A 72089-nucleotide genomic window follows, 5' to 3' on the forward strand; every position below is an offset into this window, starting at 1 on the left:
TTTGTTACCTTTCAAAACCACAAACCATAACCAATTCATTTATCTGCGAAACCACTCAAATTATGACTTAATAATTTAAGAAAATCCAACAAATTCAAGTTCCAACATATGTCAACAATTGTAAAGTTTAAAATAAAACCAAAATAGAGTATGAGGATTAAATCCTTACGATGACATTTGACATTTGTACGAGATGTGAATTGAATATCATGCTTTATATATATATAGGCTATGATTGTATCTGGGTTTATCTGATGGGCAAATTGAGGGAGAAAGTCACCCGTTTCCAGGGTTAGTTGGGCGAAACTCGAAACCTGAAATATAAAAAAATTAAAAAAAATAAAACAAAAACCATATTAGAAATACTACATAAATGTGTACAAATGGATCAATATATTTTGAAATATTGGATATTTGACTCTCACACCCTAGAAATATGAGTTTGTGTATGACAATCCATGTGGCGCATGTCCGTCTCTACTAATATTCTAGCATGTTTGTTACAGTTGGTTTAGTTTTTTTGTATAATTTAAAATAACTCATCTTATATGATAAATTGTGATCTGACAATTTGGTGATAATATTTTAATTTTTTTTGCTCATATCTAAAAAATATTGAGTGACAATAGACAGAAAATGCTGCCTTTACAATTCTAAATTAGTGAAAATTAGTACATTTATTATCCAAATTATCTTTTAAAAAAATTCAATCATACAAGTCATTCAAGATAATACCATTTGCTATCTTATTCAAGATAAAAAATTATATGATTTTTTAATAAAAAAATAATAAATATAATAAAAAAATACTTTTATTTAAAATATTTTTTATATATTTTTTTTTTACTTTATATCTTAATTAACATATGCTACCTAAAAAGTATAAAAGGTATAGTTTCCCTCCAAAATTTGATGACGAGGAGATTGCATAGGCCATGACCTCAGGCGTCGGCCAAGCCCATGCTCTTCTGTTCAGAGTTCAGAGTGTAATTAAACTCTTTCCAGGGCCAATCTGAATCTTCCACTGTACTAGCCGCAATGTATTGCCCCATCATCATAAATGTCATATCAAATAATTCACTCAATATACGTATAACAATTTCTAAACACCTAAACTCTTTGGGCACACCAATTTCCAAAATATTTAATTAACCACATAAGGAGACCACGGAGGACCTTTCAAACAAAGCAATTTTAACCTTATTTTTACAATTATAAGGATGAAAATTTTATTTAATAACTATTAAAAATAATACACGATTGTGACATTAATATTATTGGATAAAGAGTCTTCTGCTTCCTTTCCTTTTAGGCTTCGCAGACGTGCAGTGTAGCTGTCGCAGTACGGGCATTGGGAGCGTTGAATGTAAGGGCATAGCGGTGGTTGGCATGGAATGGCACAGCGCACAGGAGGTGTTGAAAGCCCTGTTTCTGCCCTTTGGGCCACACCTCATTCACTGCTAAAGCCTTCCAGTAATGTTAGTCCTTTTAGCTAGGTATGACAATAGATTAATGAATACATTTTATTTAGATATTTGTTAAAATAATTCTTAATTATCTATTTTAAATTGAAATAAATTTTAAAAAAATCCATATTTGAAGGATATGAGTAAAACTTATAACACATATTTCCAACACTTACTAAATGGTATATAAATGAATGAATATTTTATTCATAGAAACTTTTATATATTTATATTTTTCTCACGTATATGTCTAAATAATATTATCAAAATGTGTGATATTGTATTTCATACAAAATTTTCATTTATGTATCATAAATATACGTACATTGGTACACTTTTTCCATGGGATTTGGTGACTACGAGCCATTAAATGCATTCATGTAGATGGTCAACCATTTCCCAAAGAAAATCACGTCTCGACAAATAATGTGTCCTTTTTTTTCTTTTTTTTTTTAAATAAGATAAATGAGGTCAACACCTTAGTGGATGATGTCAGCTAGATGCGAGCAAGTATGAATTTACATAAAAATATACGAAAAAAAACCTAGAATACATCGATTATATCCCACGTGTTGTATTATTTAAGATTTTTTTATTTAATTAAAAAAATTACTTTATTTGTGTCATTTAACTAAATTAGGATATTATATCTTGGTTATTAGATGTATGGATTCATACTTTTGGTGTATAAAAATATTTTTCAAATATGTATAAATTTATTTTTTATAATATAGACGATTGAATTTCAACGACAAAGAAAATAATTAGAATAAAAGTTTAATTCGACTCTTGAATTTTATATGATTTATAAGTTTAATCTTTCAATTACTATTTGATTTGAATATATCTTTATATTTTATAAATTGGTTCACTTTAATCCTATGATTAATGACTAAAAACAAAAATTTAAGGGCGTACTTATAATTTTTTTTTAACTCAAATATATCTCTATACTTTATAAATGAGTTCAATTTCAACCAATGACTAATGGTGACCAGCAGTCCATTAGTCCTAAAAATTCGTGCATTTAAGTCAAAAGAAAGTTTAGTAACTAAATTAATAATAATTTATTAAAAATTTAGAGGACAAATTAAACTTTTATCCAAACAATTATAACATTCAATAGTGTAACTGTAAGGCGACGTTTGGAGGTTAATTATGAATGTTTTCCTTTCAAATGAAATGATCAGAACTGATGATGTGTATTTCTTTTATTTTGAAATGTTATTATTAGAGTTAATATAAAATTTTATTTTTGTGTATGAGGGTATTTTTGCATTTATGATGGGAAGGTAAGAAGCCAACAATGGTACAATGAAGATGGATCCATGCTCCCCCATGACCAAGTCCCTTAGCTATAACATTAATTTCATTTTTGTGGGTAAGTAACATTAATTTCATTAGGTTGCAGAGTGGTTATACTTCCATTTTTCCAACTAGCTTCACTAATTGACCAATTCATTTCTATAAAATTATAATATTATTGTTGTCACTCGAACACAATAATAGATATATTGTCTGAAAACATCATTGTCAAACTACTTCGAGTTTACAGGAAATAAAATGATTAGAGGGAGTGAGAAAGTTTCGCGCAGATATTTTAATGTTTTAAGTCAAATTCTAAAGACTCGAATATTGTATTGAAATTAATATAAAAAAATATATCTTTTATAAGAATAAGAGTCTGTTCATTTATAAAGGAACATAGAGTAATTTTAAATATCTTAAAATTAGAATTCTTGAAAATAATGTCTATATTGACATTTTAAAATCTATTAAAATTAAAATTCTTATAGATAATATCTATTTTTTTTATATAAATTTTTAGATTTAAAGTTATGCTGTTTGAGTGTTGTGTGCGTGGGACCCCATTCACGAGAAATTATTTCATTTACAAAATTATTTCACAAACATGGGCTAAACCTACAATTTGGAATTAGTATTCTTGACTAGAGAAATTTAATACATATATATTTTGACATGTAATAAAAAAATTATTTCTGAAATGAGGTAAATTATAGCCCTTACAATTTGTAGTCCCTAATAAATTAGTCAATGACTTTAATTATTTTTATTCCAATCATTAAAAATTGATTTTTTTTAAAAAAAATTAGCCTGTTTTAAATTTTTTTTGTCAAATTCTAATAACAAAAACTAATGTGCGTTTAAGTTAATTTTAATATTAAATAATTTTCGAATTTATATTGATATATATTATGGTAGTTTTTGAAATCAAAAGGGAGTATGAATTGTAATTAAAGTTAAAATTTAAGGGTTGTAATAACAAAAATTAAAGTAAAATTATCAATTTATTATGGGTTAGTTTGGCTATGTATTTTTTTTTTTAAAGCTTTTAAGCTGGGTAATGCTTAAGCTGGTTATAGCGTTTAAATTATGTAACGTTTAAATTAATAATGTGTTTGGATAAGTGTGCTTTTAAACTATCAATTAATAATTATGTGTTTGGCTTAAAAGAACTGATAAACTATTATAACTTGATAAAAAGACAAAAATAAACATATTATTTAATAATATAAATTTGTATCATTAAATGTTAATAAATTATACATAATTATTAAAAAATATATTAATACACTATATATACACTCTTCATTTTTTTCCTTATAATATATTATTATCATTAAATTAATATCACTATATATACAATATATTAATATCACTATACATACAATATGTATATATATACACAACGAGAGCAGGCAGTGATCAGGGCAGCCACCAAGGATGGAGTCGACGATAGAGGCTCGAGCGACCGTCGAGGTTAGAGGCGGCGGCCAATAGGGATGAGGATGGGTTTGAGGCGACGACTACTAGTGACAGTGAAGATGGAGACAGAAGTCGATGGCAACGAAGAAGCTAAAGGTCCTGTAGGGGCGATGGCGGGGGCAACAACGAGGTGGATGGTGATAGACGATGGGCAATAGTGGCGACTAAAAATTGGTTGCAGATGGTTGAAGAAAAAGGATATGGGTTAGAAATTAATATTTTAGTTTAAGATAAATAAGTAATTTTCATGGTCAACTCAATTTTTACTTTAGTAGTTTTTTTGCAAAAATTGAAGGTAGTAACTTCTCAAAAAACTGTTGAAACAACGTTTAAGATATAAAACTTTTAAGTTTTTTGAATTTACCAAATATATAATTACAAAATATTTGACAGCTTATAAGCTAAACAGCCAAACTAAGTGTATGTAATACAAAGTTCAAAAGGGGCATTCCCATTCTCAAAAAAATTATAAAAATACCCTTTAAACATCTTACACTTGGCCAAGACAAGGGGCACTATAAATTTCTAAATCTAAAGCTTAAGGTGTGTTTGATTAGAATTGTCTTCTATAAAAAATGTCATATCAATACAAAAATTTCATGCTTGCATGTTTGATTGCTTAACATTTTTTATGAAAAAATTTTATGGTACAACACATTGAATTATGTTTTGGCCTATTTTTTATAAAAAATTATAATTAAGAAGAGGTGGAAATTATTTTTCATAAAAGTAAAAAATATTAACTTTTTTCTTTTTATTTTTTTTCAATCAAACACACCTTTGAATTTAACTCGAGATCATATTAAGTTCAAATGAAAGGTTCATATTAAGTTTAAAAGAAAGATTTAATTCAAAGAAATCGAAACCTGAATCCAAACTCAAATCATAACTTATGAATATTAGTCCATAAGTCCAAAACCAATGATTCACATGTCAAAATTATAGTTGTCTACCAAAATTATATTTAATCATCCACGTGGCATGAGTATGACCTTATCTACAGTAGCGGACGTGATATATAAAATTAAAAATTTCAAGAGTCAAATATGCATTATCATTGCATCTCTCTATATTATTTTGATGATTGATTTAATCGACAGTCGATGTCATTCTTTTACTGATTTAAGTCTTAGCAGAACTGAGTCAAAGTTCAGCCAAAGAACATTAAAAAAAGCCGAGAAAAAAAATTAATGCAAAACGCGGGGAAAGCGCCGAAAGAGGGAGCAGGTAGAGTCAAGACCGACAGAGATGCAGGATTTGATGACGTCGGAATTACGAGGCCATGAATATTATTGAATTATTATTAGTGGTGCCGACGTCTGAGAGGCACGGTGGTCCTCGATCGGAGACTTGAATTCAGCCATTGCACGGCAATCCGACTCACAATTAAGAGCTTTCATGCAAGGCCCAAGTCGGTGCGTATTTCGCCCTATTTGCTTGACTTGCTACTTAGCTAGCTGTTATACTATTTGCTTGCTACCTATTATGTTGACTTATCAATCTCATTGGATAAAATATTCATATGCTAATTATTATTATTATTATTATTATTATTATTTTAAGAGTAATAATTAAGGTGTAATTTATGTATTTTAATTTTAGTTAATGTATATTTATTACATCTTAATTTTAATTTTTTAGATATTTTTGTAGGTTAGTAATAAATATATAGTGTTTTGAAAATATTTCATTAATTAATAAAATTAAGTGGTACTATAGGTGTGAATAGTGTATTATATTAAGACCATTTGTATACTACAATACACTTTTTATATTATATAAAATACCCTTCCCGTTATTTAAAGTGCTAATACTTATAGGTATCATACATAAAAGATTCAAAATATAATAAATATATATTATTTAAAAATAAAATACATTCATTACATCTTAATCTTTACGTGCCCTTTCAAATAATATAACAATAAGATGTTTCTTTCTTTTTTTTTAAATAAATAGGAGTTCATCTTGAAGATTTTTCCTCTTCTTGATGCATTAATATGAGATGGGTACTGAGGTATACAAACAAAAATTTTATATTAAAAATGTACCCTTACATATATGATAGCAATTAGACTGGGCTTGGTCGACGAACAACAGAGTCATTAATGTCCCTTGACCGAGTTGGCTCTGAGGCTGGGAATTGCACAACTAGTTTTATGGGGTTAAAGGGGAGATGGTAACTATTCTTATTATCAACATGGAGGTACTGCAAACTTGATTTAGGATCGTTACATGACAATAGTTTTGATTTTTTTGAATTAATTCAAATGATTTTTTAAATTAATTTAAAGTTAATGCTAGTTATTATCTTTACAACAATTAATGGTGATGATGTAAACAAAAAACATCTTATTTTCAAATAAAATATGGTGACTATACTTTAATTATTAAACAATGATTAACGTTACTTTCTTCATAAAACATAACCTCCTAAGGGTCTAAGTTAATTTGCAAAAACATTGCTTCCTTGAATCCCATATCATATTCGTATCCGCGTGTAATTAATGTAGCTCGAGCTTCTCAACTGTAAAAGCCAACACTTGAGCCTTATATATCTACCCTTGTCCCTTGAGCCTTTCACTTCCCACCCATCACCTTCTTTGTCATTTCATCACCACCACCACCACCATCATCATCATCTTCTTCTTCTTCTTCTTCATTATTGTTCTCAGGGCCGGCCATGATGGCAGCTGGTGGCGGAGAGCTGATAAGGAAGTGGTTAGCGGTGGCGGCTGCGGCTGCAGTGGTGGTGCTGATGAGCTGCGGTGGGGCTGAAGCGCAGCAGCAGCAGGTGCCTTGTTTCTTCATTTTTGGGGATTCCTTGGTGGATAACGGCAACAATAACGCCATCTCGTCCTTGGCAAAGGCCAACTATATGCCCTATGGCATTGACTTCCCTCAAGGTCCCACAGGAAGGTTCTCCAATGGAAAAACTACCGTTGATGTCATCGGTCTCTCTCTCTCTCTCTATATATATATATATATATAAAATGTTTTTGTTTTTAGGAAGGAGGATACTTTGTGTGTCGTGTCATCTCGGGTCATCCGGAGACAAACCCCTTAAATTTTAAAAGAAATACCATTAATTTTTGTACTTTTAAATTCGATGAGAACTGAACATTTAGGCCTCAAATAATAAAATGAGGCCGTCATTAGATTCAATTAAAGATTATTTTGACACATCAAATGCACCTGACAAATCAATGTTTGAAAAGTTAATGAATTGCAGTAACTGACAAAGTCATTATGCAGCTGAGTTACTGGGCTTCCAACGCTACATTCCGCCCTACGCAACAGCGAGAGGCCGAGACATACTCTGGGGAGTGAACTACGCATCTGCAGCCGCCGGAATCCGGGAAGAAACCGGCCGGCAACTGGTAAAAATCACTTCACTTAATTAACCTAATGTAGATATATATACTTACCCCTCTCTCTAATTCTAACTTAATTCGCTAATATAGTTTCATGGTGCCTATATATAGGGTGGCCGGATTCCCTTCAGCGGGCAGGTGAATAACTTCAGAAACACAGTCTCTCAAGTGGCGTCGCTACTCGGGAGCGAGGCTGCGGCTGCTGATCATCTCAAGAAGTGTATCTACAGCGTGGGACTCGGCAGCAATGACTACCTCAACAACTACTTCATGCCTGCTTACTATTCCAGCAGCCGGCAATACACTCCGGAACAGTTCGCCGACATTCTTATCCGGCAATATGCTCAGCAGATCAGGGTCAGTGCTCTCTTGTCTCTTCTTCTCCGTCAGTAACTCGTTCCTAAAATTTGTTTATGTCGGTTGTGGGAATAGGCTTTGTACAACTACGGGGCAAGGAAAATGGCCTTGATTGGAGTGGGCCAGATAGGCTGCAGCCCAAATGAACTGGCCCAATACAGCCGAGATGGCAAAACTTGTGTCAAAAGAATCAACGATGCAAATCAGCTGTTCAACAACAGACTCAAATCTCTCGTGGATGACTTGAACAAGAACTTACCTGGTGGTAAATTCATCTACATCAATGCTTATGGGATTTTCCAGGACTTACTAAACAAACCCGCTTCTTACGGTGAGGATTCTTAGTTCATTTCTTCTTACAATTTTTTCTCGTTTATTTCTGTTTATATATCTTTCTCCGATCAGTATTTCCCGGTCGGAAAGTGATTTCCGGCACCCATTCGGTGGCGTTTCCGAGCTCTGTTGTAAGTAATTAGCTGTGCTTCGGAAGCGGTCACCGACATCTAGGACAACATCACTTAGTTTATCCATAAATAATGTTGCTCAATCTTCTGCTGCGTTCCAGAATCGCCACGATTGGTACTTGTAGTCCGTTAGCGATGTTTTCCAAATCTAGCAGCGTTTCTAAAGACTGTCCTAACTCCAAATTGTGACGTTTGTTGCAGGCTTTAGAGTTACGAATGCTGGGTGCTGCGGCGTAGGGCGGAACAATGGCCAGATTACCTGTCTCCCGCTCCAGACTCCATGCCGGAACAGGAAGGACCACCTATTTTGGGACGCATTTCACCCCACCGAAGCTGCAAACACCATCCTCGGGAGAAGATCATACAGTGCCCAGTCCCCCTCGGACGCACATCCGTACGATATTCGCCGCCTCGCTCAGCTCTGAAGACAGCTAGAGATGGCCTTAATTTGCAGCCTGCCATAAGTCAAAGAGGCTGTCATTTTCATTCTAGCTAGCTTGTTGTTCGCACCTCTTGCAATAATTGTTGTTGCCATTAGTTGTCATCCTAAGGCATCCGTGAGAGTGTTCTGTTCTACAACTTGAATGTCTATTTCTAGCTTAGTTTCGGTGAAAGGTTGAATTGCCTTCTATTAATAAAGAGCTTTGTATGCCAGCTTTCAATTGTAAATATTGGATCGAACGTCATGCATTTGTGTAAATTAGATGATCATAAATATGTTGATCACCTTAGCATGAGCGGATGGTACGGAGCGGATTGTGCGGTATCATGGACGAAAGAAACTATATATTTTTTATTAAACAAATCAACAAACGTAACTTTGACAAGAAACACAGTTTTCAGTTCTGTTTTCTTAAATCACATGGCGCAAAAAGTATTTTTAAATACAATTGCTACAATATTTTGGAAGCATTTTTTTGCATAAACAATCATTTTTTGTTGAACAATCAGGTTAGATTAAAATATTGTATTATTTTTAATAGATTAAAATATTGCACTGGATGAGTTAAAACTACTCCTTTTACCCTACCCAACAAACTTAAATTTTTTATAAAGTGTTGGATGCAACTGTGTGTTCCCTAATAGCATTTACAAGCCTAATTGAAAATGCATGTAAAGGGTGCATGTTCCCGTTTTTGTGCTGTTTCTTTTGTCTTGCTTAATGATTTTTAAGCAGAATAAAAATTTTTTTTACGTGAATATTTAATAGTGTTTAGATTAAAAATTTTATACAGAATGACACGCAGAGAAGGCAAATATTTTAGAAAAATTTATACTACAAAAACATCACATTTACATTATTTTGATGCCCATTAATTATTCTTTTCGTATATATTCTTTTGAACATACATATGATGTCATCATAAAGATTATTTTATCTTGAAGCATTGTTCATCCTGAAAACTATTTTATCTTGAAGTCATTGTCTGTCTTGATGACTATTTTATCTTGAAGTCATCATGAAAACTATTTTATCTTGAAGTATTGTTCATTCTGATGAAAACTATTTTATCTTGAAGTATTGTTCATTCTGATGACTATTTTATCTTGAAGTCATCATGAAGATTATTTTATCTTGAAGCATTGTTCATCTTGAAGACTATTTTATCTTGAAGTCATCCGGAAAACTATTTTCTCTTGAAACATTATTCGTCTTGAAGACTATTTTATCTTGAAGCATTGATCATTCTGATGAGTATTTTATCTTGAAGCATTGTTCATCTCGAGGACTATTTTATCTTGAAGTCATCATGAAAACTATTTTATCTTAAAACATTATTCATCTTGAAGACTATTGAAGACTATTTTATCTTGAAGCATTATTCATCCTGAAGATTATATTTTATCTTGAAGCATTAGTTTGTTGTGCCGTCTACCACCCTTGGGATCAAACATGGGTGGGGTCGGTTCGACACGATCAAACCTCGAGTCATCTTGTTCTAAGCCAAGCTTCATATATCAAACTAACACTGTTAGTCCGCCCCCAAGCGCTCTGGTCTACCTTGGTGGGCGGACCGCGAGGCCTTGCCTTTCTTTTGTTGTGCCATCTATCGTCCTTGGGATTAGACAGGGGCAGGGGATAGTTTGGCATAGCCGGACCTCGAGTCATCTTAGTCCAAGCCATGCTCCGTGTATCAAACTGACGCGGTTAGTCTGCCCCCAAGCACCTGGGTCTACCCCGACTAACGGACCATGAAGCCTTACCTCTCTTTTGACGTGTCGTCTACTACCCTTGGGATCAGACAGGGGCGGGGGTCAGTTTGGTATGGCCTGACCTCTAGTCATCTCGACCCAAACAGTGCTCTGTGTATCAAACCGACGAGGTCAATTCGCCCACAAGCACCTTGGTCTACCCTGACGGGCAAAAACGCCTTGGTCTACCTTGACAGGCGAACCTCAAAGCCTTGCCTCCCCTTTTCACCATGCCTTGTATCAAACAAGCACAAGCGGACTTCGAGTAATCTTGGCCTTGCTCAAACAGGTATTAGCGAATCTTGAGTCATCTCAGCCTCGTCCAAAACCACTCCTTGTATCAAATAGGTATAAGCAAACCTCGAGTAAACACTTGGTCTCATTTAAAGCCATGCCTTCTAACAGACACCAATAGACCTTGAGTAAACACTCGGTATCATTTAAATTACACCTTGTATCAAACGAGCACAGACAAACCTCGAGTCATCTCGACCTCATCCCAATCATGTCTCGAACCAAACAGGTCTAATAACCTCAGCTCACTCAGCACTTTGCACCAATCAAGACATTTGAGCAAGTACTGCAAAGCAAAAGAAGAACATAAACTACAAGGTACTTGAAAATTTTTTCATTTCATCACTTCATTTCATTACAAGGTTTACATATTTGATAATCAACCTACAACACTACAAAGGTACAACCAAATAAAACAACCACCACCACTACGAAACTAGCCATCTTCTTATGATAATCAACCTACAACACAATGAGGACGCAGCCATTGAACATCCTTCCTCTATCCCATTAGTAGAACCTCTCGCAATATCTCATGACAAGTAGATACCTCAATGAGAAACCTTACCATGTATAAATGTTGGGACAACCCAACATGGTGATTGGAGGTCAACAAACATGAGGGGAAATAGCTCCCAAGGTAAAGGAAGGAGATCACCAATCCTGGTATGGTAGGTAGAGCCCCTCGCAACACCCCATGTTTTGTATCTTAGTGGGGAATGTTGCACCAACTCAAATCAACTGGAAGTTTTTTTGGTTACGCCCCAACTGAGGGAACTACCTGAAGAATACATAGTGATGTAGATCCACAAGAAGGAAGGAAGACAAAAACAGTAGAGTGAACTCTAAGAAATGCAACCACCCTAACACGGTGATCATAGATCCACATGAAGGTAAGAACAAAAGGAAGAAAGGCAAAAGCGGCAGAGGTGAACTAGAAAAGAGCCAAGGCCACCCATTCTAGTATCTTCCTCGCCCAAAACCACCTACTCTAGTATCACCCTCGCCCAAACACACTTAACTTCAGCCATGAGAACATCAACTAAACCCACTACATCACCACCAGAGGTGCTGCCATGGGCTGACAGGGCCTCGACTTGAATCAATATCCTCGTCCCTTAAACCTTAGGGCTTCTCAAAAAAATAAAAGGTGACCAAGAGTGATCATAAGGTATGTAGAAGCAATGTGGAATCCTCTCATTTTATAGACTTAAAGAGGAGCATCCAATGGTCTAGGGTCGTTCCCCGTTGCCCCTAATGAGATTCCGCCACGTGTCTTGACACGACTACCCTACATTTGGTAGGCAAATAGTCGCCATTGCAATATGACCACATACCCACTCAATTAATATCCCAATAGACGTATCCTAGGGAAACAATGCGTCTCATGTAGAAAAATGTCTCATCTCTATAAATGCCCTTCCTAGAAAAGCGGTGCGCCCCCGAGTTTGAAAATATTGCTTCATCTTACAATCTGGCCACGTGCTTGGATAATTAATGTCCTGGAAGATAACCCCAGCATACGGGCTTGCCTCGGATGAACTAAGCCAACCATCCAAAAATAACCAGCACAAGTTAAGCACGATGCCTTAATCCCGAGTCCACCCCCAGTATACCGCGATAACATCAAGAATATCAGAAAAACACGCCCTAGCCTGACTTAAGGTAGGCACAGGGCCAACCTAGTGCTTGGAAGAAGAACAAGCGAGAAACCGCTCAGAAAGCAAAGCATAAATTACCTGGCATGTCACAGGATTCGTACAAAACCAAACAAAAGGTACAAAGGATCAATTTTTTTTTCCCATCATATCCAAATCTGTATTACAAGCTTGAACCAATTACATAGAAAAGAGAAACCTAGACTATGGTCTAACAGTAGGACCAATGAAGGCTCAAAGCTGGCCAAGGCCACCTTCTTCTTCTTGTAACGGGCCTTCACTTCCTCTTTGATTAGCTTCAGCGCCATCTCGCCTAAGACAAAAATACAAACATCAGTAAGGCAACAAAAGAAAGAGACAAGCTAGGAATAACAGTTCGGATCCCTACGCATGTACGTTGTCAGACCCTCTTTGTCCCCATTGAATTGCACCAAGTCCTGTGAGGACAACACTGTAGGGCCAAAGGCAATCGCATCCACCATCGCTTGATCCCTTATGCCTAGCTCTTCGTACTCCGTTGACCCAAAGGGAAGACAACTCCTTGGTCTAGTACAAGGGATACCTGACTTCCCCTTTGTCATTAGAAAGCCAGCTCAGACTTAACGAAAGACACCTTGAAGAAGTCGGCTTTAAAGTTCTTGTATGAACTGTCAAAGGCCTGCAACAGCTTTCTCTTTGGATTCCCACTCAATGACACCCAACTGCCTTTGCCAACTCCATTTGGTTGAAAAAAGTAAAAAAACACCCTAACGTTGGCATAACGACCGAGGAAGCGACATAACACCTCAAACGCCTGCACAAACGCCCAACTATTTGGATGAAGTTGGGTTAGGGCCACATTCAACATCAACAAAATTGGACTCTGAAATTCAAAAAAAAGAAGGCGCAGACGGAGCCGAGAGAAGAACGTCTCGTACATAAAGATTGAGCAAGCGTTCACTTCTAAGTTTAGTTCCATATAGACTCGCTCTCCCTCCTTGCAGGATTAACACATGAACAATTCTTCCTTCTTCTCGATCGATAGACAAATCCGTGTTCTTATAGCATGACAACATCATCCGAGGAATCGCAGATCGACACAACTTTGGTTACATCTCCACTAACCTAGTTGTACATGTCATCGGCATTGGAACTCATTGCTGGGCTTTCCCTACCATGCGGAATACCTATACTATCCTCAAAGAAACCAAGGAAAATAGAGTAATTAGAACTTGGTGGCACCCGACATAGGTCCTAGATTCTCGCTCCAATAAAGCTAACTAGTGGGGTTCACCATCGACCCAAATGATGAGCCCCCCTCATCGGTAAAGCATCCTCTCAAAACCCTCACCAAAACCCCCAATAGATAAGGATAACAACACAAAAAAGGGTCTTAGAGATTACCTTATAGTCGGAAGAACTGGATAGGAGGAGGATTCGTCGTCGGCAGCACAACCCCTACCGAAGTCGCAAAATAGAGTGCGGAAGAGTCGAGTAGACGTAGAAAGGCAAAAAAGGAAGAAATCTCAAGAATAGAGTGTAAGGTGGGAAGAAATCCTTATATAAGTGTCAAACCCATCCGTCGTAAATCAAGTGTTAGGATCACGCCACCTGTCATGCGCTGAAGGTGGAAGGACACCTCCTCACCCACACTGCGCCACCTTGCCTTGTTGGCTTGGTGACACAGGAGTGTTTTTTGAAAATTCTCAAAAATTCCAGCAAATAATTGAAGATAAGTGAGCTATCAAAATTCTCTGTTTTGGGTCAACTTCTACAAATAAACTGTACCAATCTACAAGGCCAAAAAAATGCAAGCCATATATGGTTGGAAAGCTCTATGAGTCTAGTTTTCAAAGCTATTAGCGGCTCATCAATCGGAGTCTTCTAGAGGAAGTCATGACTGATTTACTAGGGAAGGGTCTTCTTGGGGTGTTGCAACAGAATTAAGAATTTCATTTAATGTTTTATGCCATTTTCTATGTTTTCCATATTTTCTAAGTAATTAGCCTTTATTCTCAATCATCAGACTTTGAAACTCAGCTTGTGATGCTTGGGGGATCGTTCTAGGATGCCCTTAAGATAGCTTTTGTAATGAAGGATGGAGGAGGATTGGATTTGGAATGAAAGTTACCTGAGAGCATTTTATTTTCTCTGTATCCCTTGGTATAGGGTGGTGAGTTTCTAGAATTATGTACCTTTTGTTAGTTCCTTTAGGTGGTGAGTTTCTGTATCCCTCAGGAATTAATTTGGGGGGTGAATTTTCTACTTTTTCTTGTTTTTTTTTTCCACTTCGGTATCACCTGGCACCTCGAATCTCGAAGGCAGACACGTCGCGTCAGAACATTAAAGCTCTACGTAGAGAAGCTAACACCATCCAGAAATGTCCGTTGCTTCAAATAAACCAAGCCTAGAACATCCCGACCACATGTGGCCAGCTTTGATTACCTTGGTTCCATATTCCAAGCCTGGCCCCTGCCACATGACCCATCTATTTGGCAAATGCACCCGAACCCCCTTCTACAATGGTCTAGGGGTCGCATTCCAAGTCCACCCCAAGCTCGACTACCCGTCTTGTACAACATAAGTCTAGCCATCTTGACATTTCAAGCTCGGATGCTCGCTTCGCGACCAATTGACTTGGGGGGCTGTGGATCGTACTGGCCCAATCATGGCCTGATACTGACCCTGTGCTAGCCTGCAACAGCATAATTGTAGTCACATGTTGGGTACTCCTGCGCTTGCTCAAGATCCCATCCTCATTAATGGTAGATTCCATGCTCATTAATGGTAGATTCTATCTACATTAATGAGAGTCTCGTCGGCACCATACCACCATCAGAGAATCTCATTGGTGTCGAATATCCAATCTTTTCACCCTACAAACGCACGATGCATACATACAGGAGGACATCTCCTCCTTCTATATAAACTAGCTCTCTCTAAGAGTCCAGGTATGTTCTTCTCTAGCCTACAGATACTCTCCCAACTTACTCTCTCATTGACTTGAGTGTCGGAGTGCTTGTAGGTGCTAGCCACCTCTCGACGAACCGATTGCCAGAGCCTATTCCCTTGCCGTTACAAGTCCTTGTCTGACCACCCCCTTTTTGGACCGAAAGGAACAATGACCATTCCATACATTTGAGTTTGTTTCAATTACATCATCCAAACGTCGCATTTTCCAAAGTTTTAACCACTCGCCCATGCACTAACAATACCTATATATATTAGCTGCATGTCATTCAAGTAATTCTTCACCTATTCCTATATATAAATCTTCATCTTCTGCACATTTGCATCTCTGATATTTCTTTCATTTCACTATAATGTTCTCTATTTCCATGGCATTTGAGCAACAGACAATGTTGTGGATGGCCATGACTTTGTTATCTGCATCCAATCTATAGTATTTTGCACATGCAACAGAGCCACAAGTTCCATGTTTCTTCACATTTGGAGACTCCTTAATTGACAATGGCAACAACGGCGACTTATTGACCCTGGCCAAAGCCAACTATCCCTTGCACAGGATTGAGTTTTCGAGTGGACCAATCAGAAGGTTTTGTAATGATCGGACCATGGCCGATATCATTGGTTTATCTTTCTTCACTAACTGTTTGTAAATGTACTACTAATTTCTTAAGGGAGTGTTTGTTAACCAAGATAAGAGGGAAAAAATGTCAGATATGAGAAGCATTTCGGATGTTTGGCATTTTCAACGTGTTTGTTAAGCTCATATGACCATTTTTAAAAAATACCTCACGTGACCTCTTATCTCCCACTTTCAAGATAAATTTATCTGACCTCCCTCTCAGATAAATTTATCTGACTCTTTCAAAATAAAACTCAATTACTTATATGACTTTTATAGGATAGTTAATGCCATTTAATACATTTTAAAGATTTAAATTTATTAAAAAAACTTATTTATTTAAGTCTTATAATTAATATTATTTAATACATTTTTAAATTATTATATGTTTTAACAATTTTTAAAATTTATATATATCTCTCTGTCTCTATATATTTTATTAACTAATACAATTCTTTTCACCAATTTTTAAATTATTTTATTTAATTTTATATTTTATTATCTATTATGAAAATATGTTTTAGCCATTTTTAATTATTTAGGTGGAATTATTGTAATTCTAACAAAATTATTTTTACTTTTCAACTCTTTTTAAATCTATTTTTGAACATGGATTTAGAAAATAAAATATTATTTTTAATTTAATTTTTATTTTTTTTGACAATTCATATTAACCATAAAATACTATTTTAATCATAAATTTGTTATTGATGTTAACAAACCAATTTTGAATGATGTTAACAAATAATTTTAACAAATATTATTTTGAATGACTTTTGAATTAATTATCATTGGATTCCAAAAAATTTAACAAACACTCTAATAGAAATTTTGAAATGCTTCACACTTATCTTGACCATTTTATATCTTAATCCAAAAAATATTTTAAGATTATCTTGATACCTCTTATCTTGTTCATTTTAATAAATAATCCCTAAGGGGGTGTTTGTTAATCAAGATAAGAGGGAGAAAAGATCAGATATGGGAAATATTCCAAATAGTTGGTCTTTCTAACATATTTGTTAAGCTTATTTGACAATTTCTGGAAAAGCCTTCACGAGATCTCTTATCTCTCCCTTTCAATATAAATTTGTCCGACCCCTCATCGGATAAATTTATTTAGTTCTTTCAAGATAAAGCTCAATTACTTATATGCCCCTTATAGAATAGTTAATGTCTTTTAATGCATTTTAAAGATTTAAATTTATTAAAAAAAATTATTTATTTAAGTCTTATAATTAATATTATTTAATATATTTTTAAATTGTTATATGTTTTGATAATTTTTAAAATTTAAATGACATTATTTATTTCATTGATTTTTAAAATTTAAATTTCTCTCTCTATTTTTTTAACTAATATAATTCCTTTCACCAATTTTTGAATTATTTTATTTAATTTTATATTTTATTATCTATTATGTAAATATGTTTTGGCCATTTTTAATTATCTAGGTGGAATTATTGTAATTCTAACAATAATTATTTTACTTTTCAACTTTTTTTAAATTTATTTTTGAACATGAATTTAGAAAATAAAATATTATTTTTAATTTTTATTTTTATTTTTTGATAATTCATATTAATCATAAAATACTATTTTAATCATAAATTTGATAATAGGGATATTTTAATAAAAAAACTCTTATCTTAATACTTACCATATGCATTAATAAATACATAAAAAAAAAATACAATTATCAATAGATTGCAAAAAATTTAACAAACACTCTAATAGAAATCTTGTAATGTTTTCTAGTCTTATCTTAATAATTCCATATCTTGATCTGGAATGTATTCCAACCTTATCTTGATACTTTTTATCTTGTTCATTTTAACAAACGTCACCTAAGTAAACAAAAAACATTGCGGGATAAAAAAAGAAAAATCTTTCTAATGTCTCGACATTAATTGCATTAATTACATGTGTTACATTTAACTACATATCTTGAGATCGATACCCTGAAAAACATATACTCGTAATGACAGCTGAACTTCTGGGTTTTGACAATTACATCCCGCCCTTTGCAACTTCAAGCGGCCATGAAATACTCAAAGGTGTGAACTACGCGTCTGCAGCAGCTGGAATTCAGAACGAATTGGGCCGGCATTTGGTAAGTGAAAAAAAAAAAAAAAAGGCTCATTGAAGTTGCTTAATAATCGCAGTAATTAACCATGCCTCGGCCACATCAAATTTATTTATTTTTTGGGTTTATAACTAATAATTAAACTAGCCATTACTTCTTCTTGCAGGGTGATCGGATTTGGCTAGACAGGCAGCTAGAGAATCACCAAATTACAGTGACACGAATTGTTGACATGTTAGGAAACAGTGACAAAGCAGCAGACCTAAACAAGTGTTTGTATTTAGTAGGAATGATAAACAACGATTATATTATAGCAACTACTATTTGTCAAATTTGTACTCCACGAGCCGCCAGTATTTCCCGGAGCAATACGCCGACGTGCTTATTCAACAGTATTCTCAACAATTAAGAGGGTTCGTGTATACATATATATATATGTATAATTTTCTTCCTTTTGTTCTACTAGACTTGTGTATGCAATTATACTTATTTAGGCTTTTCCAGTTTTGGTTTACATCCGATGATTCGACAATGGGATCGTAGGATAAATCTATTTTATCTTGTTTTCACTATACATCCCAACAGGGGAGCTCACCTAGGCTAGGCCTAACAACATCGATGGTGGAACTTGATGCTACTAATGGATTTATTAACCCTGTAGCAAGGTCCTTAGACTGCCAATGAGACTGTGGATTGAAGCAGATTTTTGTTTTTATTTTTTATTTTTTTGGTAGGGTAAAATAACCCCTCCATTGCTATATATATATATATATATATATATGGTTCTTTACATCTTGAGCTTGTCGATGGTGGATCTTAATTTGATGTTATTTTAGGGTGATTATTATTAATTAGGCCTTGTTCAAGTATGAAGCAAGGAAGGTAGCATTGAATGGATTGCGGCCTCTAGGTTGTATCCCGAGAGAGATGGCTCTAATAGCAGCTGTGTGGACACCATCAATGAAGCCGTCGACCAGCTCTTCAACGCCAAGCTCCGAGCCCTCGTCGACGACCTGAACACCAATCTCGCAGACGCCAAATTCATCTTCTTGAACATCTATGCCATATATAGCTTCCGAAGCTTCGTCGTTGGGTAAATTAAACTCGTCAAACTGAACAACAATGGTAGCGAAAATTTTCTTGCTTGCATATATAGTGACTATAATTGAGTGTGAAGCGTAGGTTTCAAGTTCACCAACAGTGCTTGCTGTGGATCAGGCTAAAACAATGGGCGGATTACATGTCTGCCTTTTCAAGTGCCATGCAATAACAGAAGTGAGTATGTTTTCTGGGACGCGTTTCATCCCACTGAGGCTGCAAACGTGGTTGCTGCGACCAGGTCATACCGCGCCCGGCCACCATCCGATGCCTACCCGTTTGATGTCCACACCTTAGTATTGCTCTAAAGGAGAAGTTATTGTTATAGAACCGTCTTTTCAAATGATAACATTTCCAATGCAAATATAATTAGAGATATTAAAAAGTGTTGTATATGGAAACTACATACGTATACAACTATTATTATACAAGATCTTCACAAGATATATAGAGAATATCAAAATAACATAAAATAAAAAAATCCAACATTAAAAATATTTGTATATCGGGCCTGCAAATTCTGTGTATTGGGCTGTAGGATGGGCTGGGGCCCTCTAATCCACATATGGAGGGGAAAAGTTGATAAGATACACTCTTTGATTACACATATTTTTCATGAAAAATATATAATTATTATATATTATTATATATTTTTTTATGAAAAATAATCAAATACTCTTAATTTTTTCATGAAAAAATATGTATGGTACAACCATTTAAAAGTTCTTTTCATGAAATTCATTTTTCAAGAGGGTGAGATGGTTTTTATTTTCTAGACAATATTACCTAAAATTAAATTCTAGATAATTCAATCGAACACATCTTTATATTCAGGGATTAATGGAGGGACCCGATAAAGACAGCTTTACCTCAAAGAACTAAATTTGTGAATTTAGCATTATCTAGAGAGATTGTCCACTAGTGTAGAACATGGGGGTGGTGATGGGAGTCTTAAAACATTAACTGCAGTGGGTCACCCACACCCATCATCAATTCTTTCAAGGTATATTTGATCTGTTCAAAACTTTAATTAGTTCTGGTAATTAATGTGATGTGCTGTTTAACATAATTGAGACATTTTGATGTGCGATAAAACTTTAACTCTTTTAACTTAAAGATAATAGTTTAGTCATGGTCTAAAAGTGATTATAACGGATCATTTTATTGGTTTTACAAACTCCATGACAGGTTGAAATTACTTTAAATAAATATTAAATATTAAAAATACCAAAAATGGACTAAATTTCTATAAAATTTGAGAAATACAGTTAAATTTTCAAACTTTTTTTATGCGATATTAATTTTTGAACCTAAATAATTAAATCATTGCTCTTAGAGTAATGATTAAATAATAATAATAATAATAATAACTATATTTTATTTTTCTAGACAGAATATATTTATTATACTTTTATTTTTAATAATTTTATTAATTAAATAATAATTTAAAATACAATATATTTATCATTCATCAATAATACGTTTAGTTCAATGATATGTTTCATAGTGTTATATGTATTTTCAGATTGCATGAAGCGGGCTGGGCCGGCCCGATCTCCTAAAGCGTAACGGGCCCAAGGCCAAGGTCATTAGAGTCAGGTCACACGTTACTGAGACCCGAGCTCAAACTGCGGAATCAAGCGAGCTCCCAGCGATACTTCCAGTTCACTGGCCTAACGGTTCAGCTCACATAGCAAGAAGATCACAGAACAACCAGAGAACAGTCGTGGACTAGACATTATTCTGGCTGGGCCATCTGGGCCCGATTTGGCCCCACCCTCTCGACCCATCTCTTGGCCCATGTCAGTCCCATTTTGGCCCTATATCAGCCTGCAAACAACATCATTATAGCCTCTTTTGGATATCCGCGCGCCCACCTTAGATTTCATCCTCATTAATGACAAATCCCATTCACATTAATGAAGGTCTCGTCGATACCATGCCGTCACCTGGGTACCTTCACCGAGCCAGATACTCAGTCTCATCACTTACAAACGCACGACGCATGCAAAGATGATGGCATCTCCTTCTCTTATATGAGCCAGCTCTCTTCAGAGCAATGGTATGTTCTAACCTTTGATCTAAACGTAAAATTCCTTCATGTGCCTTCTCTTCTTCCTTTTCGGGTTCATTTTCTCAGAGTGGGTAAAATAAATCATAGTCGATCAATTTCCAACGTCGACAAATAATTATATACATAAGATCGTCAAAAAAGATATTCCTACAATTCTTTTTTAGGTATAATTATTTTGAGCACAGTTTAATAGGTGTCTAATTAATAGAGTTAGCAATTAAAATACTGTAAACTAGCAAGCAAACATGAAAACATATATAAATAGGAAAATGCTATTTGTATAGAAGTTTTTTTACAGAATACTTACAAGGATGATATATCGCAATATTTTGACACTGTTCATCCCATTCTCTCTCTCCCCCATTCCCTCGCCGCTACAACCTCACCTGCCGTCGTTCTTCACCTCCGCATGTTCTCGCCGCTGCAACTTCCGCCGTCTCACCCTGTCGCCTCCGCCGCCTTGCCTCGTCACCTCTGCCCCCTCATCTCGTCGCCTCAGCCGTCTTTCCATCTCGCCTCGTCTCGCCGCTGTCGGGGCTGACGATGTGAGAGAGAGAGCGAGAGAAAGACAGAGGGAGAAAGAGATGCTGCATTTGGAGCATTTGGGTAATTAATTGTAGGGACAAAATGGATATTTTGATTGCCCTATAAATATTTTTGTAACATTTGTTTTGTACAAATAGCATGATCCTATTAAATAACTTCCATTTAAACGGCCTCTTGGATAAAGCTATTAACCACTGACCATCATTAATTAGCTAGCCTTTACTATTGTTAGTTGTTAGTTGAAAGTGTTAAATTATTAACTTAATAAATGTTAAATATTAAATTTAACTTAAAAAATACTAGTCCTTAAGTAAATTTGAGAATCCGAATTTCCCAAATTCTATCCTTCCCTATTAGAACCAACTGATAAATATTTTATCCTTTGAAACAGTTCATATGAAAGATAATGATAAATTAAACCACTCTTATCACTAATAATCACAGTTAAGTAAGAATAAGTAAAAGTTCAGTTTATACAAATTAATTGAATCAAATTGATCGAATTTGTCAATTCAATTTAATGTTTTTCTTACATTGGTTCAATTTGGTTAATTTTTTCTTAAAATTTTGATTTTCTATTTTCGATTTAATTTTTTTTATTAGAATAATTGAACCGGCCAAACTTTAAAACAACATTTTTTTTTTGGTTGCATTCCTACCAATTAATTCGATTTAAAATAACATTGATCTATCAGTTAATTTAGTTTTTTTTCAAATTTTTTGCATTTCTTCAATCTAATTGGTTTGACTCAATTTATATGATTTGTGTTCAGTCTTTTTTATGATCTGTTAGTTTGATTTTTTGAATCAATTGGTCGATTTGGTTCAATTTTACACTCAATTCAATTTAATTGATAAATAAATTTCAATCGATTCGGTAACTAAACCGACCATTTACATACTCCAGTAATTAAGTATATAGTATGTAGTAACTTTTTATGATTATGGAAGCCTTAATTGTTGTTTACATAATAATTGTGACAAAAATTTTATGTAAAAGAAAAAGAAAAAAAGAATTTGTGCCGATGATGATGATGGGTCAAAACCAAACTCTAATCAAATGATCTGGTTTGAGCTGGGACTTATTAAATGCAAATCTGCAGGGGCATTGAATAGGCCACCTTCTTGATTGGCAACAGTTAATAGAGAGTGGACTTCTTTACTCTATTAATTCAGCTTTCCCTGTCAACATTGGGCTGCTGCAATTTACTTTATCTACCCTTTGGGGTTAATTTACTTTTGGCATTAGGGTTGTGCTTCTTGTACAGAAGATCATGTTAGCAAGAGATATACCCTTTTTTTTACTATAAAAATACAAAATAATGCTATATATACACCCACTATTTTGACTCTCAATCACGGAATTGCCACTAGTAATTATGACATGGGGCTGGCAATTTTTATCATGCCAATGGGTACCCTCAAATAGAAAATTGAACAACAAAGTAAAAATAAATTTATATATCTAAATTATTTAATATGTATTTCTAATAATAGTAACTGTCACTAACAATATAACACAAGCAAACAGGGGTGCATGTGTAGCAAAAAAGGTCGACTTAAAAAGTATTTTTAATGACAATTTATTATTATTAGGGGCACATAGTATAATTATATTTATCAATTTTTGCCTTTTATAATTGAATTTGACTCTAATCATCTTACTATAAATAACACATTTGTTTAAGTGCTTGCTTTCATAGTTACTGAAAGAAACAGAACTTATTTGACACGAAACTACGATTCTAACTTGATTAAGAAAGAGGTGTTTATGATTAGAGATTTGACGAGGTCAAGTATGATTAAAAGTAGCTACTAGCTAGCTAGCAAGCATTATTGGAATCCAGCAGCCCCCCCATTTATATGGAATTGAGAGTTAGCGTGAACCGCGCATTGCTGGCTAGCTACTTGCTGCGCCAAGTCTCAGTCCGTGATTCAATCCCATCACGTACATATATATATATATATATGTATGTATGTATGTATGTATATCCGCGTGCCATTAATGTTACCTAACCAGCTCCTCAACTGTCAAAACCTTTATTAAACATGCATCTGCCCATTCTCTATTCTTCATCTCTATATATATGTCACTAATTCCTTCATGGTAATTCATTCCCGCTCTTCTTCTTCTTCTTCTACCTTTTGTTTTAGTTACTTATATTATTACTAATTCTTGGGGAAATGGGTGGCGGCGAGGTGGTTATGAGGAAATGGGTCGCGGTGTGGGCGGCGGTGGCGATGGCGCTGCAAATGAGGTGGTGGGGGATGGCGAAGGGGGAGCCGCAGGTGCCATGCTACTTTATATTTGGGGATTCATTGGTGGACAATGGCAATAACAATGATATCACATCGTTGGCAAAAGCCAATTACTTGCCCTACGGAATCGACTTCGCTGATGGCCCTACTGGAAGGTTTTCCAATGGCAAGACCACCGTTGATGTCATTGGTATCGGCTCTCTCCCTCTCTTTTCATTTTACTTTCCCTTTAGGGTCTAAAAGTCTCTTTGGTATCAGTGGATTCGAAACTTTGGGATAATTAAGAGTATAAACCGAAACGATTTATAGCATGCCATGCACGGTTACACTCGCCGACACTAGGATGGTGTCAGCATATATATACGTTGCACGTAATTAAAATATGTACTTACATCACCAATCCTAAGTTTTAATTTTAATTTTAAACAAATGATTTACTTATAAGAAATATAATTTATATTCTATGGATACTTTATTATTATTATTATTATTGAACTGTAAATTATATACTTGTCATCTTCTTTCTTTATTTATAATTCACATTAATTAATGACCATTTAATTAAGAGATGGCAAGTTCATAACCGGGGAAGCCTTGTTGTTGGCTCACCATTAATTAACAGCTGAGCTCTTGGGGTTTGATGATTACATTCCTCCCTATGCAACTGCAAGAGGCCAAGACATTCTGAAAGGAGTCAACTATGCATCCGCAGCTGCCGGAATCAGAGACGAAACAGGCCGCCAATTGGTGATTAATCGTCTTCATTACTTTCCATCACGATCTTATTAATTAATTCGAACTCAGCAGTACACTAAAGTAGTCGTAGATTCGTATTATTCGATTCTAATTCTGCATTAATTTGCACATTTTGTATGTCATAGGGTGGCCGGACTAGTATGAGTGGGCAGGTGAATAATTACAAAAATACAGTATCCCAAGTGGTGGACATACTAGGGAATGAGGACTCAGCTGCTAATTATCTGAGCAAATGCGTCTACTCCGTGGGATTAGGCAGCAACGATTATCTTAACAACTATTTCATGCCTAATTACTACTCCACTAGCCGGCAATTTTCGCCGGAACAGTACGCCGACGTTCTTATTCAACAATATGCCGAGCAAATCAAGGTTAGTACTCTTAATCACCCATCTTTAATAAAGTGATCTTAGTTTAGTTTTCGCACAAATTGGTTCAATTCTTAAGTTTCATTCATACTCTCTGGCTGCAGGCGTTGTACAACTTTGGAGCAAGGAAAATGGCGTTGATCGGAGTGGGCCAGATCGGTTGCAGCCCAAATGCGCTGGCCCAAAACAGCCCAGATGGCTCATCTTGCATCCCACGAATCAACTACGCAAATCGGCTGTTCAATGACAGGCTTAAATCTCTTGTCGACAATTTGAACACCAATTTCGGAGATGCTAAGTTCATCTACATCAACGCTTATGGCATTTTCCAGGACTTGATAAATAATCCCAGATCTTTCGGTAAGCACCATGTCTTAGCTCGCTAATTAATTACTTCTTTTTTCTCGTTATCAATTTTTCCCATTGCTCACTACTAATTACTCTGTACTTAATTAAGATTTATTTATGTTGGCTTGTGTACTACTTCAGGATTTTCAGTGGTGAATGCTGGGTGTTGCGGAGTAGGAAGGAACAACGGTCAAATTACGTGCCTCCCGTTGCAAACTCCATGCCAAAATAGGAATGAGTATCTATTTTGGGATGCATTTCATCCTGGTGAAGCAGCAAACATCATAGTTGGGAGGAGATCTTACAACGCTGAGTCCCCATCAGATGCTTACCCGTTTGACATTCGCCACCTCGCTCAACTTTAAAAGACAAAAAGAAATGTACCAATTATGTGTTATCGCTAATATCGTAATTTTTTTTGGCTTATTGGTGTCATTTGTTTTAAGGAATCGATCTAATAATGTTGTGCTTCAATGAAGTTCAACTGAAATAATGGTGAACCCTATCCATTATGTTTATTTATTTGGTTACATCTCGCATCATTGTGTAGTGTTCAAAGTTGTTTGCATCAATCACAGGCTGCCCATGCCTCGACTCAAAAGTGACAATTCTAGCCCATAATTATATATGCAAGGCATATCATTTTGTATATAATTAATAATTCTTAAAATATATACCTGTTGATCAAAAATAAATCTTCTCCAAGTCAATGAATGACCAATTTTTAAGTATTATTTAAAAAATAATTCTTAGTTTATCACCTTTTTGAAAAACAAAAAGAACTGCTTAATTAGGGTCTAGTGAGACTAGCTAGTGGTTTTTAAAACCTTGAATTTTTAGGTGCTAGAAAAATGGTGTTTCAGTAACAGGGTTTTAGAACATGGTAAAATAAGAATTGTTTATAAAAAAAATCATAAATTTGTCAAAAACTCTGATTTAATTACATGCTGATAAAAAACAGAAAGATATTGGCACTATTCAAAGTTTGTGGACCGAGTACTATCAGTAAGGTAATTGGATTTTTCTATGTTATCACCTACCTCCAAAGGTTGATGCTTTATGTCAAGAAGATCAGAGTTTTGGACGTAGTACACCCCCCAATTTCAGCTCCCCCGTGTTCTATTCCTCTGTCTGTTTGGAATGAAAGTTTACTTTAGCCAGGGAGAGAGAGAGAGGGAGAGGGAGAGATTTATATCAAATTTACCAAATGGTGAACAAAACCATGTACCCTAACTTGATTATTAGGGTTAGGGTTGGCAACACGGCAGGCCAAGCCTGCCTCAAATCCTAATATCCCATTTCATATCTCATCTCGTACTTCAGCAGGATAAGAGTTTTCACTCCATTCTCAATTTCAGCGAGACACGGAGTAGAGTTGGAATACTCCAAATTAATTTCTTTTTAAAATTTGATTGAAACGTGAATTTTAAATCTATATATTTATATAAATTTAATATATATAGAGAGAGGGGCGGGGGCAGAAATGCAGAATACAACTTTGATCTCGATTGAAATTTAATGGGACATTGCATGAAGTTCATCCACCTGGATTTTGATTGGATAACTTTTGACCTTGATGTTAATTAAAATTTAATTAAAAATTCTTTAAACTCGACTCAATTCTAGCGAGACAACTTTTAACCTTGATATCAATTGAATTTAACTAAAAATTCTCTAAATTTGACCCAATTAAAATAAGACAACTTTTAACCTTGACTCAATCTAGATTAGACAAGTTGAAATCTCCACAACTTCGAGTATTTTGTCAACACTTTTGATTGTTCACTCAATTAATTGGGTCAAAGATCTAACACTGTATTATTAAATATAACAAAACAAATTAAGTCTTTATACTATTGGCATGAAAGGACATCCTGAGAAGCCATTTATATTAAGCCAAACTTCCCCCTAACTCCCTGATCAAAGAAATACATCCCCCATAAACAAAATCTGACCAAAAGAATTTTCATTCAGAATTAGGGATGTAAATGGTACCTTAATTAGTTTTATTTATATAATTATTTTAATAAAATTTCATTAAGAGTCTTATACCTATATTCTTATCTTTATACTCATTTTAATGTTGGGACTTATTAAAAACCTCAAGACTTAAAAGCCCAGAAATGAAAGAAGCTTGTTGATCACACAAAAATAAAAGTCAATAATAATTCATCAATAATAAAAGCAATTAGCCATGTGATCAACTGCTACAACAATTGTATTCACCTCAAACTCTGGTCACCCTCTCTCTTTCATCCTCATATTTGGACTGAGATCTGCATTCTCATCACTAATTCTCCAAAAACACAATTTCTGAAAATCAGCTCTGTTTGATGAGATTTAACCATTCAAATTCAATAATTATATACTTGGGATGCCCTCGCTTGTGGGGTTCCCCCGCTCGATCTCATAATTTTTGGCATATATCCACAAGTCCCATGTTTGTTCATATTTGGAGATTCCCTTGTTGATAATGGCAACAACAATGGCCTCCCAACTTCAGCAAAGGGTAACTATCCGCCTTACTTACGGCATTGATTTCCCTGCCGGCCCAACTGGAGGATTTTCCAACGGCCCAAATATGGCCCCCCATTTACATATGCTTTGATATATTTATTTATGTGTATCACCTTCAAAAAATGCTTGGTATCTGCTATTGTTAGTTCTTTGTTTTCCATCTTCATCAAAGTTTAACTTTAATAAAAATTGAAAAATGCTAGAAAGCCTGACGAGCTTACTGACGGAGTTATCGAAAGGGGGTAAAATCATCTTTTTGCCCCCACACTTGCTCTCTCCTTTCCCCTCCCATGGATTTCCCCCATGCTCTGTGCGTCTCCCTTGCCATGGTCGCCATCGCGCCTCACTGTCGTCGCCTCGCCTCGCCTCCGTCGCCTCTTTGCCATTGTCGTCTTGCCGACAGTCGCGAGAGACGGCGATGGCAGAAAAGCGACGGAGGAGAGGTGAGGCGACAGGAGAGAGGCGCGGTAGCGAGACGAGGCGACAACCATGGCAAGGGAGACTCACAGAGCTGGGAGGGAGGCAATGGCTCGCTTTGCAAATTTGCAAAGTGGGTGGGGGCAAAATCGTTTTTTTGGCCTCTTTCTGTGAACCACTCGGTAGGCCCGTCAAGCCCTATAGAACGACTCATAAAAATTATTCTAGATTTTGAGTGTGATATAAGCCGATAGATGTACCACTAAATACCACAATATAAATATTATAATAATGCAAGATGCTTGGGTTACTTATAATAATTTGTTGATCGAAATTAGTAGATAAATTGTTATGGATATTTCTCGTACTATTTCTTATGGGCTGGAATTGATCCAGTAGGCCAGCCTAATCATGTAAAGCCCAATAGGCCCAAGGCCAAGCTATCAGAATAAGATCACACCTCGCTGAGATCCGAGCTCAGACTGCAAAATTAGGCAAACTCCAGCGAGCTCCTAGGACCAACAAAGCAAGCTCCCAACGATGATCCCAACTCGTTGGCCTAACCGTTCAGTTCGCATAATAACATTGCTACTAAATAGCCGGAGATAGGGACCTACCCACTTTATCTAAAACAAATCAAATCCCTAGTAATACAGAGCCTATTCCTGATTTTATGGAATTGATAAGGACATATTGTCTCTCTGATGTCATCTTTCCATTTTTAGATTTTATGTAATTGTAAACACCCCTTGCTATAAATAGAAGTTCGGAACCATTGTATAAACGGGGGAACAACGATAAATAGGGGTCCGTAACTATTTCTCTTTTTTGAGTATTTCCTTGTCAAATTTACAACTCAAAATTTAGTTCTAATCTCAAACGCTTTAAAAATATCCTCTAATTAAAAACTTGAATATCAAAATTGTTTAATTCAAAGTGATTTTTGAGTTTGTGGAATTATATAAGTAATATATTCAAAAATTATCAAGTAGGCAGTTGATATAGAACTCGAGGTCGAGGACATCCCAAAATATCTAGTGTCTTTTGATCGCACTTTTATTTTTAGATTTTAGTTTTTGTTTTCAAAATTTTGCAAACAAAAATATAAAATTTTGTGTGATTAGTTAATTTTGTTTTAAAAAATATAAACTTATGTTCACTCTCGCTTTTTAATTCACTTAATATTTCACTCGCATTGATATTTGACTACGTACTATCATTGATTTTCCCTTATTAGAGATGTCAAAGAGCTAGTTTATCCCAACCAGAACTAACCTATAGATTTAAGGGTCAGTTCAATCTAATAGTCCACTGGTTTGAAAAGAAAAAAATTGATAATACTATCAAAAAGTATGCTCAGTTTTTTTTTTTTTTTTTTTAATGAAAAACAAAAACTGAATAACAAATTAAAATTGAAAATTGACAACTTCCTCAAATATACACGACTTGATATATTTTCAATATCAGACATCTCTCACGATAATTAAAGAAGAATAGCAAATTAAACGTACGGTTATTTTTTTGGCACAATATTGATAGATAAGCCCCCGTGCTAATGTTTAGTTCTAGATATAGGTTCTGTTTCAAACCTGCCAAACTTTGACAAATTAAGGAACTACATGAAGAACATAAACAAATGAAGCAAAAGAAGCTAACTAATGGAGCAGCTTCCTGTTTAGGGAATATATAAACATTCGATCCATCGTTGGCTTTTGTCTCTCATATTTCATTTCTGTATCAACTAAACTAATCAGCAACCAAGGTACCTTGACACAAATTTTGTTAACAAATTCTTTCAGTGGATAAACAATATCATTGTCTTAATTTTACCTGTCAGCCTATAATATATAGCTTTCTATTTGCTAGCCATATCTACAAGAGTTGAAATATCTAAACTAAATGTGTCAATTTCTTCTTTTAATGCAGACAGAGATCATGGTTTTGCAGCATGCATGGATCATGTATATATAGTTGGTTAGCCCCATATATAAGTGTGAGTGTGTGATTCTTCTTTCCGTTCACATTTCTTATCCAACTTTTGCATTATCTCATACTATAAGTTCTTCTCTTGCTTATGACCCACTGATGGATCTGTCGATTAAGATTTTGTTTACAGTGTTAATGTTGTCGCTGGCTGCAAATTTGCAGCCATTAGTTCATGCTGAACCACAAGTACCTTGCTACTTCATCTTTGGGGACTCATTAATCGATGATGGCAACAACAATCTCCTTCCAACTCTTGCAAAATCGAACTATCGACCATATGGGATTGATTTCCCTAATGGACCCACTGGGAGATTTTGCAATGGCCGATCTGCTGCAGATGTCATCAGTTGATTACTTCTTCCTCACGTTTCCATTATCTCTAGCTAGTTTGTAGATAGAATTGGCATTTCAAGTTCATTCAATCCATTAATATTCCTAATTACATCATATATATAGCTACTAATTAATATATAGTACTGTCACTAATTAAAGTGCATAAACTGCATTTTTTGCTAAGGCTATTTGAGTTTTCTTTCTAGCCGTACTCACTTGGTCATAATTGAAAATCTCATGTGAATTATATATACATTTCACCTTGCAGCTCAACTTCTTGGGTTTGAGAAATTCATTCCGCCCTTTACAACTGCAAGAGGCAACGAAATCATAATGGGCGTAAATTATGCATCTGGTGGGGCTGGTATTCGCGATGAAACTGGTTATATGCTGGTAATCCTTGTTGCAAATAATTAGTACATACGAACCCAATTAAGGAAAGCCACGAAATTAAGGAATAGAAATCTATGCTTGTGTCTTTTTGATTAAATTTATACGTATTAGTAACAGCTAATAACATGTACGATCATTGTTAATTATAACCAGGGTGCTCGATTTACCATGAATGCACAATTATTAAACCATCGCACGATCATATCACGCATTACAGCCTTAAAGGGAAGCCCACAAGCGGCCACAGATTACCTAAGAAAATGCATATATGCAGTTGGAATGGGCAGCAATGACTACATCAATAACTACTTGTTGCCGGAATTTTACCTTACAAGCCGGCTATATACACCCCAACAGTATGCAACTGTCCTTATTCAACAATACTCCGGGCAATTAAGGGTTAGTGCTAATTAAATTTTCTACATTTATATTCCTAATTTTTTCGCCATTTATATCTTCAAATTGGTGTTTTTTTTTTGGGGGGTCTCGGCCAAAACAGACTTTGTACAATTATGGAGCAAGGAAGATAGCCCTATTCGGACTCGGTCCATTAGGCTGCATTCCAAGGGAAGCTGCTTCTCAAGGGAATGGATCGAGATGCGTGGACTCGATTAACCGTGATGTCCAACTCTTCAATACCCAGCTTAGATCGCTTGTCGATAATCTCAATAACAATCTCTCTGATGCAAAATTCATCTATATAAATTCTACCAACACTTTATCAGCTGAGGATGCAATTGCAGCTGGTGAGTTACTTCGATCAATTATTTACTTGATCAATCTCCTGTCTATCATATATATGTACTAATTCAATCATCTGCTCATTCAAATGCTTAGGTGGAATTAATCAGACAGTAGTACAGTTTCATCTATTTTTTATTTGTTTCGTCAGGTATAACGAATCTGACCTCTCCTTGCTGCAATGTGTCATCTCTGACGGGCCTATGCGTTCCCAATCAAGCTCCCTGCAGTAACAGGAGCCAGTACTTATTTTGGGATGACTTCCATCCAACCGACGCTGCAAATGCGCTGTCGGGTGCACGGGCATATACCGGTCGGTCTCCCCTTGATGCGTATCCAATGGATATCCGTCAACTCGCTCAGCACTAGTGAATTAGGAGACAGATGCAACCCCATGGCACAACAATCAAAGTGTTTAATTCTGTGCCAGCTTCCTATAAAGTAACCTTAAAGAATGAAATTGTGTGAAGGCGACGCATGTATGAGGAACCTTAAATAAACTATCGATGGCATCGATATTATATTGTACTTTTACTGAATTCACAGATCACACTGCTTGGTAGAAGAACAGTTTTGGCAAGCAACCATGCCTTGGTATTCCAATACATGTTTGGGATCTCTTCCCAAACATTTCAATCATGTTACACCCAATTATTTTTAAAAATCTCTTTAACATTCCTCCATCATTTTCAAAATGAATGAAGTTTTAAACTAGTGACTCCTATTTGATTAACCAGAAATACCTCACGCACTTGTTTGAATATCCTTATTGTATTCATAAGTATCGACATGCGAATAGGCCATGTGTACCATATATTGGTTTTCCTTTAATGAATATCTTGAGTAATTTGCCAAACCACTTTAGAGACGACACCATTCCCGATATTCATATAGGTAGGCTTATCGAAAATGCCAACGTATCTGAAGCATTTTATAGATATCTATATAAGCTTATTAAGAGCAAATTAGTTCACCTCCCATTATTAATATGTTCCTAAACATTTTTATCTTAGGATTAACTTAAATGTTCGCAATAACTCATATGGCATACTTTACTCATTGAACCTAAGATTTTAATGTTTCAATTGTTAGATCGAGTTTCTATCACTGATGATTATGAATCAGCCACAATCTCATTCCCTTTGACATTTTAGAAACTAAATCCCTTGTAAGGCCTTTCGTCAAAGGATTTGCCAAGTTTTGACTTGACTTCACATAGTCCACGGTAATAACTACATCTGAGATTAGTTGTCTAATCATGTTATGTCTTAACTCAACGTGTCTAGACTTGCCATTATATATTTGGCAATATGTCCTAGACAATGTAGCCTCACTATCACAATGGATAGAAACCGGAGGCATCGATTTAGGCCAAATATGAATTTTAATTAATAAATTCCTTAGCCATTCCACTTCTTTACTATATGAACCTAATGTTATAAATTCCACGATCATGGTGGAATCCGCTATACAAGTTTGTTTCTTTGAACCCCATGATATAGCACATTCACCAAATATGAAAATCCATCCACTTGTTAATGTATGATCTTCTCGATCGATGATCCAACTAGCATCCGTGAATCCATCTAAAACTAGAGGATAAGCGGAGTAATGTATGCCATAATTCACAGTTCCTTTTAGATATTTTAGAATTCTATAAACTCCTTGCCAATGTAACATGCTTGGATTGCTCGTATATCAGCTCATTTTTTTAACGGCAAAAGAAATATCAAGTCTTGTAGATGTCATAGCATACACGAGACATCCAATAACTCGAGCATATTCTAATTAAGATACCACTCTACCAGTGTTAGAATACATTCTAACATTTGGATCAAAGGGAGTAGATACAGACTTACAATCAAAATAATCAAACTTTTTCAACACTTATTCAATATAGTGTGATTGAGTAAGTATGATGATCCTGGCATATTCTCTTATGATTTTAATTCCCAAAATCACATCCGCAAGTCCCATATCTTTTATATCAAAGTTGGATGATGACGATGACTTAGTAGTTTTTATGACTTCTAAGTCTGTACTAAATATTAACATATCATCCGCATATAGACAAATTATAACACCTTTGTGTCCATTAAACTTGCTATACACATATTTGTCTTATTCATTGATTCTAAATCCATTGACAACAAAAATTTTGTCAAACTGCTCATGCCATTGCTTAGGTGCCTGTTTAAATCCATATAATGACATAATCAACTTACACACATTTCTTTCTTGTCTCGGTAAGATAAATCCTTCCAGCTGCTTCATATATATTTTCTCATCTAATTCTTCATTTAAGAAAACTATTTTAACATCCATTTGATGGATTTCAAACTTATATATGGATGCCAAAGCAATCAATGTTCTTATAGTAGCCGTCCTAGCAACCGGTGCGTAGGTTTCGAAGTAATTAAGATCTTCCTTTTGAGTGAAACCTTTAGCTACTAACTTTGCTTTCAACTCATCTAAGGTTTCATTTACTTTTATCTTCTTCTTGAAGATCCACTCATAACCAATAGGTCTAGAACTTGGAGGAAGATCTACCAACTTTCAAGTCTTGTTGTTCTAATAGATGACATTTCTTCATCTATTGCTTTTTTCAAAAGCCGAAATTATTAGATTTTATTATCTCTTCATACGTGAGAGAATCAGACTCAATCGACTACGAAATTGTAGTTTGATTTATGTGTGAGTCCCTAGTACCTTCCATTAGATGTATAATGAAATTGGATCCAAAAGTTTTCTCTTTTCTAGCCATTTTACTTCTCCTCAACTCAAGAGGTTCTTCATTAGCATTTATTTTGTTATCCTCTTTTATTGTCAGTACAATGGTATTCGGATTTATAGATTTAGGAATAGTAGTAAAGTTATTCTTATAGAATATAACATCTCTAGATTCTATCACGATGTTAACTTCAACTGAACTATTAAGTTCTATAATTAGAAATCTATGCCCTTTACTACGTTCTGCATATCCTAAGAATATGCATTCGATTCCTTTTTTACCCTAACTTGATTATTAGGGTTGGCAACAGGGCAGGTAAAGCTCGCCACTACTTACCTCAAATCTTAATATGCCATTTCATATCTCATCACGTACTTTAACGGGGTAAGAGTTTTCACTCCATCCCATGTCTTAGCAAGATGCAAAGCAAAGTTGGGACACCCCAAACTTATTTCTTCATAAGATTGGATTGAAACATGAATTCCAAATCTATACATTCATATATATATATATATATAATATGTAGAAAGAGCGGCGGGGGCAAGAATGTAGAATACAACCTTGATCTCAATTGAAACTTAATTAGACATTCTAGGAACTTGACCCACGTTGACTCTGATTAGATAACTTTTGACTTTGATGCCAATTGAAATTTAATTGAAAATTCTCTAAACCTGACCCAATTCTAATAAGATAACTTTTAACCTTGCCTCAACCGAGATAAGATGAGTTGAAATCCCCACAAATTCGAGTATTTTGCCAACACTTTTGATTATTTACTCAATGAATTGGGTCAAACATCTAATATTATATTATTAAATTAAATATAACAAAACAAGTTAAGTCTATACTATTCTCTCCAAAAGACATTCTGGAGAAGCCATTTATATTAAGGACCTATTTGATAGCACACATTTTTTATAGAAAATGTTTAATCATATGTAATTATTACACATATTTTCTATAGAAACAATCAAACACCCATAACTTTTTTATGAAAAAGTTGTCTGTAGTACAAACATTTAAAATTTCTTTTCATGGAATTCATTTTTCAAGAGGATGGAATGATTTTTGTTTTCTAGACAATCATTATCTAGAATTAAATTCTAGATAATACAATCAAACACACCCTCAACCAAACTCTCCTAACTCCTTAATCAAAGAAATACACCCCCCGTAACAAAGTCTCACCAAAAGAAATTTCATTCAGAATTAGGGATGTAAATGGTACCTTAATTAGTTTTATTTATATAATTATTTTAATAAATTTTCATTAAGAGTCTTATACCTATATTCTTATCTTTATACTCATTTTGATGTTGGGAATTATTAAAAACTTAAAGACTTAAAAGCCCAAAAATGAAAGAAGTTAGTTGATCACACAAAAATAAAAGTCAATAATAATTCACCAATAATAAAGGCAATTAGCCATGTAATCAACTGCGACAACAATTGTATTCACCTCAAACTTTGGTCACCCTACCTCTTTTATTTCCATATTTGGACTGAGATTTGCGTTCTCATCACTAGTCTTCCAAAAACACAGTTCCTGAAAATCAACTCTATTTGATGAGATTTAACCGTCAAAATTCAATAATTATATACTTAATTGGGATGCCCTCTCTTATGGGGGTTCCCACCACTCATATCCCACAATTTTTGGCAGGGAAGCCACCGGTCCCATATATTTATTCATATTTGGAGATTCACTTGTTGATAATGGCAACAACAATGGCCTCCCAACTTCAGCAAAGGGTAACTATCCACCTTACGTACGGCATTGATTTCCCTGCCGGCCCAAATATGGCCCCCCATTTACATATATGCTTTGATATATTTATTTATGTGTATCACCTTCAAAAAATGCTTGTTATCTGCTATTATTAGTTCTTTGTTTTCCATCTTCATCAAAGTTCAATTTTAATAAAAAAAACTAGTCTAGATTTTGATTCTGATATATGGCCGGTAGATGTACCACTAAATACCATAATATAAATATTATAATAACTCAATATTCTGGGTTTCTTATAATAATTTGTTGATCGAAATTAGTAGATAAATCAAATCTAAGTAGGGAGAATAGCACATTAAGAACAAGATATTATGGTATCTTAAACTAATAAATTATTGATACGCATAAATAATAGGGTGAAATATGAATAATTCACATTAACTTAATAAACAGATTTTAAGTAAGAAAATAAAATTATTATAATTTTAAAAAATATTTTTAAATCCCGAAAATTATAGTTATAGACGATCCAATGTTACATTAAGTTGCAATTTTGTAAATCCTTTTTAAAAAAATGAATAAAGCGCAATATTTTTAACATAATTTATTTACCCATCCATCTACTTGTGGTCACTGGCTACCCCACTCTGCTCTGCTAGCTAATTGTTTGATGTGACTAGCTAAAAAGTTAGAAATCTTCCCACGAACTGGTGATAAATGCCCTTAAATTTATTTGAAAGGAAGTCAACCACTCTACACCTACCTATGCCTAATATAGAAATGTTATTTAGAGATGAAGCTTAATTCGTTTAATATTTAAAAATTCGTTGCAACTTTTCTCAAATGGCACCTAATATTGTTGACTCAATATATATATATATATATATATTTATTTATTGATGACAAATAGAAATAGATAGTCTACGAAGAACCAACGCACCGAGAATGCACTGAGACTAGATAAACAAACTAAACAGAAAACAAGATGGGCCAAACAAAAGATATAAGATCATGGCCCAATAGAGAAGGCCCAACAGAGGCCACCTCCCAACTCCCATAAATGAGCAATAGATAAATAATAAGTACTAAGGACATCTCCAACTCTTTGCCTCAAATTTGGGATAAAATTTACATCAAATTTGGGATAAGACCCGATTCCTCTCCAACCCTTTACCTCAAATTTGGGGTAAAGGGACAGTTTATTCTTTTTTTTCTTTATTTTTTGATTCTAAATATTTTTTATAATGTAAATTATTTACTTATTTATTATATATTAATTTAAATTATTACCTAAAAATTACATAGTTAACTAAAAAAATTTAATTATCAATAATATTAAAAAGTAAAAGCATTACATTTACTATCTCAATTAACAAAACATTATATTGAACACGATAAAATTAAAAAAATATATTATTACATGTAACGGAAAAATATTATTAATCAATTATTATTTAGTAATTTCTAATTTAGTGTATTTATTAATTATTATTCATTAATTGATTATAATTTATTAATATTATTTAAATATTATTAATACTAATAATAAGTAAATAAAAATGTAAAAATATAAAAAGTTGGAATACAAAAGAATTAAATTTTGTTATAGTTAAAAGAGAGGGACAAAATAGAAATAAACATATTACCCCAAATTTGGGGCCAAAAAATAGTGCAACCCCAAATTTGGGGTAATATTATTCACAACCCCAAATTTGGGGTAAGATTTGGGGGGTGGGTTGGAGAAGGTTTTAACCCAAATTTGGGGTTGGGTTGGAGATGGTCTAAGAGTTTGTTGGTTTATTTTTGAAGATTCCATTCTTTTTATATAGATAAAGTAAGTCACATACGATCATAGTTATTTTTAAAATTCACGACCAGGCTAATAGAAATTCTATTAGATGAATAGAAATACTAGTGAGCTCAATAAGCTGATAAGAGTGAATTCTTTAGAAGCACTACAAGATATTTGGAGTTAATCTTCAAGGTGCTCAAAAATATATGTTGGAGTAGTGGCAAATTCATTGGGCCAAAATTATTTCCAAGGTCTTTATGTTCGAATATCTTAGATTGTGCCAATAGGGGTTAGGTTCTCTAAGATTAAGATATAGGAATTAAATTTTACGAGATTATTTTTTAGGTCTTCATTAAATGAGAGGCTATGTGTCGTTTTTCTATTACTTTTAATATAAACATATGATAAGATAAAATTAGTTGCTTTTAAGGATAAATTATAGTGATTTCTCATTTTTTTGAGTATTTCCTCGTCAAATTTATAACTCAATATTAAGTTCTAATCTCAAACGCTTTAAAAATATCCTCTAATTAAAAACTTGAATAACAAATTGTTTAATTCAAAGTGATTTTTGAGTTTGTGGAATTAATTAAGTAATATATCCAAAAAATATCAAGTAGGCAGTAGATATAGAACTCGAGGACATCCCAAAATATCTAGTGTCTTTTGATCGCACTTTTATTTTTAGATTTTGGTTTTTGTTTTCAAAATTTTGCAAACAAAAATATAAAATTCTGTGTGATTAGTTATTTTTGTTTTAAAAAATATAAACTTATTTTCACTCTCGCTTTTTAATTCACTTAATATTTCACTCGCATTGATATTCGTCTACGGACTACCATTGATTTGCCCTTATTAGAGATGTCAAAGAGCTAGTTTATATATCCCAATCAAAACTAACCTATAGATTTAAGGGTCGGTTCAATCTAATAGTCCACTGGTTTGAAAACAAAAATTAATATATAGTACTATCAAACAGTATGCTGAGTTTTTATTTATTTTTTAATGGAAAACAAAAACTGAATAACAAAAATTGAAAATTGACAACTTCCTTAAATATACATGACTTGATATATTTTCAATATCAGACATCTCTCACGATAATTAAAGAAGAATAGCAAATTAAACATGCATTTATTTTTTTGGCACAATATTGATAGATAAACCCCCATGCTAATGTTTAGTTCTAGATATAGGTTCTGTTTCAAACCAGCCAAACTTTGATAAATTAAGGAACTACATGAAGAACATAAACAAAATGAAGCAAAAGAAGCTAACTAATGGAGCAGCTTCTTATTTAGGGAATATATAAACATTCGATCCATAGTTGGCTTTTGTCTCTCATATTTCATTTCTGTATCAACTAAACTAATCAGCAACCAAGGTATACCTCGACACAAATTTTGTTAACAAATTCGATCAGTGGGTCTTAATTTTACCTGTCAGCCCTATAATATATAGCTTTCTATTTGCTAGCCATATCTACAAGAGTTGAAATATGTAAACTAATTAAATGTGCCAATTTCTTCTTTTAATGCAGACAGAGATCATGGTTTTGCAGCATGCATGGATCATGTATATATAGTTGGTTAGCCCCATATATAAGTGTGTGTGTGTGTGTGATTCTTCTTTCCGTTCTCATTTCTCACCCAACTTTTGCATTATCTCATACTATTAATTAGTTCTTCTCTTGCTTATCAATACCCACTGATGGATCTGTCGATTAAGATTTGGTTTACGGCGTTAATGATGTCGCTGGCTGCAAATTTGCAGCCATTAGTTCATGCTGAACCACAAGTACCTTGCTACTTCATCTTCGGGGACTCATTCGTCGATGATGGCAACAACAATCTCCTTCCAACTGTCCTAAAATCGAACTATCGACCATATGGGATTGATTTCCCTGATGGACCTACTGGGAGATTTTGCAATGGCCGATCTACTGCAGATGTCATCAGTTGATTACTTCTTCCTCACCTTTCCATTATCTCTAGCTAGTTTGTAGTTAGAATTGGCATTTCAAGTTCATTCAATCCATTAATATTCCTAATTACATCATATATATAGCTACTAATTAATATATAGTACTGTAACTAATTAAGTGCATTAACTGCATTTTTTGCTTAGGCTATTTGAGTTTTCTTTCTAACCGTACTCTCTTGGCCATAATTGAAAATCTCATGTGAATTATATATACAATATTTCACCTTGCAGCTCAACTTCTTGGGTTTGAGAAATTCATTCCGCCCTTTACAACTGCAAGAGGCAACGAAATAATAATGGGCGTAAATTATGCATCTGGTGGGTCTGGTATTCGAGATGAAACTGGTTATACGCTGGTAATCCTTTTGTTGCAAATAATTAGTACATACGAACCCAATTAAAGAAAGCCACGAAATTAAGGAATAGATATGTATGTCTGTCTTTTGATTAAATTTATACGCATTAGTAACAGCTAATAACATGTATCATTGTTAATTATAACCAGGGTGCTCGATTTACCATGAATGCACAACTATTAAATCATCGCACGATCATATCACGCATTACAGCCTTAAAGGGAAGCCCACAAACGGCCACAGATTACCTAAGAAAATGCATATATACAGTTGGAATGGGCAGCAATGACTACGTCAATAACTACTTCTTGCCGCAATTTTACCTTACAAGCCGGCTATATACACCCCAACAGTATGCAACTGTCCTTATTCAACAATACTCCGGGCAATTAAGGGTTAGTGCTAATTAAATTTTCTACATTTATATTCCTAATTTTTTTCGCCATTTATATCTTCAAATTGTTTTTTTTTTTGTCTCGGCCAAAACAGACTTTGTACAATTATGGAGCAAGGAAGATAGCCCTATTCGGACTCCGTCCATTAGGCTGCAGTCCAAGGGAAGTTGCTTCTCATGGGAATGGATCAGGATGCGTGGACTCGATTAACCGTGATGTCCAACTCTTCAATACCCAGCTTAGATCGCTTGTCGATATTCTCAATAACAATCTCTCTGATGCAAAATTCATCTATATAAATTCTACCAACACTTTATCAGCTGAGGATGCAATTGCAGCTGGTGAGTTACTTCGATCCATTATTTACTCGATCGATCTCCTGTCTATCATATATGTACTAATTCAATCATCTGCTCATTCAAATGTTTAGGTGGAATTAATCAAACAGTAGTACAGTTTCATCTATTTGTTATTTGTTTCGTCAGGTATAACGAATCTGACCTCTCCTTGCTGCAATGTGAATGTGTTATCGCTGACGGCCCTATGCGTTCCCAATCAAGCTCCCTGCAGTAACAGGAGCCAGTACTTATTTTGGGATGGCTTCCATCCAACCGAAGCTGCAAATGTGCTGTCGGGTACACGAGCATATAGCGCTCGGTCTCCCCTTGATGCGTATCCAATGGATATCCGTCAACTCGCTCAGCGTTAGTGAATTAGGAGACAGATCGATGCAACCACATGGCACAACAATCAAAGTGTTTAATTCCGTGCCAGCTTCCTATTGTCATAATCTTAAATAAAGTAACCTTAAATAAACTATCTTAAATAAAGTAACCTTAAAGAATGAAATTGTGTGAAGGCAAGGCATGTATGAGGAACCTAAAATAAACTATCGATGGCATCGATATTACATTGTACATTTACTGAATTCACAGATCACACTGCTTGGTAGAAGAAGAGTCTTGGCAAGCAACCATGCATTGGTATTCCAAGTAAATTAAGCTGCTTTTGACATCAACCAGAGATCGATTTATCATCTTTAAGGAAACACACTTGATAGTAGGCATAACTATGATTAGAGCATAGCTCAAGAAACATAGTTCGACGGCAACAATTTATCGTTTAACTGGAAGCCGTATAAGGTCAAGTATCACAGTGCAAAAGCAAAATAACTTCTTGAACAATACAAACAGGAGTCCTTGACCATATATCAATGAAGCCAGAACATTATGAGGGAGTACAAAAGCTTCAACAAGTCAATCTCCGGTTCACATATATATAGTATTTCCAAAGAAAGCGGGGATTTCATCTGCTAAATCCAAGATCACCGGGAGGGAACAGCAGAAAACTCCATCAGCTTATTAATTAACTGCACAGGCAAAAATGGGACAATTATATCAGAATCTTGTGGGATTGCCATGAAATAAAAGAACTCATGAAACCAGTTAGTGATTTGCGGGTGGACTAAATATATCATGAACAAACTCAAGGGACAAATACCCAAACCTAAACCTAAATCAAGGTCAATGACACCAAGAGAGCCCCAAAACCATATAGAAGTTGGGAAACCAGGAAAAGCGCCAATGGAGGAAGACACATCACCAACAAAAGGCCTCCGAACTCAACAAACTAAACACTAAATACACTACCAAGAAAACATGAAAACTATAAAAACCCATAAACAAAAACAAAACCTAAATCTTTAGCACCATTAACAATAAGCCCCAGAATCTAAAGCCCAAGCAAAGTAAAGGATCAAGTGACTGAGTGGATGGTGCCAAGTGATTGTGCAATCCTCCGTAACAAAAAAAAATAAAAAATAATAATATAAAAAGTAATTTCAAAAAATTCGTCTCTATACATATATATAATATATAATAATATTAATTAGAAATATTAAAAATAAGTGAGGATGATTCTATATATATATATATATATCAAAAGAGGTCTTGACATATATAATTTAAATTATGATATTTATTAAATAATTTAAATAACTAATTGTAATCTTTGTAGATCGAAGTAATACTTGCAGGCGACAGATGGGAGAGACACAGATAGGGTTGGAGCGAGCCTAAGAGATGTCGGAGATGAAGTTACAAGAGTGATAGATCGAGAGAGAGAGAGAGAGAGAGAGAGAAAGAGACAACCAAAAGTAGAGTATCTAGTTATGCGCAACAATTTCGTGATAGCATCTAGACTCACGCAGTAAATTTTGGAAAGCTGTTTGGAGACATGTTGAGAAAAATTCGAAAAGTTGTTCAGATATTAAAGAAAATAATATATAATCTTTAACTTAAATAAATAAATAATAAATAAATATATTTAAATAATAAATATATATAAATAAATAAATAATAAATAATAAATAATTATTAAATTAATTAAAAAGTAATATGCGATGGCCACCTTCATAGATTTGTAAACTTAATTAATATAATAATAACTTAAAATTTTAATATACAAATTAGTTTAATATACAAATTTATTTATTTGCTCACCCTAGCTGTATATAGCTCAGCTGGGATCGTAATATTAATGTTATTTTAATTTTTTTTTTAATTATAAATTTTTTTAATAAAAGTTAAAAGTATTATTTTATTAAAATTTTTAAACATAATATTTTTAATTAAAATTTAAAATTACCAAAAAATAAATATTATTTTATTATTTTTCAATATTTCCAATTAATATTGACACCAAAAATTTAGTATTAATATTTTATGACAAAATATCTTAATATTAAACAAAAGTCAAATCTTAATACATTTTCTAAAATTTTGCCATGGCTAAATTTATTTTCTTATTATTGAATGAATAAAATTTTGGTAATTTATAAATTTTTATATATATTAGTTTACATGTATATATACTTTATTTTATATTTTATGCACATAAAATATATTAATTTATATGTTTAGAATTTAAATTCTATATCTATAAATAAAAATTTTATATTTTATAAATTAATATTTTAATATTTTACATTTTATAAATTAATTTTATATTTTATAAATTTGAGAGGGATTTTGAGATGGAAAAATATCCGTCACAAATTGAGAAGGATTAATTTTCGTCTCCAAAATTTCTCTTAAATTGAGACGAAGTTAGAAATGGAAAAAATCCGTTCCTACATCTGTCTCAAATTGAGACAGATTTTGAGATAAAGAAATTCCGTCCCTAATTTGAGACGAAAAAATTTTCATCTCAAATTTCCTCTCAAATTGAGACGGATTTAGATATGGAAATAAATTCGTCTCTAATTTGAGACGGATTAATTTTCATCTTGAAATTTGTCTCAAATTTGAGACGGATTTTAGAGACATAAATTTTTCCTTCTCAAATTAGAGACGAATTTTTTTTCGTCTTTAAATCCATCTCAATTTGAGAGGGATTAGTTTCGGTCTCTAAATCAGTCTCAAATTAAAGAGGGACTATTTTTTGTCTCTAAATCGGTCTCAAATTAGAGACAAATTTTTTCTCATCTCTAATTTGAGACTAAAAAATTTATCTCTAAACTGTTGTTTTCTTGTAGTGAAAAAAGAACTAGAATCAGAACCAAAATTTGGTTATATAGTTGAATGATACCTTTTTTTCTTTTTCTAACTTGTTGCTATTTATTTTAGTATAATGACTTGTTCTTTAATTACAACACCAACCAAAGAGAGATGTTTATGACACCGAATAAGCAACATTTGCTAGCAACTTATTCTGTGCGCTAAAAATCTCCAACTTGTTGCGTTTTGTAATAAATACATTTATTTTAACATTAATTAATGAGAAGTGTTAAGGACATGACAAAAAACCCTTGGAAGATTTTGTGCCAAACGCTCTTCCACTATAGAATAATACCTTTTTTTTTGGGCTGAAGGTCTCTTCTCTATATAATGTTGATTATATATGTGTGTGGTGATGTGTTGGTAACTGTGGAAATTTGATGTGAACTAGTTATACTATTATATTATTAATTCCTACACTAGCTGAAGGACTGTTTGGTCTGGGCGAGAGTACTGATGATTGATTTGCAGCTCATTGACTTGAAGATAGTTTCGATCATCAAATGGCTGGGGTGGCATCAGCTCATAGTCAGACCCTCCCGCTGGCATCAAGGTCATCTGCTCCTGCACTCTCTCACTCTCTGCTATCTGCATTATTAAACATTCAGGAAAAGTTCATGAAATAAAACATAAGAGAGAGAGAGATAGAGAGGGGCAGGACAATAAGGAACCTTAGCTCGAAGGTACTGGTTATTGTTATGCAAATCAATTTCCTGCGATATATAATAGACAATTTTAAACTATCATACGATATAACAAGTATGCACATTGAATGCTTGGATATATAGAAATAAAAAAAATTAATTCTGAAGGACCATGAATATGAGAAGAAAAAAGAATGAATACTAATGTTACCCTCTTTTGCACAAGTTCGATTTCTGCAAATAACAGCTCATTCTGGAGATTAAGAAAGCAAAATGGGGGAAAAACACAAAAAAGATTGTGAGTAGCTAGGAATCAATGATGTATATATCCTGAATAACATCTTTGTGATGATTGCATGGAATGTCACTGTGTTTAGTCTCGATTAGTACCTTTTTGGATCGAATCCTGCTAATGCCTCTCTCCCGCCGAGTCTCCAGGTTCTTGAGCTCCCTTAGATTTAAAGAGCTGAGAGACTCGCCTCGCACGTGCCTGGAAATTTTGTTTGTCTTTATAGTGTTAGTGAAGGTGAAAATGGCGAACTGACTGGAATTACAGAGCCGACGCACCGACAATGCACTCAAGACGGGCCAAACAAAAGATATAAGATCATGGCCCAATACAGAAGGCCCAACAAAGGCCACCTCCCATAAAAGCAAAATCCTAAAATGATCAACTTGTCCACCGGCGTGGTAGGTCCTGAGGACATTAGTTATATATTTCCGTGATTCAATACGTGTACTTAACATTCTTGATTTCTCTTATATAATCTTCTATGCTTAAGTTACAAGAATAAATGAGCAATAGATATATAATGAGTACTAATAGTTTGTTGGTAAGTTATTTCTAAGATTTATGGGTTTAGTTATCTCAGATTGGTAGAAATTTCATTAAATGAATAAAGATAGTAATGAGTTCAGTGAGCTGATAAGAGTCGAATTCTCTGGAAGCACGACAAGATATTTGGAGTTAATCTTCAAGGTGCTAAAATATGTTGGACTAGCGACAAATTCATTGGGCCAAAATTATTTTCAAGGTTCTTAAGTTCGAATATGTTGGCATGCGCCAATAGGATTAGGTTCTCTAAAAGATTAAGACATCTGAATTAGATTTTACGAGATTATTTTTTAGGTTTGGATTGTATGAGATGTCATCTATCATCTTTCTATTACTTTTAATATGAATATATGATGAGATAAAATTAGTTGCTTTTGGGGATAAATTAATGATTTCTCCTTTTTGAGTACTTTCTCGTCAAATTTACAACTCAAAATTAAGTTATAATCAAATGAAGCGAAACAAATGAAGAACATAAACAAATGAAGCGAAAGAAGCTAACTAATGGGGCAGCTTCTTGTTTGGGGAATATATAAACATTCGATCCATCGTTGGCTTTTGTCACTCATATTTAATTTCTGTATCAACTAAACTAATCAGCAACCAAGATACGTACCTCGACACAAATTTTGTTAACAAATTCGATCAATGGATAAACATCATTGTCCTAATTTTACCTGTCAACCTATAATATATATATATATATATATATAGCTTTCTATTTGCTAGCCATATCTACAAGAGTTGAAATATCTAAACTAAATGTGTCAATTTCTTCTTTTAAGCATGCATGGATCATGTATATATATAGTTGGTTAGCCCCATATATAAGTGTATGTGATTCTTCTTTCCGTTCTCATTTCTCATCCAACTTTTGCATTATCTCATACTATTAAGTTCTTCTCTTGATTATCAATAACCACTGATGGATCTGTCGATTAAGATTTCGTTTAGGGCCGTAATGTTGTCGCTTGCTGCAAATTTGCAGCCATTAGTTCATGCTGAACCACAAGTACCTTGCTACTTCATCTTCGGTGACTCATTAATCGATGATGGCAACAACAATCTCCTTCCAACCTTGCAAAATCGAACTATCGACCATATGGGATTGATTTCCCTGATGGACCCACTGGGAGATTTTGCAATGGCCGATCTACTGCAGATGTCATCAGTTGATTACTTCTTCCTCACATTTCCATTTTCTCTAGCTAGTTTGTAGATAGAATTGGCATTTCAAGTTCATTCAATCCATTAATATTATTCCTAATTACATCATACATATATATATATATAGCTACTAATTAATTAATATATAGTACTGTCACTAATTAAAGTGCATAAACTTCATTTTTTGCTAAGGCTATTTGAGTTTTCTTTCTAGCCGTACTCTCTTGGCCATAATTGAAAATCTCATGTGAATTATATATACATTTCACCTGGCAGCTCAACTTCTTGGGTTTGAGAAATTAATTCCGCCCTTTACAACTGCAAGAGGCAACGAAATCCTAATGGGCGTAAATTATGCATCTGGTGGGTCTGGTATTCGCGATGAAACTGGTTATATGCTGGTAATTAATCCTTTTGTTGCAAATAATTAGTACATACGAACCCAATTAAAGAAAGCCACGAAATTAAGGAATAGATATGTATGTTTGTGTCTTTTGATTAAATTAATTATACTTATAAGTAACAGCTAATAACATGTACGATCATTGTTAAATTATAACCAGGGTGCTCGATTTGCCATGAATGCACAATTATTAAATCATCGCACGATCATTTCGCGCATTACAGCCTTAAAGAGAAGCTCACAAGCGGCCACAGATTACCTAAGAAAATGCATATATACAGTTGGAATGGGCAGCAATGACTACATCAATAACTACTTATTCCCGGAATTTTACTTTACAAGCCGGATGTATACACCCCAACAGTATGCAACTGTCCTTATTCAACAATACTCCCGGCAATTAAGGGTTAGTGGCTAATTAAATTTTCTACATTTATATTCCTAATTTTTTCGCCATTTATATCTTCAAATTGGTTTTTTTTTTTTGGTCTCGGCCAAAACAGATATTGTACAATTATGGAGCAAGGAAGATAGCCCTATTCGGACTCCGTCCATTAGGCTGCATTCCAAGGGAAGCTACAACTCAAGGGAATGGATCGGGATGCGTGGACTCGATTAACCGTGATGTCCAACTCTTCAATACCCAGCTTAGATCGCTTGTCGATAATCTCAATAACAATCTCTCTGATGCAAAATTCATCTATATAAATTCTACCAACACTTTATCAGCTGAGGATGCAATTGCGGCTGGTAAGTTACTTCGATCCATTATTTACTTGATCGATCTCCTATCTATCAAATATATGTATTAATTCAATCATCTGCTCATTCAAATGCTTATGTGGAATTAATCAAACTGCGGTACAGTTTCATCTATTTGTTATTTGTTTCGTCAGGTATAACGAATCTGACCTCTGCTTGCTGCAATGTGTCACCGCTGACGGGCCTATGCGTTGCCAATCAAGCTCCCTGCAGTAACAGGAGCCAGTACTTATTTTGGGATGACTTCCATCCAACCGACGCTGCAAGTGCAAATGCGCTGTCGGGTGCACGAGCATATAGCGCTCGGTCTCCCCTTGATGCGTTTCCAATGGATATCCGTCAACTCGCTCAGCGCTAGTGAATTAGGAGACAGATGCAACCACATGGCACAACAATCAAAGTGTTTAATTCTGTGCCAGCTTCCTGTTGTCAAAATCTTAAATAAAGTAACCTTAAATAAACTATTTTAAATAAAGTAACCTTAAAAGAATGAAATTGTGTGAAGGCAAGGCATGTATGAGGAACCTTATATAAACTATCGATGGCATCGATATTACATTGTACTTTTACTGAATTCACAGATCACACTGCTTGGTAGAAGAAGAGTCTTGGCAAGCAACCGTGCATTGGTATTCCAAGTAAATTAAGCTGCTTTTGACATCAACCAGAGATCGATTTATCATCTTTAAGGAAACACACTTGATATAGTAAGCATAACTATGATTAGAGCATAGCTCAAGAAACATAGTTCGACGGCAACAATTTATCGTTTAACTGGAAGCTGTATAAGGTCAAGTATCACATTGCAAAAGCAAAATAAGTTCTTGAACAATACAAACAGGAGTCCTTGACCATATATCAATGAAGCCAGAACATTATGAGGGAGTACAAAAGCTTCAACAAGTCAATCTCCGGTTCACATATATATAGTATTTCCAAAGAAAGCGGGGATTTCATCTGCTTAATCCAAGATCACCGGGAGGGAACAGCAGAAAACTCCATCAGCAAATGAATTAACTGCACAAGCAAAAACGGGACAATTATATCAGAATTGTGTAATGATCGTTTTCTTGTTGCTATAAATAAAAGAACTCATGAAACCAGTTAGTGATTTGCGGGTGGACTAAATATATCATGAACAAACTCAAGGGACAAATACCAAAACCTAAACCTAAACCTAAATCAAAGTCAATAACACAAAGAGAGCCCCAAAACCATATAGAAGTTGGGAAACCAGTAAGAGGGCCAATGGAGGAAGAACCATCACATCACCAACAAAAGGCCTCCGAACTCAACAAACTAAACACTAAATACACTACCAAGAAAACATGAAAACTGTAAAAACCCATAAACAAAAACGAAACCTAAATCTTTAGCACCATTAACAATAAGCCTCAGAATCTAAAGCCCAAGCAAAGTAAAGGATAAAAAAAAGAACTAGAATCAGAACCAAAGTTTGGTTATATAGTTGAATGATACCTTTTTTTCTTTTTCTAACTTGTTGCTATTTATTTTAGTATAATGACTTGTTCTTTAATTACAACACCAACCAAAGAGAGATGTTTATGACACCGAATAAGCAACATTTGCTAGGAACTTATTCTGTGCGCTAAAAATCTCCAATTTGTTGCGTTTTTGTAATAAATACATTTATTTTAACATTAATTAATGAGAAGTGTTAAGGACATATGACAAAAAACCCTTGGAAGATTTTGTGCCAAACCCTCTTCCACCATAGAATAATACCTTTTTTTTTTGGCTGAAGGTCTCTTCTCTATATAATGTTGATTATATATGTGTGTGGTGATGTGTTGGTAACTGTGGAAATTTGATGTGAACTAGTTATACTATTATATTATTAATTCCTACACTAGCTGAAGGACTGTTTGGTCTGGGCGAGAGTACTGATGATTGATTTGCAGCTCATTGACTTGAAGATAGTTTCGAGCATCAAATGGCTGGGGTGGCATCAGCTCATAGTCAGACCCTCCCGCTGGCATCAAGGTCATCTGCTGCTGCACTCTCTCACTCTCTGCTATCTGCATTATTAAACATTCAGGAAAAGTTCATGAAATAAAACATAAGAGAGAGAGAGAGAGAGAGAGAGAGATAAAGAGGGGCAGGACAATAAGGAACCTTAGCTCGAAGGTACTGGTTATTGTTATGCAAATCAATTTCCTGCAATAATAGACAATTTTAAACTATCATACGATATAACAAGTATGCACATTGAATGCTTGGATATATAGAAATAAAAAAAATTAATTCTGAAGGACCATGAATATGAGAAGAAAAAAGAATGAATACTAATGTTACCCTCTTTTGCATAAGTTCGATTTCTGCAAATAACAGCTCATTCTGGAGATTAAGAAAGCAAAATGGGGGAAAAACACAAAAAAGATTGTGAGTAGCTAGGAATCAATGATGTATATATCCTGAATAACATCTTTGTGATGATTGCATGGAATGTCGCTGTGTTTAGTCTCGATTAGTACCTTTTTGGATCGAATCCTGCTAATGCCTCTCTCCAGCCGAGTCTCCAGGTTCTTGAGCTCCCTTAGATTTAAAGAGCTGAGAGACTCGCCTCGCATGTGCCTGGAAATTTTGTTTGTCTTTATAGTGTTAGTGAAGGTGAAAATGGCGAACTGAATGGAATTACAGAGCCGAGAAACTAATGAAATCACCTGTTTGAATTCTGCAAATTTCCGATTTGCACACGCAATTTGGCAGCTTCTTGCTGATAGTACTGATCAGATAGATTTCCATTAGAAATTTAGTGTTAATCTTGGCTTGTCATTTGAAATTTCGGAACATTCAACTATTTATGGAGTACATGCATGCGTATCATCAATGAATAAAATTGAAGCACCAGAGAGAGAGAGAGAGAGAATATCTGAAAGAAAGGAACTTTTTCACATGAATTAAAGAAGAAATTGCCATTATTTTCCTAGAGATGTTTGTATGAAAGAATCCATCAGAAGAAATTGCCTCTATTTTCCTAGAGATGTTTACATGAAATTAAGAATCCATCAAAAGAAATTGCTATTTCTGAAACTTTACCTGAGCATTCAGTTCAGAAACTGACCCAGTATTGGAGGAGTCTGAGCATGCCTTCTTGTACCTCTGAATTGTTTCTTTGACACTGTAAAGATGGTATTCATTAAAGGAGATGTCATGGAAATGTTTCCAAGAAAGGGTATAATATCCCATCTTCAAACATACATATCACACTATTTTTACTATGTTCTTCTTTTTTCCTTTTTGTCTTATATATCTTTCTTCTGTTTCCCCTTTTTGGTAGCTGCACCAAAGCAACAAAGCACACTTAACACAGTATGGCAGCCATCAAATTTCTCTCAATTGATCATTTTTGCTCTACGTAGCAATTAGAAACAATAGCATGTGTGTGCCATGTAATTTTTCCTGCACTAATCAATTAGAAAGTGAACAAATTTTGTACAATACCCTGTAATATTTCACATGAGCTAGGGCTATTCTAAATAGTAGTCCTCTTTTTTTTCTTTTTCTTTTTTAAATTCCATCAAAGTCAAAAACAAAGAACAAGTAGGAATCCGTACTCTAACGGAGGCAAAACAAAAGCTCCAGATAGACAGCAAAACCAAGAGCAAACGACAACAACCAAGGAGATATTAATACATAATTTCTCGAATCCCAAGTCAAACTAAATTAGGTATTATTAGAAAAATTAATTGTAGGTATGGGTTTGGCCCTCCTTGGAATATAATTACCTGATTAGCGAAAGAAAACCTATTTATTCCAAGCTGTTGCCTAGAGGTAATAGATATTAGTATAGTTTATCAAGCATGGAAGATTATATATATATATCTCCACATTTAATTTTACACCACAAATGCCTTTTTTTCATCATTATTTTAGCATTTGTGTTTGGTAGCTTGCCAGATGGTTTCGTCGACTAATGCTTTCATAATCTTCAGGAGTTACATTCCCAGTTAATTAAAATCAATCTAAATATTATTATTGTTATCTATTTTGTCACAAAATTACCACACACAAGGGATTGTGAAATATATATGTCATATTATAAATCTTAATTAGAAATGTTAAATGGGTCGGGCAGCACATGACTTGGTCCAACTTGTTATTATAATGAGCTGATCGAGCTCACTTTTCATATAAGGTAGAGCCAAGCCCAACATTTATAGACATGCAACACCACCTGACTTGTGCACTCCACCTATTGAGTTTGGTTGAATTTTAATTTATAAATAATTTAATTTTTTATTTTTATTTTTAATATTAATTTAATAATTCTAAATACTTAAAATTATATAGACAATGTCATAAATTCACAATGACAATCAATAAATCTCAAATAATTTATATTTGAAACACAATTTTACACTTTTTACACAAAAAAATTATATATCATACACAAAAAGATAAAATCACTGTAAAAACATATAAATAAATATATATCTCATACCTAAACATTGTAATTTGAATTCAAAATATAAATTTTTTTTATAACTTTCAAATATTATAAAACTTAATACTTTTCAAACTTTTAACTTTTACGTTCGAAATTTTTATTTTACAAGTAGAATTTTTATTTTTAAAAATATTTTTATATCTTGAATATTGATTATTAAATAAATATATTTTATAATATTTTTTAAACTATTTTTGAAAATAGGACAGTTCTGGCTTAGCTTGCGTAAGGTGCTCTCATGCCCAAGCCATGCCCTTAGTTTGGTTAGGACCAAGCGCAAGATTTACCTGTTTCCCTAATTAGTTCGACCAACCTAACTCATTAAATAAGAACCTGATTCGTCCAAGCTCAATCTCGACCCTCTTCCTAGGGCCAATCTCGGCCTTCTTCTTAGGCCTAATCTGGTCTTCTAATTTGGACCCCATCTTGGCCCAGCGCCAACCTACCACAGTATCATTGTGACTCTCACTGGGTATCTGCGTAGCAGCCTCAGATCCTATCCTCATTAATGGCGGATCCCATCCACATTAATGAGAGTTTCGTCACCACCATGCTACCACATGGGAATCTCCACCAGTGCCAGATAGCCAATCCCACCACCTGCAAGCGCACGACTCATGCAGGTAGGAGAACATCTCCTCATTCTATATCAATCAGCTCTCTTCAAAGTCAATGTATGTTCTAATCTTTAATCTACTGATACACTGTCTCTCTTTACTCTCTTATTCACTTGACCATCGGAGTGCTTGCGAGTGCCAGCCGCCCCCTTGATGGACCCGTCGCTGGAGCCAACGCCCCACCTCCAATCGTCCTACTTTGATCAGGAAAGAACATAACCAAATCACAAGTTTCGACTAACCCATTTAATATGTCTATTCCTAACATTTGATAATCATCCAAACAACCATGCATGTAACACCTCAATCAAACAAACATATATAAACCCACTATTTTCATGTTTACAAATTAATAGCCTATAGTTATCATACTATCCATACTGAAATATATATTTTAAAAATGTGAAAGAGAAATTATGTCATGTCATTCCTCACACTTAATTAGTCTTCTAATTATTTAAGAAAGAACCTTGCCACGGACGCCCATATATTATTTATAAAATGAAACTCAATCCTTGTGGTTAGGGCTGCAAACAAACAGAATTTTTGATAAATGTCTAGAAGTTCAATTTAAGTAGGGTTGTTTAAGTTTGTTTATTTAGTTAAATAAATAAAATTGAGCTTGATTTTTAAGCTCATTTAGTAAATGAGTTGAGTTTGAACTTTGAGATGTTGACTCATTTGAGCTTGTGAATAATGTTGTTTGTGATTTGTTTGTAAACTCATTTATAAGCTTGTTATAAGCTCATTTATATGCTTATTTGGGGTATATTTCGACATATATAATGTGTGTTTTTAATATTTGAGAACTTTTATTATTTATATTGCTTAAGATTTAAGAATATATATATCAGAATACACTAATTTATTTTACATAAAGAAACCTAAAATAAACTTATAATGACCTTTGAATTTAAAATTTATGAACAAGCATATGAAACTTGCTTGAAGTTTGTTTGAAGCATATATTTGAAGCTTGTTTAATATAAATAAACTAAGCTCAAGCTCCGAGTTCGACCAACTTTTAGATAAAAAAATTTGAGTCTTATTTTTAAATTTGACTCAAACTCAACCTCAAGCTTAAGCCGAGTAAAATTGTTAAGAAATAAAATTGAGCTTTTATGGGCTCCTCTTAACTCACTTGTAACACTAGTTGTGGTGGAAAGAATCACTAATTAATGTAAAAGAATTTCTTAATGATCATATATCAATTATCTGTTTTTCTTTTGGGATAATTAAAAAATTTTAGAAATTACTCTCAAGTATGATTACTTTTTAACATAATTAGAAAATTTCGAAAGTCTCCAAAGTTCATAATCCATATATATAATTAGAAGGAATAATAGCAGAGAGAGTCCCACTAATGAATGACAAGAAAGTAATGAGCAAGAAGCATCAAAAAGCCCCAGCATTTGGACACAGTAACAGTTAAATCAGCCGCCCACCTTTCGCAGATAATCAAACCCAACACGCAAGGCCGAAGAAATACAAAGCGAATGAATTATGAATGCCTCACCGTCTCTTGAGTCAGAGGCACTCTCAAAGTCTTTCTAATGTGACTTTGATATGATTCAACATGTTAAACCCTGTCACACACACAGACAAGACCCTTTGTTGATCTGAGGTTCCTACCTTAATTTCGCCGAAACACTGATTGGCTGTGTCTGCCACTCTGGCAAATCGCCCGGCAACATGATTGGATGAGCCCATTGACGGCCAGATCTGTGCCAGGTGTCAAGTCTCCCATTGCTTGATGGGTAATGCCCAGCAACTCTACCCTCTTGCCCGCCTCGGAAACCCCCAAACCTAAAGATTGATTCAATGGTAAAGGGTAAAGTGGGTTGTGAATTATACTGTCAGTCTTGTCTGTCTGTGCGACTCTGAGCGCATCAGAGCCGTCCGCTTCAGCTTCAGCTTCAGCATCCATTGTTGTACGGCTCCCAAGCTTGAATGAAGCCAGAATCGTAAAACTGTCTCATTGGTTCACTGTTGTACTATCTCTCTCTCTCTCAAATCTCAGAACTCTCTCATTGGCTCACTGTTGTACTCTCTCTCTCTCTCTCGGGCGCAAATGAAACCCTAGGATGATGGCCCAATATTGAGGGATTCTTCTTAAGTTAAGATCTCTTGGTTGTCCGAATAGACAGTTTTTGTAGTGTGTTTGTTAAATTAATGCAAGGACGTATTTGATATTGTGCTAAGTAAGATTATTTGGAGTATAAAATAAAATTAAATATAATTATTCTATTCAAAATACTTACTCAAATGATTGATCTCAACTAAACCCTCAAATGTTTTTATAAGATTCCCAAAAAAGTGTTGCTTTGTAATCTTTCTTATAATTCAATCAGTTAAAAAGAAAAAAAAAAAAAAAAACTCAATCAGCCAACTACATGACTTCGCTATTTCATTTTCAAGAGTTTCATAACAGAGGATTAGCTAGGAAAATAAGCGGAGAATTTGTTTTCATTGAAGATGGAATTAGGGTTCGGATTGAAAGTAGCTAGAAGAAAAGATAGAATTAGGGTTCCGATCGGAAGTGGCCAGAAGAGAAGAAGGGCGCCACCATAAGGAAATAATGACAAAGTCAGAAAGTCGAGAACTGAAAAATCTTGTGTGACGTGACCAAAGATTCTTGGTGACTAAGACAAAGCTACACCCAACTAATCTAGTCATGAATTTTAATCAGATCTCTCTGGTTTCCCAAGGGAGCAAAGTTTATACACGTTCACGTAAACATTTCAAAAGTTGTCTACCCTAACTGGGTTTCCAAGCATTTCCACTGGCTCTAGAGAGTCTCGGTAGATATTGAACAAATACTCATTTTCACGAAAGAGGAGTTTAACCAAAGGCATATAGTATGCGTAGTTTGCTTTTAAACCCTAGTTTGTTTGGTTGTGATTGACTGTGGTGAAGTACTACATTTTTCCAGAGAAACCCATGTGAATCTGAGGGAGAAGTCCACGTGGCATTGTTTAAACCCTAATTTGGTTGTAAATGATTGGTTGCGAACTGATTTTGAGAGTTTTAGAAGGGTATTTGGCATGTTTCAAGGCAGAAACAAATCTCACTTTTTGAAACCCTAAAATTGCTTTTCCAACGGGGCTGAAAACGGGCAAATAAGAGATTGACAGCGTTGTTGTGTAGGGCTCCTATGCCTTACAAATGACATCGAGAGAGAGAGAGAGAGAGGAATATAAGGAAAGAAAAAGAGAGAAGGAAAGGAAATGGGCAAAGTTAACAGCAATGGAGGAAGATAGAAGGCTGATCTCACAGTTCAGCATACATTCCCAAATCTTTTTACTTCTTGCCACAACCATCATACCGCTCCTATTTCTATCTATTAAAAACAGATCTATGCATCTACCGAACTAAGAACTAGAAAACCAACCATAAAGGGGAAAACAAATCCGGAAAGCTCATAGAAGAGGAGAGAACAAGAAAAAGAGAAGAAAAGAACAAAGATATGCAAGTCAATCTTTTCTTGAAAAAACTCAATTCTCAACTGGGCAACCAAAAAGATTGTATTTTCAGAATCCGAAAGTGTTCACAACTATGTAAAAACTTATTTCAACCTCCTTTCCCCTTGAATAAATTAAAGGGGAAAAAAGTGAATTTTTAAGCAAAGAAAGGCCTTGACATAAGAAAATAAGCAAGAGCAGATACAAAGGTGTAGAAATGAATACCTGTTGTTGGCATATTCGTAAAGGCGGCCGCGGTTTGAGAAGACGATGAGAGCAACCTCAGCATCACAGAGAACTGACAATTCATAGGCCTTCTTGAGCAAGCCATTTCGGCGCTTGCAGAAAGTGACTTGACGATTGGTCGTGTTTTCGATCCGTTTGATCTCGATCTTTCCCCGACCCATTTTTCTCTGGGGAGAGGCCTCCGCCGACTGATTCGGGAATGCCATGGTTGCAAGCTGAAATAAGCAACCAGACCACATAAATGATAAGTCGCAGAAGATCTTGAACTTTAGCCCTTCGCTTGATTGTCAAGAATTCATAGAAAAAAAAAGAGCAAAATGGAGAACTCACTGCGCCAATTAATTTATTTATTCCGAAAAGAAGATTGAACTGTAGAAATCAAATTTACGAAGAGAGATACGCCAAAAAGAACTCAAATTTCTCTTTTTGGGTCATCCTTCAACATTACGAATAAAGAGAGAGATGTACCAAAGGGAAGAAAGATTAATAGAAGTCAACCTATTAAAATCACAAAGCACAAGCCCCTTGTTTGATTAAAAGAGAGGGGATAGGAAAAAGAAAGAGGGAAGAACAAAATAAAATAAAATAGTTTCATCAGTATAAATTAAGATCTCAATATGGACACGTTTTCTAACTCATTCTCAGTGACCAATCTGGGTGATATTGCAGTGATCTGGTTGAGATAATAGAAATTCATCATAAAATTAAAGAGTTGAAGCCTAAATATATATAAATTATTTTGGCTCACAAACTTGATTATGATACAAGAGGGAAAAGACAATTGAGGAAAGAAATTACAGCTTCTCGCTTTGCTGTCTTTCCTACACAAATCGATGCTGGAAATAGGAGAGATGCAGCAAGAGATGGATATTTATAAAGTAGATGATGGAGCTAGCTAGCTTTATACAGAAACAAGGCCATCGATCTAGTTTTCATGCTGTTAAACTCATTTTCTTTGTGGTCGGATGTTTGGATACATCTGAGAATATCACTCTTTCTTGACGGTGTGTATTGATGTGTTCACCAAACACAGAAGGCTCCCCAGGGAAGAAATAACTCACCAGGTTCAGACTCTCTTCACCGTTCATTTTCTTTCCCTTCTCTGAGTGATTGATGAGTGATGAATTATCTCTCTCTCACACACACAAGAAGCACAGAGAGAGAGAGAGAGAGAGAGAGGAAAAGGACCTCTGAAAGCGATTTGTATGGGGTAAAAGGAACAATGGACTCCTGATGGCATTCAAGCTTTCATCTCCTTTCATTCAAACTAAATATTAACTAAAATGAATTCTACCTCTTTTTCCTTTTTATAAAATAAATTTATTGGATATTTGACAATTAAATATTAGAAAACACAAACCATTTAAATAAATTGTGACTTCCACTTCAATCAATTACAATGATTTTTATTACACCAACTTTGGAGCAAGATCGACTTTGAATCTCCATAAACGAATAGTGATTCACAATCAAACTTGCTTTTGTTATGTTCTGGTTTTTTGTATTTGTTCATCTTTTCTTATTTATTTGGGTTGTGGTTTGTATGGCTCTGTTATTGTCCTTCACTCTTTTGTTTGATTCCCTTATTTGCAGCCCAAATGATCCATTTTGTATAAAGTCGCTTACCAGGCTATCTCTTTCAAATGTTTAAAGTTAGCAAAAGAAAAAAAAAATTCACAATCAAATAACATTTTCCTACCTATTCCCCATGTATTTCTTGTCGACCAAAAAATAAATCAACCAAAACTCCAAACATACTAAATGGGGCATCACTTGGTTTCTTTAGTTCTAAACACTATAATCAACTAACACATTGTTCTACTAGTGATAGAGTCTAAAGAAGGCTTTGTGCGTGGTATGTAACCAGGATTCAAACGTGTTTAAAGGAGAAGAAACCACTCTATGCCTCGTTCCTAAGAATTCAGCAAATTAAGGGGTCGATGACTTCATGGTGATGATTCTAGAGCTTATAGGGCAGTTGTTTGTGGATTTGAGAACCAACATAGGAAGATATGAAAAAAAAAAAAAAGGGGGGACTTCTCCAAGGTTTGAGGGTGGAGGAATTTCCTAAAGCACCCCTAAGTCAAAGTCAGAGTTGAGATAATCATCAATTAAGAAACCAAAAGAAACTGAAAACAACCAGAGTTGAGTTTTTAATTTATTTTTAGTTTTTTGTTTTGCTAGTCTATTTTTAAAAAATTGAAAACACGTTCTCTTTATTATTTTGAAAAATTATTTTTCAAAACAAAAAATTAGAAAACGCGTTCTCTTTAAAATTTTGAAAATATTTTTTTAATGATATTTTATTCAATAAATTTGATTATTAAGTAAATTGTAAATATTTAATGTTAATATATTATTAAAAATATATATACATTTTAAAGTTAATGAATTTTATAATATTTTTCCCATTACAATAATAAAATATGAATAAATAAATGTATTTTGAGTTTAAAATTTGTTTTGGATGAAAACACTCAAAATAACTTTTTGTTGTTTTGAGTTTTCTTTACAATTTTTTTTTTTTTGTTTTCAAAAATACATTTTTAAAAACAGTAAAGAGAACGCGTTTTCATTATTTTAGAAAATTGAAAACTAAAAATGACTTGAAAACAATAAAGAGAACGCAACCTTAATGTTGTTGGTGGAAGAAGTGCATTAACAATGTTTGGAGGAAATGATGTCGATTTTAGACCTTGAGAAATTGGAAGATGAAAGCATATATAGAGCAAAGCCCTAGGAAAAAAAAGCTAAGAGTTGAAGAGAAAGAGACGGTAGAGGGGTAATGCAAGAAATGTAGACTGCCAGATTTCACGAACATGAAGAAAAAAAAAATGTAAAAGACATTATGTAGAAGTGTTAAAAGTTTTCGCACATGCATCAAGCTCTTCATAGAAACAATCAAATTCAACTACTGTTCTCATCAACATATTTCTACTAGCTGAAGCAACAAGAGATTAATATCCACCTAGCTAGAATAGATGAAGGAATAGTAGTTACTCTTTTCACGACAATTGATGACTTTATAGAATTTAATTTGTGGAGATGTTTATTGTCTCATCATTTTTGCTTGTGATTTTCTGTTTTTGAGTAATTTTTTAATTTTGTTGGATTTCTAGGCATGGGTGATCTGGCAGGTTTGGTAGGTTGGTCCTGCCATGCACCTTACTCCTCTAGAGCTCTTTGGCCTCCACTTTTTGCTCAATGCATGTTTTAGTTTTTTTTTATTAGAATGTAAATATGTATAAAGATCAAAATGTACAGTTAATTCTGGACATCCCCGAGACAAAAGGGATACAACAAAGCTAATGACCCTAAACAAGAGATTTGTACTAGACTAAAAACATAGAGATACAAAGCAAACATAGCTCTTAATACAAATGTTTTAATTCTATAAATAATGCTTTCAAGACAAGGTTTAACATTCTCAAAAACGACCAAATTTCTAGCGACTCAAATGTGGTAAATAGTGGCTGTCAAGGCCATCTGTTTAACTCGACTCTGCCATGAGGTCCATTTAGCTTCATGTTGCATGCTCTTTAACGCCCTGAGAAGCGTAGACATTGCATGAGAAAGATCGCCATACCCTGATTGATCTCCAAAATGGTCGAACTAACCTGACATTGAAAGAACAGATGCCCCAAGGACTCCTCGGCTGCCCCGCACATGTTTTAGTTGGGACAATTGATTGTTGTGTTCATCATTTTCCTTGACATTAAACAAAATAAATATATATATATATACACGCGTACAATTGGATCATTGTAATTTTTCTTGGAGATCTTGTCACTTTGGCCTCTAATGCTTGGGTGATCACTAAAAAAAGAGGGGAGAAAGAAAGTGAGGAAGAGAAGGGTGTCGAGAAGATGAAGGCATTTTAGTCGTTTTCAAAAAGATTAAGGAGAAAAGGGAGTTACTCCAACAATGTTCATAAAGTCAAGGGAGGTCAATACTATTTCTAGATTCAAGGGTACCGTATGTTTTTAGGCCAAATTTTAAGGATATCGAAGCATTTTTCCTTTTTGTGATGTAATAATAATTTTATATTTTTTAAAATTTTCTATGAACACTTATTTTCTTTATTTATAATCCTTATCAACATTAACTTTCTTATCATTGGTTTGTTTCTTAGGGTTTTTCTTTGTTTGGTTTGAAGGCCTTTAGTTGGGCCTCTTAAGAGAGATATATATATATATATATATGTTAGCTGGAGTTGCATATTGTTGGGTGCTTTTTATTATTGGGTTTGTCTTTCTTTAAATTTTTTTGTTGTTGTTCTTTTAGTTAGGCCAAAATCTTATACTTGATGCATTTTCTTTGGACAAGTTTTTTCTCGTATTCGTCCATTAATATGTTATTGCACTAAAAAATAACGCGACAAACCATCATTTTAAAATTCTATCTTATGTTAAAAGAAAATAACAATATATATATATATAAAAATCAAGATCTCAAAAAGCCAATATTCACAATCTCAATATTGTTAGTGTCCCCTTGCCAAGCAAATTGGTGGTGGCACTCCAATCTTGCACCAAATCTTTATCTCAAACCACCAAAAACTAAAGTCATCCTGGTGTCATTTACCATGGCTAGAATTTTTCTCTTTTTGTCGAACTAAATAGTAATCCATTATTGTTCGCGTTGTAATTTAATGAAAAGTAATAGTATTAACGAGTTTGAAATTTTGATTTCGAGTTTTGTAAGTTTTAATTGTTTTTATTAAATTTGAATAATATAATCTTATTTATTAAATAGTCCTCGATCGTTACCACATACCCACAACAACAGAAAACTTTTTCTAGTTAATTGCTAGAGTGAGCTGCAGGTCACAAGAAAATACAAATTTCAAAATTGTGTTATTAAATCAAACTAATAATATTTTTCTAACATTATTTACCAATTAATTAGTATGTCATAATTCAAAGAATAAAAATAAATTTGAGATCTATCACCCTAATTAACATGGCACCAATATCTTGCCAACCAATTATGCATGCATGGCAATATATTGTTGGTAATCATATCACAGCACAGCAAATTAACATATACAGAATAAAGTTCTTGGGAGACCAAATTATATTAATTTTTTTTCCCTTAATTCTTCTAATCTCTCCACGTTTTACCCACCCAAGGACTTCTATTACCTCATTAATTGACAAATTTCCCTTTTCGGCTTGTGGATCTGGGCAGCTATTCACAGTTCACGTACCCAAATAAGAAGAATTTAACGGGACGTTTGGTCCAAGAGAATTTTTAAAATTTTTGAATTTCATAATTTTTTATAATGTTCTTGAAAATTAAAAAAATTATGTAATTCTATATTTGGTTAGTTTAAATATTCTCAGAAATATTGGGTATTTTTTTTTTTTTTTTGAAAATCTTACATTCTTATATTTGATTTAAATGTAATATTTTTAAAAATTCATGTTATTTTTCAAAATTATCCTTATTTGATTTTTTGTTTAAAAATGATAAATTCTTTCTAGTATTTAAAATATTGGGACCCACAGTCACTTTAAAAAGTCAAAAACGTCATTTTTTTTTACACATTATGTATATGTGTGTATATATACATAATATATATATTTGTATGAATATGTGTGTATATACATATTTTACATGTTTGTATAATATATAGATATATATATGTTTATAAGAAGGAAATTATGGTAAAAATAATCGTGAAAGTATTATGGAGTTATAAGAGAGTAAAGGGTGTTTTAGTTTTTTTATTTGTTGAAAACTTTCTCTAGTTAATGGGAATCCAAGATTTCCAATCCCCAATGAATTTTTTTTTTTTTGGAAAAGTTGATTAAAAATAAATTCTAAGAATGCTATTTTTTCATAATTATTTTTTAAAAAAATATACCAATATTAAAATGTAAATTCCCAACCAAACATTTCAAAAAATGTAAAAACTTCTCCTATACCAAATGCCCCATAAAACTCTTCTTATTTGAACTTACAATTTCTATTTACCTTATTTAACAGATTAACTTGGAATTAATTTTGCCAGTTTTGGATTTAAAATTTTGGAAGTCCCTTTCGGGTAATTAGCTGTATGGTCACGTCCTCGAATTAACTTTTACAGTAATTAATGCTAAACAAACGTAAGCTTTTCAGAAAAAAAATTATATATATATAAATAGATCTAAACATGTTCTGTAAATTCTTGAACAAATTAATTCTGAACCAAATAATTAATACTCCCAGATGAACAACGTCAGCCTTTAAAACTGCTAATTAATTACAATTAATCAAGCAAAAAAATAAAAATAAAACAACTAATTATAGTGAGGTTCTTAGGGTTTGTATTTTTGGGTCGATGCATGGGAATTTTCAGGCACTGCTCTTTAAATGTGTATTGAATAAATTTACTTTATAGATCATGCACACAGAAATTTTATATATACTGAGCGTGGGGTTTAGCTCTAAAAAGGTTTAAACCTTAACCTTGATGACAAAAAGCTACCATTACAATCGCTTAACCCTCCTTCTATATGGTTAATTACTACACATACGTACGAGTACTCATCTCAATACAATTTTTAGGGAATCTGTCTCTTGTGGGTTTTAATTTGGGTCTTTTTATAAATGCATTTTAAGCAAATATATATAGACACTCACCATCTTTATGCAGTTAGAATTTTATATTTTACTCTTAGCATAAAAAAAAAAAAAAAGATAATTTATATTTATTTATGTATATATATAAATCATCATTATCCATTAGATCATGACTGATGAGGCCGGCCGTGACAAAATATCAAGGGGAATGCCATTTATTTTCTTGAAATTTGCTCCCATTTATTTATGGTAAGAAAGCCAGAAGCACTTCCCCCTTCCAAACAGTAATTTCTTTGGATAAAGTTTGGAAACTCAAATCAGTTTTTAAATTTTATTTAATTTTTTAATATTTAGCAGTTAATTAATTTTTAAGTATTTACCATTTAATTCTTAATATTTGTTAGACCAATAAGAATTTAACATCTTACCCAAGTTTAAAAATTCACTGGGTTCTCCATTAATCATTGCTCAACGAGAACTCTGTATTTTTTTAATATCTCTATATGAAATTATTATGTTATTTATGTCGGGCAACATAACATTTGTCTAATGCGGATAAAATGGAGGAGGTGTGGGTCTAAACATGGGCCCCAACCCCTTTCACACACCTCACTACATGTTCGCGTTGAGCAAATTCGATGCAGGCAACAAAACAAATCTCTCTATCTATATATGATAGTTTAAATGTTACATTTTAATGAGTCTAATAAATTTTAACTATTAAATATTAAATTTTACTTAAACCAAAACTAAAATTTACAAAATCTTAACTAGGTTTAAAAACTCACTGAGCTGTAGAAGACTTTTTTCTCTGTATATAGTCTCTTGTGGGATCCTCCATTTAACTTAAATTGTGTGCCAGTTCAACCAACTAGTTAATCTCTTTCCTTAATTTGCTCTTGATTTTGAGGGTACAATGAGACACCTAAATATATATATTAGTCATAAATTGAGAATGAATCACTTCCCCCGACTCAACTTTATCATCAAATTAACCAACTGGTTACATTCCCACTAGGTGGACTAAGTTAATTATGTCTCTTTGATTATGATTATTTATTTATTTATTAATTTTTGCATGTAGTACTGTGCACAGTCGTCCAATCCTAACATATATAATCGATCAAATCAAGTATATATATATATATATATATATATGTTCCGATCGATGCCACCAAACACAAGTACTCTACATGCATGTGGTTCTAATTATAATGCATGACATTGGGGACTTAATTGTGGATCATGTTCCTAGCTAGCTAGCTAGCTCTAGGCTAGCCTCTATGTATATATATGCGTCCTTTTCCACGTGTTAATAACATTGTGATGACAATTCAGTCTTCAAATGTGTGGCGGTTGCATCGCTAAGGACAACTCCTATATATGTTTACGCAATGTTACAAATTATTATTGATTAATTAACTGCTTTTTCTTTTTCTGGATAACTAAAGATAAACGAAAATAATGATTAATCTTGTGGTTGTGGGTCACTCATCAGTTTGCATTACAGCCGTCTGGAAACCAACCATATATAGGGTAGGGTTTAATTTGTCGTGCAATGCAACAATGTAGCAAGAGAGAGTATGTGTGAAAAAGAGATGCAGAATGTGTTTCAAAAGAATAACAAAAATCCCTTTTCTCGATGAGATTGCAGGTTTTTTTTTTTTTTTTTGGACAACAAACATGCGATTATTATCGATCTATGATGCACAAAAACGTCTCGGGAGCGTTATTTCTTCTTTTTCGAAATGTCAAAAAACGGTTTCGGATCATTTTTGTAATTTTAAAAATATTTTGAGACTATTTTGTAATATTATAAAAATAATAAAAATACGGTTTGGTCTCCAAAGAGGTTAGAGATGAAAAAAATTCCATCTCTATCTATCCTTGCAGCACACCTCAACCGCTGTTGTGCCTGCTTGCAACAGCTTTCACACTACTTGTTGTGGTTGGCTCACTTGTGTCTCTAGTCGTCGTCCCTATTGCCTTATAACTTCTCAACTTCTTTCGTTCTCCTCTTACATTGCATGACCCCTCTTTCTTTTATAACTCTTCTTCTACCTTTATCTATTCTTCTTTTATCTTCCGATTTCTTCTCTTGTTTTTCTTTATTTTCATCTTCCTTCCTTTTCCTATGATTCTTTCTTCTTTTATTATTAATTCTATAATATTAATCTTTAATTAATTTATAATATTAATTTTGAAATTAATATTATTAATTAATTTATAATTTCTTTGTTTAAAGCTCAATTAATTATATTTGTGTCCTTTACTCTTTTCCTACAAAAGAAATTTAAATTGTATAAATTTCACATAAATTCATAATTTAAAGAGAAAAAATAGCACAAACTTAAGACCGATGAAAATACCAATGAGACTATATATAGAGAAAGAGAATGATAAAGTAGAGAAACTTTTATAAATTATATTATGTTTGATTATTTTTTTAAATGTTTTATTTATTTTTAATTAATAAATTATAGTTTGTATATGATAAAACTTATGTTTATATTTGTTTGAATGCATTGTGAAATTTATGTTTATTTTTTGATTGATTAAATTTTTTTTATATTAAAAATATATTTACTAAAATACACCTATCTTTTTTTTATTTATGCATTTCTCCTGTATTTTTGTTTTTTACTTTTTTAAAAAATATTATTTTCTTGTTTCCATTTCGTATTATATTCTTTTCCATTTCTATTTCCGTGCAATCTAAATTATTATCGTTCAACATGTATTGGGTAAATTTTATGTACACAATAGTTTGCAAATCAAATAATAAAAGGTTGACAAACTTATGTCCCATAGGCTTTTTTTTTTAAATGACATTTGATAAATGACAACAAACTCCCCTGACAGTACAACTTTTGCCACGTTTTCCTTTACCATTAATTAACAAATGTTAAAAATTTTAATATAACAAAGATACCCTCATATTTCTTCTCCTCATGTGGAGAACTAGTCGAAATCCGTGTTCTCTTTCTCCAATTTAGTAATGATTTAACCATTGTTAAGAGAGAGTGAGAGAGAGAGAGAGATTCTAACTAGTTTTGAGGAGAATAATATATAGGAGAACAAAAGAAAATGTAACATATTGATAAGAATGACAAACAAAATAACATTTTCCATGTATATAAGGTAAGGTTAGGCCATCTCCAACAGCTTTCCTATTTTAATTCGCCAAACCAAATATAGGGAGCCAACCCCAAAATCATGCCTCCAATGCTACTCGTCAAGCCAAATCTCAATTGTCAAAAATCTAGTGAATCTCAAAATCATTGCCATCTCTCCCCCCACAAACAACCATATCAACGCCAATCGAGCAACAAACAGACGACCAGCGATGAGCGATAGCAGCGACTACTAGCGGCAGCGATGAGTAGAACGATGATGACGTCTTCTTGTGAGATTTTGAAAAAAAAATCGACGTCTTCTTCAAGCAAAATGAGGAGCAGATTGAGCAAAGTTTTCTTGTGATTTTAGAGATTTTATTTATTTATTTTTGTATTGGATGATTGATATTGTGTATTTGATTATTAATTTATGTATATAATTATTGATTTTGTGTATGTGTGCATTTAATTATTTTGTATATTTAATTATTAATTTTATTTATGTGTGTATTTAATTATTTTGTGTATTTGGTTATTAATTTATATATTTAATTATTGATTTTATGTATGTGTGAAAATTATAGATAAGGTAAAATAAATAAAATTAAAGTTTATTAATAAATAAATAAAATAAAGAGTGAAATAGAAAAGATAATAAGGAGATGGCCTTAAAATAAAATAAAGAATGAATTATTTATAATATAATAGAAATTTACATTGGAGATGGCCTTAAATTTTATTATTTTATTTTGATATTTCTGCTACTTCATCTTATGTTATCTCCAGATGCAAAGACGTATGTGGTCTATGTATGTCCTCAAGAGTGGGTATGGCGGGTTTAAAGGTGGGTATTTGCAAACAGAAAGGGTGATGGTAATTAGCAAGGTTAATTTTCAAAGGTCAATAGTACTCTACTCCCTGTCCTATCTGTAACCACTAGAATTAGGGGGGCATCTAGGGATGGATATAGGGAGGGTTGCTCCTAAATTCATCAGTGATTTTAGCCTCCCTTCTCTCTCAAATAGTCCAAATTCTGGGAAAATTTGAGCCCCTAACTAGAATTAGAAAATCTCTTATCAGTATTTTTCGCAAGGAATACTAACATGTTTTAATTGAGCATTTGGAGAATGATCTGCTACACTCTGTCTACCATTTGAAAGAATTTATAGTTTTTGTTAAATTTTAATAATAACATCATAAATTCCTATATATTTAACATGATAAGTGACACATTAAATGATCAAACGAAAGTTCTCAATCAGGGGCAGATTTAGGGGGGAGGCAGGCATGGGCTGCACCCCCGCCCCTCGATTTATACCTCTCCCTCATATTTGCTTTTGGCCTATTTGGGGGAGGAGGATTGAAATGACTTATAGATATGGGGATCAGCCTTTCTCCAGATCTACTCTTAGATCCGCCCCTGCTCTCAATAGAGTCAACTACACGACTTCTTTGAAAAATTAAACACAAGCATCACTATTAGGAAAAAAGGCTCGAGTCAAAAGAAAATTTCCACATGACTTATTTGAAAAAAACTGAATACAAGTATATGATCACTATTAGGAGAAAAGGCTCGAGCCAAAAGAAAAGAGGAAAAAAGACTCGAGCCAAAAGAAAATTTCCAATCTTTTCATGCAAATGACCATGGAAGTGGCAATCAATAAAAGTTCGGTCAAATCAAAATAATTGAATTGAATCAATCGAAATTGGTTCAGTTCAGTTTAATTTATATTTTGATTTCCAAATTTGTGTATTTCGGTTCGGTTTCTATATTGAAAAAAAAATAAAAATAATCAAACCAATCAAAATGTCAAAAATTACGTTCTTATATTACCAAAATTTGGGGGGTTGTTTTTTTAGTTTTTCAAATTTTCCTTTTTTTTTATTTTTTCGATCTGTTCGATTCTTTCAAACTTTTTCGCTTTCTCGATTTATTCGATTTGAGCATTTATTCGGTCGGTTTGATTCGATTTTTGAAAATAGTTCGATTTATTTGATTTGAATAATTTAATCTTTTCCATCCGACCAAAAGCTCACCCCTAATTATAAAAAGTATAGTTAAGTAATTTTGAAAATTATAAATATTTTACTGTACTGTGTAATGGAGTGTAAGAACAGTTAACTAATTTCGAAATGCATTTGTAATTTTCAAAAATGATTTGATAATTTTGCAAAGAAGAAAAGAGTGTATAATAGAGCCCAAAATCTTCACGTACAAATAACATTTTGAAAAAAGAAAACAAGGGAATATGAGACAAAGACATACACAAGAAGGAGGAGGAGGAGGAGAAAAAAAAAACAAAGAAACAAAGACCCTCCACTCCCCTAAATACATAGAAGAATTTGGTGTGTATTAAGTGGGTAAAATGAGAGGATAACAGTAGACACTGGACTCCACTTCTGTTGGGTTTTCTTTGGTAATATTCTATAAATATTGCTCTAATCTTAAGAGGAGGTGATTACGCATGTGGAGGGCAAGTCTGGAGTGTTTAGTGGAAAAGGGAAAATCCAAGTTCTTAATTAAACACATTCAGGCATTCACGACTTCACATTGTTATGCTATTAAGACAAGAAGATGGACTAAAAAAGCTCCATCTAATTATAGGGGAATATTACTTTTTTATTCACATTTTAAACTAATAGAGAAACCAAAGAAAGTACATACGCCAAAGGGTTTGAACACCAGTATTCTTTTACAGTGAAGGGACCACAGAAGCAAGAAGGAAGGAAGAGAGCATATTTGACTTGGACCTTCAAAATGATGCCCTAACTTGCAGGCCTTCAATACAAAGACCTAATCCCATAAATGCTTTTCAAGGTCTTGTTACCTGTCACAATCTAGCTTTCAACATCCTTCCTTCCATCGGATTTTCTGAGAACGTGGAGAGATTGGGTATATATATATATATTATATAATAAGATCTTGTCGAGAATATTGGTAGATCTACAATCTTTTACTTCAATTTTTTTAAGTAATATCAACTTTATCATATCATAATTTTTACAGTTGCTCAAAACAATATTCTTGCTATATAATTTTTTTTTAAGTAAAATCATTGAAAACATGTAGTCTACCCAACAGTATTATAAATCGAGTGTTATCTCCAAGGATGGGCCAATCTTAAAGAAAAAGGCTCAAAGGCTTATTAGGAGACTAAGTCCTTCGAAGACTCGAAAAACCCTACAAGTGAATGCAGATCGAGTGACTTCAAACTAAGAAGAGTAGAGTGACCTTAGATCTCGAGACCTGAGTGACCTTTCACAGAAATCTCTTTTTGATGTCTTCGAGGAACCCTTCCCATAGAGTTTCATAGGTCACTTGGCAACAAAAAGATCTTTGTTTGAGAGACTTTCATGGGCTACTCAGACCCGAAAATGTCTCTCATGACAATTCAATAGACTTTTCTAGAAGACTATAAACCCTAAAAGACTTGATTTTAAAATATTATTTACGTGAGATCACAAAGAACCAATCAAACTTACCTCTAACGTGTTTGTTTACAAATGCGAAAGAAAATTCGACATGCTTGTCGAAGAATGTGGCTTTTCTTCCACCTATTAGTATCATCTCCACTATAAATAGAAGAATCTTTCTCTAGTTGAGATATGTTCATAAATATGTTTAGAACTCTACCCTGATTATAATTTTACTTATTTTACATTTTGCACTTAAATCAAGGAAATGACACAAAGTATCTAAGAGCCTCCACAGGAGACTCACCCGCGCTCCTAATCAATTTTCTCCTCTACAAGTCTCCTAAAAACTTTGATCGAGACATTCTCCTATTACAAACAAATTAATCATTGTATCTAAGCAACAACACTAAGGATTCTTGAGATTGAGAAACAAAGAATTTAACAAAATAAGAAAATAACATACCAAATTCAAATTTGATTCCCAATAAAGAACAAAAAGAGAAGCATGCATCAGATAAATTAAAACGCATCCATAACCTGGTAGAAAGTTTAAAGAAATACAAATGATAAACAATATAGTCAATTTCACAAAACAAACCCAATTCATCAAAGAGCCTCAAATAAACCACTAACATTCCACACACACACACACAGAGACTGTAATTATAACTAACATTCTAATGTCCACAAGTCTTGAAGAATTATCCGCAGACACTTTTATAAACACCATGATTAATTGTGGAGGCAAAAACATTAAGAATTAATTAAGAACATGGGAAGCCAAAAGCAAGATTTGGAGAAAAAAAAGAGAAGTAAATGGAAGGGAAGGGAATATCAAAGATCATCATTGGCATTCAACAAACCGAACAACGTAACCCTAATGTTTGGCAAGACAAGAGAGGCTTCATCATGAAGAACCCTTGAAATGGAATATATATATATATAAATGCATGTATATGTATATGCTGCTAAAAGTAGGTAAAACATAAGGATAAGTTTTGGTTCCTGGTACTAGAAGTAGGACACATGACAGCTCTCTTGCCCCCAGTCAAGAAACTCCCAACTTTCACAAACTATAGTGCTAATTGACAAGTATGCCTATGATCTTTTACTTTTACGTTTTTTCTTTTGAAGTTCTAAATTTTTTGTGATTTTAATTGTACTTTGAACTTTGATCAAAAATATATTTATACTTTTGAATTTTTTTTTTTTTGTGAATCCCTAAACTTTTTATAATTCTAAATATACTCCTAAATTTTGTAAAATCACTCATTTAAATACCTGACCAACAAATTAAACAAGAGCACATTTCAAGTATTTAAATGAATAATTTTGCATAGTTTAGAAGTGTAACATCCAGGTAATTTAAGAATAATTAATAACTATTAATTTAATTGGGATCAGCTAATAATTATTAATTTAAATTTGGAACGGTTAATAATTATTAATTATCATAATTCAAGTGATTATTAAATGGTTATAAGTTTAAGGCAAATATTAATTTAAATTGTATTAAAAGAAAATATTAAATTATTTTATTTTGTATTTGGGAAGTGGGAAATTTATTAATGGAAGTTTGGGATATAAGAGTAAATATAAAGTGAGGTGCATGTGTAATTAATGGGAATATTGGGTGCTGAAATGTGATTTCCAGAAGCGGAAGAAAATCACCTTAAGTATAATATAGTGTGCAGATAGGCTGAGAAAGCTAGTTGACGTGGGCTGTCGCGCCCGAGGATGTCCGTGTGCTGGGC

At 33.7% G+C, this 72089-nt stretch overlaps 3 protein-coding genes and 2 pseudogenes across 6 annotated transcripts; 4 read left to right on the top strand and 1 right to left on the bottom strand.

Moving 5' to 3' along the window:
• Positions 1 to 6825: 6825 nt before the first annotated feature.
• LOC127808722 (GDSL esterase/lipase At1g29670-like) lies at positions 6826 to 9134 on the top strand. The gene is made up of 5 exons (XM_052347304.1): positions 6826 to 7207; positions 7509 to 7633; positions 7739 to 7984; positions 8060 to 8315; positions 8650 to 9134. The coding sequence occupies exons 1-5, from the start codon at positions 6937 to 6939 to the stop codon at positions 8871 to 8873; spliced, it is 1122 nt and encodes a 373-aa protein (XP_052203264.1). The 5' UTR covers positions 6826 to 6936; the 3' UTR covers positions 8874 to 9134.
• Positions 9135 to 10641: 1507 nt separating this feature from the next.
• LOC127808642 (GDSL esterase/lipase At1g29670-like) lies at positions 10642 to 19653 on the top strand (annotated as a pseudogene).
• A 4409-nt stretch (positions 19654 to 24062) lies between these two features.
• On the top strand, positions 24063 to 26233 carry LOC127808724 (GDSL esterase/lipase At5g45670-like). Its single transcript, XM_052347305.1, has 5 exons — positions 24063 to 24414; positions 24847 to 24971; positions 25106 to 25351; positions 25453 to 25708; positions 25838 to 26233. Exons 1-5 carry the CDS (start codon positions 24150 to 24152, stop codon positions 26059 to 26061), a joined length of 1116 nt encoding a protein of 371 aa, XP_052203265.1. The 5' UTR covers positions 24063 to 24149; the 3' UTR covers positions 26062 to 26233.
• Positions 26234 to 30618: 4385 nt separating this feature from the next.
• LOC127808643 (uncharacterized) lies at positions 30619 to 48798 on the top strand (annotated as a pseudogene).
• Positions 48799 to 49143: 345 nt separating this feature from the next.
• LOC127807156 (agamous-like MADS-box protein MADS1) lies at positions 49144 to 58450 on the bottom strand. Of its 4 annotated transcripts, none has more exons than XM_052344815.1 (9): positions 58297 to 58450; positions 57215 to 57450; positions 51501 to 51582; positions 51125 to 51186; positions 50936 to 51035; positions 50757 to 50798; positions 50577 to 50618; positions 50346 to 50479; positions 49144 to 49457 (listed from the first exon to the last, which is right to left on the bottom strand). In XM_052344815.1, exons 1-9 carry the CDS (start codon positions 58321 to 58323, stop codon positions 49454 to 49456), a joined length of 729 nt encoding a protein of 242 aa, XP_052200775.1. In that variant the 5' UTR covers positions 58324 to 58450; the 3' UTR covers positions 49144 to 49453. The 4 variants fall into 4 exon arrangements, with proteins under 4 accessions (XP_052200775.1, XP_052200771.1, XP_052200774.1 ...); XM_052344811.1 differs by having other exon boundaries at positions 50310 to 50479; XM_052344814.1 differs by lacking the exon at positions 58297 to 58450 and adding an exon at positions 58034 to 58273 and having other exon boundaries at positions 50310 to 50479.
• Between the last annotated feature and the right edge of the window lie 13639 nt (positions 58451 to 72089).

The sequence above is a fragment of the Diospyros lotus genome, chromosome 8 (genome assembly GCF_014633365.1).
Source record: "Diospyros lotus cultivar Yz01 chromosome 8, ASM1463336v1, whole genome shotgun sequence".
NCBI lineage: Eukaryota > Viridiplantae > Streptophyta > Magnoliopsida > Ericales > Ebenaceae > Diospyros > Diospyros lotus.

Bases quoted from the DNA above. Each gene is read 5' to 3' on its own strand.
- LOC127807156 (XM_052344811.1), bottom strand. From the start codon at position 58,323: ATGAACGGTGAAGAGAGTCTGAACCTG. The intron at 57,451-58,296 runs GTGAGTTATTTC...TGCTTATTTCAG, and splicing joins GTGAAGAGAGTCTGAACCTG to CTTGCAACCATGGCATTCCC. The intron at 51,583-57,214 runs GTATTCATTTCT...CCATCTTTACAG, and splicing joins TACGAATATGCCAACAACAG to TGTCAAAGAAACAATTCAGA.
- LOC127808722 (XM_052347304.1), top strand. From the start codon at position 6,937: ATGATGGCAGCTGGTGGCGGAGAGCTGATAAGGAAGTGGTTAGCGGTG. The intron at 7,208-7,508 runs GTCTCTCTCTCT...GTCATTATGCAG, and splicing joins AACTACCGTTGATGTCATCG to CTGAGTTACTGGGCTTCCAA. The intron at 8,316-8,649 runs GTGAGGATTCTT...CGTTTGTTGCAG, and splicing joins AAACAAACCCGCTTCTTACG to GCTTTAGAGTTACGAATGCT.
- LOC127808724 (XM_052347305.1), top strand. From the start codon at position 24,150: ATGGGTGGCGGCGAGGTGGTTATGAGGAAATGGGTCGCGGTGTGGGCG. The intron at 24,972-25,105 runs GTGATTAATCGT...TGTATGTCATAG, and splicing joins ACGAAACAGGCCGCCAATTG to GGTGGCCGGACTAGTATGAG. The intron at 25,352-25,452 runs GTTAGTACTCTT...CTCTGGCTGCAG, and splicing joins AATATGCCGAGCAAATCAAG to GCGTTGTACAACTTTGGAGC.